The 72,089-nt window shown below is 38.1% G+C and overlaps 1 protein-coding gene across 1 annotated transcript; it reads right to left on the reverse strand.

Annotated features, from left to right (window-relative positions):
* Positions 1 to 713: 713 nt before the first annotated feature.
* RP2 (RP2 activator of ARL3 GTPase) lies at positions 714 to 55,414 on the reverse strand. The gene is made up of 5 exons (XM_049871314.1): positions 55,136 to 55,414; positions 24,242 to 24,907; positions 12,638 to 12,752; positions 5,136 to 5,221; positions 714 to 2,972 (listed from the first exon to the last, which is right to left on the reverse strand). Exons 1-5 carry the CDS (start codon positions 55,235 to 55,237, stop codon positions 2,889 to 2,891), a joined length of 1,053 nt encoding a protein of 350 aa, XP_049727271.1. The 5' UTR covers positions 55,238 to 55,414; the 3' UTR covers positions 714 to 2,888.
* Positions 55,415 to 72,089: the final 16,675 nt, after the last annotated feature.

The following is a 72,089-nucleotide window of genomic DNA, read 5'->3' on the forward strand; positions in this document are numbered from 1 at the left end:
CGATAAATAAGAGGTAATTTTTGTTATTCTGTGCATTTTTTTTTCAAATTCTCTAAAATAATAAATGTTACTTAAAAAAGTAACTGAACTGCAGTTTTAGTACTTCTGAATTATGGGCTAGGAGAGGGAGAAGTTGGGTAAAAAGTGCTGATAAATTTGGTAGTAAATTTAAAATAAGGTCCATTTGTGTAAACCTGAAAGTATATCACAAATCATTATTTTCTTAAATATGAAATTCTTAAATATTTCTTAAATATGCCTAATTTAATAAGTATACAATCATATTAAAATGTATCTTTTGGCCAAGAAAGTGTTATACTAGAAATTCCTTAAGATTAAAATTGGTTTTCTACTTCCTTTGCATATTTCCAACATGCTCTGAGTGCACACATGCACACACGTGTACACACACACACAGAGCATACAGGTCACTTTTCATTAACCTAGGACACAGATTTTATTTTACTTTAAACATTAAAAAATTTGTGTCATATTGGTACATGTATGAGTAAATATATGTTATAGACATGTTCTACAAATATAAGTATTAAGCCATTTTCATTTTAATAACGTTTATTACAAATCACATTTTATAAACACTAGATAAATTACATACAAAAGCTAGACATAAATATACAGAAGCAAAAACAGTAGCACTATTAACATAAAAGAAATAAGCTAATATAAAGGTTATATATATATAACTTAAGAAAATTACTAATTTTTCATGAAATCAAAAGGTAATCAGGAATGAAATATAGTATATTCTGATTACTATCAAATTTTAGAATTACAGAACAACTACCATAGCATTATTTTATTTTTAAAAATCCTCTTAAACATTCAGAAGCCAATTTACTGTTCTTAAAGACAAATTAAACTCATGTAAAAGCTCCTATCTAACTGAAGTATATAAAATTTTAGGCTTTGGTTAATAGATGCTAAATTTAATGGAAAAATCTTAATTAACATCTCCCTTGTGTTATATTCCTGAGTTTTTCCTAAGATGTCATAGACATAATAAAGAACTCAAGTTTCAGATTTGCATAACGTATATTTTTGCAAAACAAAAAAGTACTGTAGTCATTTTTTATGTGAATAATGGTGTTTCATAATGTAATCATAATGAGAAGGAGTATGTTTAATGGGGTCACCATGAGTCAGAATGAACTCGGCAGCAACAAACAACAACAGCTTATCTAAGGGAAAATTAATGTACTCTGACCATCATTTGCAAAGCTCATTTGTAAATTATGATCAAAATTATATTAAACCTTTCACCAATTTTTATTTGCATCTTATGATACAATTTAATCTAAAGGAGAGACTGATTTTGTAGTACAAAATGGTTTATAAAAGAATTGAAATGATGCAATGCTAATGGTTAGCACAAGGCCAGGCACAGGGTGGGTGCTCAATATTAGTAATTTAAAATGAAAAGTCTTTTAATGTATTATTTCTGAACATCAACATACAGTTCAATGTAGGAGTTATAAATTAATCTGAAAATATCCAAAAACATTTTAATTTAAACATGAAAATACATTTTTAGTAACAAACAGAAGAATTTTTACAAGTGGTTATTTTCGGTCTTTGTATTATCAAAATAGAATTAAATTTAAGGTTCCTTTTAAAAACAGGCTTGTGAAAGCTGATTTCCTATTAGCTGCTATATGTAATGTGGATGACAGGTTCAGTTCCTTCTCACAAGATCACCTATCAACATCCTCCGGACCGATTACGTTAGATTACAACATATTCCTTAAAACAGTGTGTCCCCTGGAGACTGACTTCATGCATCTGGAGATTGGGCCCAAGAATGTGTATTTTTAATAAGTAGCTCTCCCCTGCCCCCATTAAATTATTAAGATCAGGTAGAGTTGGGAAATAATGCTTCAAAGCAACCAGAATAATTTTATTGTACTTCAATATTACTTGATGTGTGTGGCATATCTAATGAAAATCAAATTTATTTAGCTTTTTAATAATCTGCATAGCTTATCACCATGCCTAAGCATTTCTTACCTGAATGTCACCAAGTTTTGTTTTAATTTTCCTGAAAGCCCACAAGAGCTGATAAAACAAAAATCATCTTTTTAAGAACTGCCAGTGATAGGGCTTCTATAGTTTTAGTCTTGCATATGTACCTTTTCTTACTAGGAAGCAGAAGAATCATCCAAAAGTTGTTAAAAAACTAAATTCAGTGTGGGATTTATTGAAATACTACTACTGACAAGGTAGTTTTTAAACAGCTATACCAACATTAGTTAGTAGAGTTACTTGCAAAGCTGGTTATCAAATGCCTATCTTTTAAAAAAATCAATTTACAAAGCATTATGTCAACTTTATGTACAAAATCTTATTTGCCATTATCATCCAACTAGGAAGCAATTATTTAACTGAATATGCATACATGAAAACAATGTGTATAGGTTTATTCTAATTGATCAACTAGTAATAAATCCCTCTAAATTAAAAAAGGTAACAAAAAAGTAATGGAATATATTCACAAACGAATAGCATGGAGCACTGATGAAAGTTTAAATTATGAGAGATTTGAAAGAACATTTAATTAGAATGAAAACCACGAATAAAAAAATTAGCCACTTCTATTTCCTAATAGTAGTATCATATGTAGAGAAATAAAACTGCAAGCTTATTGGAGAAGTGTGTTAAATATTTTTAAGCTGATTGAAACTACTTAATTTAAAATGAACTATTTTTGAACCTCAAGTAAATAATGCAGTACTCAGCAATTTATTAAAAAATAATCTTTAAAAATTTTAGCATAGTAAAAACCACTGCCAATACAAAAAAGTATACTACCAAATTCTACATACACAAGTTGGAAAGGGCTTAATACCAAGTCCTTGGTTCCAAATTACACTTCACACTCCCATCTGTATATCAGCAAAGTTGTAGAAGCTGTCTACATCTCCAGCTGCTGTCTCTTTGCTTTCTGATACAAACATCTATTTTAAATATAAAAGAAACAAAAAATAAATACTAGCAATCCTAAAATGCCAAAGCCTATGTTTTCCGTAGGACAAAGTAACATCCTCATTTATAATATTTAATCTGTAGATTTCCTGTAGAATTCACGCAATATAGTTTCAATAGCTCTTTTGAGCTCTTTCAATTAAACTCTTTTAAAAGCACTTATGATATAATTAAGGTGTTTGTGCTCATAATACTTTAGCTGTATTTTATTACACTGGGAATTTTAATATTTTTTTCATATACAACAGTCAATATTATGAAAAAGCAAAAAAAAAAAAAAAAAACCAAACCCGTTGCCGTCGAGTCGATTCTGACTCATAGCAACCCTATAAAGCTATTGAATAATTGTGAGGATGGTGCAGGGCTGGGTGATGTTTTGTTCTGTTGTACACGGGGTTGCTATGAGTAGGATGCGACTTGACAACACCTAATAACAACATTGAATAATAAGGTTATTTAAAGAGCTCATAGTTTCTTCTCTATTCTTTTATTTTACAGCTCAAGTTAGTTTCTCATACAAAAATGTACACACACATTATTACATGACCCTAGTTGCTATTCCTATAATGTGACTGTATATTCCTCCTTTCCATCCCAGATTTCCTCTGTCCTTTCAACAAGCTCCTGTCTCTTTCTGCCTTCTCATCTCGCCTCTGGACAGGAGCTGCCCATTTAGTCTCATCTATCTACTTGAACTAAGAAGCACACTTCACGAGTATCATTTTATATCTTATAGTCTATTCTTTGTCTGAAGAGTGGGCTTTGGGAATGGTTTTATTTTTTTTTTTTTTTTATCTACTTGAACTAAGAAGCACACTTCACGAGTATCATTTTATATCTTATAGTCTATTCTTTGTCTGAAGAGTGGGCTTTGGGAATGGTTTTAGTTCTGGGTTAACAGAGAGTCCGGGGCCCATGTCTTCTGGGGTTCCTCCAGTCTTAGTCTGGTCTTTTTACTAGAATTTGAGTTCTGCACCCCACTTTTCTCCTGCGCCGTCAGGGACTCTCTGTTGTGTTCCCTGTCAGGGTGGGCATTCTTCTCTATTCTAATAATAGTTTCAATGGGTTGAGAAGCAAAACTTGTGACATAATCTTTTTTAAAGCTGCTAATGATATATTACTGATTTTAAATGAACTATTTTCTAAACATCAAGTAAATAAAACAGTGCTCAGAAGAACCTTTCAAAAATAGCTTTTACAAATGTCAGCCAGGAATTAGATGAGACCTGGGTTCTAGGTAAACTAGCTCTATGATGATGTTGACAATTTAATATACCTCTTTGGGCTTACCTTTCACACCTGTAAAATGTGGAAGTTGGATTAGATAATCTCTAATCATTCAGCTCTAAAAACTCCAAATCATGTAACCATTTTATCTCTCAGTTTCCTCTTCTATTCAAGCTGATTATATTTTCCCTCTCCCTCAGTTTTGTTGTGAGGATAATATGAGACAGAAGACAAAGTCCTTCAAATTATATAAATTTGAAGAATCGGTAAACCAAACTACAGGACAAAACCAGAAATTTCCCTGAAGATATTTATCAAAGAATAATCAATTCTATATTTACTCATTTAATCCTCTTTGATATGTTTGGTTTTTAAGTTATATTAAGTTATTTAAGTTGAAATTCTTAGATACAGCAACCTCATCAACATATCTAGAAAATATCCACATGTAATGATTTCTAGACATGCCTCAAGCTCAATTTTTGGTAAAGCATTACTGAAGCAAATAAAAATGAACATTGGGCAACAGGAATGTTGGTCTAAAGCATTTGATCTTAGAAATATAGTATTTTTTTCCAGATATCACTATTCTAAAAGTGCAAGGGCTTGAATAGATATTTGCTCAGACTTTACTTTTAACTTTAGAAACTTATGTAGTATTGAAGGTTTTTAATAAATAGATCCTTATTTTGTAATTATTTTAAACAATTAAAGTTTTGGCTTTACAATGAAAGACCAAAGCTTAGTTCCCAATTATTTACCATAGATTCTAAAAATTGTGATCTGCGTTTTTTTCTTTTTTTAATTCCAAACAACATTAGAGATAAAAGTACTATTTGATTTTAAGAAAAAAGGAAATGAGATGAAAATGGTTGACTAAAATATAATTAGTCAATAAAATCTTGTACCTTTGTCCCATTGAATATCTCGTTTACAATGAGATGACATCCTTCTACGGCACCATCTCCATTAAACTCCAAGGCAATAACTGGACCTATAAACAAACCCAAGAAATATTTTTTTAAAACAGGAATACAAATATATTTTAAAATCAGTATTTTTATTCTTTCCTGTAGAATCTCCAGGATCTTCTTTGGAGATAAAAGAAAGAAGGAGGTTGTAGACAAATGGGACACATCACCTCAGCTGCTTCTTTCTATGCTAATCATAATAAAAGGAAATTAACATAGAGTCCCATCACATGAATAGTAGCTTCAGTAATATTATAGGACTAGTGTCATATTTTTAAAGTGTTATAAATAGTCTGGATTTTCTGGTTTCACTCTCCTGTAAAAAACATTAAAAAAAACTCCACCCATTAGCTGATAAGATGGCAAAATAAGATCAAAAGAAATCCAGGTTCACAAGAGTACATTTTGCCAGGCAGCCAGCCTTGCTTCCAAGTTTCCTACTTACCAGCCAAGTTGTAGGCAACCAATAATGGAGCCAAGTCAAATAGGAATTGAGGTCAGGCACCAAAAGTAATAACTCTGAAAAAAAATTTTTTTTGAGGGTGACTTAAAACTACATTCTAGCTCCAAAGACCAAGTTTTTATTTTTCAGTCCTCTGAATAGAGTATCTATGCCTCCGTTCCCAGATTAATCTGAATACTTTTAAATCACCTGTACTTTAAATTCTGGTGGAAAGACTTAAGATTTAATTGTATGGATTAGATGTAGCACTGGCACTATGGTGTCAAATTCTTGGTAAACATGGCCATAAGTCAGCCAAACAAAAGATGACCTTCAATTAATAATTATTCACCTATCCCTATATTCCTGATAGATTTACTTTTTATGTCTTAGAGTTACGGAGAAGTCCTGACCTCTTAGAAATGACAAATTTCTCAAAAAAAAGAGATATAACCATTTAACAAGGAACAACATATAATAATGAAGTACTAAGTAATGAAATACTAAGTTAAATGACTAAGAAATACTAGGTTGAATGTGGAATGTGCCACAGGATAAGGCACAAGAATGACAGGAAAGATCACACTATACTGGGCATGGAAATAACTGAGGGTTTGTGATTTAACACAGACAAAAGCAGAAAAGGCAGGATATACAACAGTCAACTGTACATTTAGATACACTGAATGAATTAAAGTATGAGTTTTTCAGCATCACAGTGTATAGATCAAGGGAAGTGCTCAACAAAGAAGTTAACTGGGGAAATTTTTCTTGCTCTTATTAAGGCTTTATGGAGGAGGCAGGGGCTAAGAAAACATTAAATGAAACAAGATACGGATGAGTTGCAACAGGACATGAAAAGGTTCTTATATCAGGGTGCCTACCTCAACCCATGGACCCATTTAGAAGGTTTGATTCTGATATAAAAATATATATTGAGGAAGAATTGAAAAGAAAAATGTTTACCTGTAGGAGGAGGGAGAGGACATGGTTGAAGGGAAAGGGATGGAAATGAAACTCCTCTGAATGCACCTTGTTACATAATTTAAAAAGATTTTATTGTGGTGAAAACATATATAATGACACTGAAAAAAAATGGTGTGCTGGAGGCATCTGACCTCCTCATCTAACTTCATGGGGATGGGGGAAAGGGGGATAGAATCGTTATCAGCATAAATAGCCCAAAGCTGATTCCTATGAAGCAGAGGTCAGACATACCTCATCTTCTCCAACCTTTTTACCAATTCCTACAACACCCGTCCTTCCCACAACACTCTCTTCTACTCTGCTGGGTTAGATAATTCATTGCAATGGCCACGCACAATACTCGAAATTATGGGGTTTATTAGGGAAGTAACAGGTTATGATTCAGGATATAGTTCTTCGATCAGGACAGCCTCTTATCAGCGGTGCTCACAGGCCAGCCTCTCTCTGGCCCTTGGCCTGGCCTCTGCCCTCCTCGGGCAGGTGTTACAAAGCTCTTAAGCTCCACCAGTAAGTGCCTGGGGGCAACCTACTCTGCCTTTGAGCCTTGGGAGCTCAGCTCTCACACTCCGGGTCTGAGCCTAGCTCTGCCAAGTACAGGGAGGTACCCCACTCTGCAAGCAGCCTCCTGCCCAAAGGCTCAGCTCTCTTGCTCCATGGGTTGGCAGTAACAACTGTAAACACCTTACTCCATGGGCCAGAAAGCCTACTGTGTTGTCTTGAGCTGGTCTCCTGGTTCTGCTGCTACTGCTTCCCTGCCACTCCTTCTTGACGTCTTGAGCCATCTCAGGTGTTACAGCTCTCTATCTCTGTCTCCTGGGTCTAGGAGGTTCTCAGCACAGGGACTCCATGTCCAAAGAACACGTTGTGCTCCTGTCTCTTCTTCTTGGTGGTAGTAGATTCCCCCCTTTTCGCCTCTGGGATGGTTCGCTTTAAGCCCAACGAGATGGCAAAACTGACCAATCCCCTTGTTAGGGTTCTATACACCTTACTTGCCATGATCTCATCTCCACAAGGGTGCCATGCACCTTATATGCATTATTAGCAAGCTTGGTGGGCCACAAGCACCTTATTCACATAGTCCCACTCAATCATTTGGTGGGAGTTACAAGACCATGGCTAGAAAGGCCATATAAAAGCCATCCATCGCACTGCAAAAACATACACCATCTCAACAATTTCTACATGTATAACTCAGTGACACTGATTATATTCAAGTTGTGCAACTATTCTCGTTATCCTTTTTCCAAATCATTCCATCCCCATTAACATAAACTCATAGCCCCTAAAACAAAAACTCCCCCTTCCTCTCCCTTTCTACTCCTGGTAACCATTAATACTCTTTGGTTTCTATAAACTTGCTTATTTCATATAAGGGAGGTCATACAGTATTTGTCCTCTTTAAGACTGACTTATTTCACTCACATGATATTTTCAGAGTTCATCCATATTGTGGCATGCATCAGGACTTCATTTCTCTTTATGGCTGAATAGTATTCCATTGTGTGTATGTACGATATTTATCCACTCATCTATGGATGTACATTTTGGTTGTTTCCACATTCTGGCTACTGTGAAAAGTGCTGAAATGAGCGTTGGTATGCAGCTTTCTGTTTGCATTCCTGCCTTCACATTATCTGGCTATATGTGGCACAATGGTTAAAAGCTTCACTGCTAACCAAAAGGTCAGCAGTTCAAATACACCAGCCGCTCCTTGGAAACCCTATGAAGCAGTTCTGCTCTGTCCTATAGGGTCGCTATGAGTTGGAACTGACTCAATGGCTCATAACAACCACCACCACCTAGGATTGATATTGCTGAGTCATATGGTAGTTTTATCTTCAACTTTTTGTTTATCAATTTATTTGTTGAAGGGCATTTAGAATGTTTCCATCTTTTGGCTATTGTGAATAGTGCTACAATGAACACTGGTGTACAAGTATTTGTTTGAGTCTCTGCTATGAAGTCTTTTGGGTATACACCTAGGAGTGGAAATCCTGGGTCATATGGTAGTTCTTAGTTTTTTGGAACCACCACACTGTTTTCCATAGCAGCTGTGCTATTTTACATTAGCATCAGCAATGGATAAGGGTTCCAATCTCCCCAAATCCTCACCAACATGTTATTTTTTTTTTTATCTCAGCCATCCTACTGGGAGTGAAATGGTATCTCAGTGTGGTTTTGATTTGCATCTCTTTGATGGCTAACAACGTTGAGCATCTTTTTATGTGTTTGGTGACCATATGAATGCCCTCTTTGGTGAAATGTCTATTCAAGTCCTTTGCCCATTTTATGACTACCTTTTTTGTCTTTTTGTTGTTAAGTTCTCGAAGTTATAGATATATTTTGTTAAATTCTTGTTGGAGATATATTTTCCCAGTCGGTAGCTTGTCTTTTCACTTTTTTGGTAAAGTCTATTGACGAACAAAAGTTTTTAAAATTTTTATGAGGTCCTATTTACTTATTTTTTGCTGTTTGTGTTTTTGTAATTATAATAGATAATCCATTGTTCAAAGGTAGGCCCGAGAGCTTGTCCCTGCCTTTTCTTCTAAGAATTTTATGGTTTTGGTTTTCACGTATAGGTCTTCAATCCATTTTGAATTTGTTTTTGTATATGGTATGAGGCATGGATCCTGTTTCATTTATCTGCATCTGGATATCCAATTTTCCTAACACAATTTATTGAAGAGACACTTCTTACCCCATTGGATGGACGTAACACCCTTGTCAAAAATCAACTGACCATAGATACGTGAGTTTATTTTTGAACTCTCAATTCTATTCCATTGTCTGTTTTTATACTAGTACCAGGCTGTTTTGTTTTTATACTAGTACCAGGCTATAAGTAATCAAGTAGCTATATAATATGTTTTAAAATCAGGAAGTGTGAATCTTCCTACTTTGTTCTTCTTTTTCAATATTGCTTTAGCTATTCGGGGCCTCTTGCCATTTCATATAAAGCTTAGGACTGGTTTTTTCCATTCCTGTAAGGAGGGCTGTTGGAATTCTGATCAGGACTGGGATTCATCTATAGATTGGGTAGTACTGAAGACTTAACAATATTAAGTCCTCCAATCTGTGAACATGAAACATCTTTCCATTTATTTAAGTCTTCTTTAATCACTTTCAGCAGTGTTTTGTCATTTTCCTTGTATAAGTCTTTCACATTCATGGTTAAATTTATTCCTAGGTATTTTATTCTCTTAGATGCTAAGAGATGTCCTAGGCTTTTAGGCTTAGATGTCTTAGGCTGGGTTCTATAGAGGAACAAAACCAGTTAAGCATGTATATATACATGTGGTGTCATTTAATGTGTCCCTGTATTTTCCTTTCTTTCCTACAAACTAGAAATTAAGTCTTGGCTCAATCAGATTCAGACAAGAATTTTGGCAAGAATACTTCATAGGTGACCTTGTATATTTCTTATTGCATCACTTGAGGGGAAACATAATGTCAGGCTGTCCCATCATCAGCAACGCTAAATTTGTTCACTAGGTTTGGGTGGTGATCACCAAATCTATGCTGTAAAGGTATATTTCCCCTTTGAATTAGAACATATAAATACCCTATTCCTCAGCAATCTTTTAGCATGCACTGATAATCTTTGTCTAAATTATTACACTGGGAGTTTTAAAATGGTGATTTCCAAAATCTACCATTCCTTCTACATTTATTAGCTTACAGTCTTCTAAACAGCAGAAGAGCTTTCCTTTATTCCCTCTCTCCCCTTTTTAGTTTATTATCATTATGGATGCATGGGTTTTTGTTGTTGTTAAATCTATTACCTTCATTATACTTTTTGATGCTCAAATTGTCCAAAATTTGACCAGTGGAAACTCTGTCAAGCTGGCTCCTGTGATCTTTCGACATGACCTCATTAGTCTTTGAGTACTTCCTCTGGGCATCTCTGGTTTTAAGATTTGTTTGCATGATATTTATTTGCTTAAGTCCTTGTAACTTCTGCCAGTTGGTTTTAGTTCTACTTTTTGCAGCAACAGAGCATTTTACTTCTCCTTCCATGTGGAATGTTCTGTTACTTAAACACAGATATCATATTTGGGTTGGAACAGTTCTGTGATATCACTTATAAGACCAATTTAACCAGTTGCTGTTGAGTCCATTCCGACTCATGGCAACCCCATGTGTCAGAGTAGAATGTGCTCCATAGGGTTTTCAATGGCTGATTTTTCAGACGTAGGTCACTAGGCCTTTCTTCCAAGGCACCTCTGGGTAGACTTGAACCTCCAACCTTTTGGTTAGCAGCTGACCACATTAGCCATCTGCACCACCCAGGGACTCCTACTAACATCATACAAGTACATAAATAATTTAGATCTCCTCATATGCACACTTCATACTTAATTCTCACTTTAGGATGTCCACCATTACTTGATTCAATTTCTGAAAGCTGCTGAGAGTTTAAAGGTCTGTTTTCAAGGTGTCATCAGAGTGTTCCATTGTCAAAATGGTTGCATCAATCAATCATATTACATAGATAAAATAACGTTTGTATTAGGTGCCATCGAGTTGGTTCTGACTCATAGTGACCCTCCCAGACAAAAACCCAGGGCCCTAGGTACAAGAAAACAAAACACTGCCCAGTCCTGCGCCATCCTTGTGATTGTTGTTATGCTTGAGCCCATTGTTGCAGCCACTGTGTCAATCCATCTCCTTGAGGGTCTTCCTCTTTTTTGCTGACACTCTACTTTACCAAGCATGATGTCCTTCTCCGGGACTAATCCCTCCTGATAACATGTCCAAAGTATGTGAGACGAACTCTTGTCATCCTTGCTTCTAAGGAGCGTTCTGGCTGTATTTCTTCCAAGACAAATTTGTTCATTCTTCTGGCAGTCCACGGTATATTCAACATTCTTCATCAACACCACAACTCAAAGGCGCCAATTCTTCTTCGGGCTTCCTTATTCATTGTTCAGCTTTCACATGCATATAAGGCAACTGAAAACACCATGGCTTGCGTTAGGCACACCTTAGACCTCAAAGTGACATCTTTGCATTTAGCACTTTAAAGAGGTCTTTTGCAGCAGATTTGCCCTATGCAATGTGTCATCTGATTTCTTGATTGCTGCTTCCATGGGTGTTGATTGTGAATCCAAGTAAAATGAAATCCTTGACAACCTCAATCTTTTCTCCATTTATTGGTCCACTTGTGAGGATTTTTGTTTTATGTTGAGGTGCAATCCATACTGAAGGCTGTAGTCTTTGCTCTTCATCAGTAAGTGCTTCAAGTCCTCTTCACTTTCAGCAAGCAAGGTTGTGTCATCTGCATAACTCAGGTTGTTAACGAGTCTTCCCCCAATCCTGATGCTGCGTTGTTCTTCATATAGTCCACCTTCTCGGATTACTTGCTCAGCATACAAATTGAATAAATATGGTGAAAAATACAACCCTGATGCACACCTTTCCTGACTTTAAACCATGAAGTATCCCGTTGTTCTGTTGGAACAACTGCCTCTTGATCTATGTACAGGTTCCTCATGAGCACTATTAAGTGTTCTGGAATTCTTGTTCTTTGCAATGTTATCCACAATTTGTTATGATCCACACAGTTGGATGCCTTTTCATAGTCAATAAAACACAGGTAAACAAAATAACATACCATTTCATTTATAGTTCTTATTTCTTTGCCAGTATGGTTAAAGTCCACTGAAGGCAGAATAAATCTGTGCTTTGTTACTCTGGACAGGGAGTATAAAATATTGTTTACTAATATAATAATACAATAATGAAATGATAATTTTAAAATGCACAATAATAAAATGTGACTTTTAAGTATTAAGACGGTAGAATAGGAAAAAAAAAACTATTGGCTAATTTCTAGTTGGTTATATAAGGCTTCTTGAATGATGTGAAAAGTTGACATTTCTGAACAGAAATAGGAAAAAACATAAAACAAATGAGAAAGAGAAGGCCATTCAGGAGAAATGCTACAAGCAGAAGTAAATCAAATTAGCCTGTCACAGTACACCAATCACTCAAAAGGTATCCTACTTACCTTTATTTAAAAGAGGAAGAAAGTCAGGTGCTTTTTCCTGGAAAACTCTTTGAGCATCCTCAGCTTTCATCGACACTTCCTTTGTCTGAACTAGGAAAAAGCCTTTACCAACCATCTGTAGAAAATAAAATCTCCTTTAGATTTTAAAATAACTTCTGAGATTAAAACAATGTTTTTTTTATTTTAGTGGTTTTTTGTATAAAACTCAATACAGCATGCTGATTTTTGTTTATGACTCTAATTAAGGATATTTACTCTAACAGTTCTCATGTACATGGGGTTCTTTCTTCCAAATGGGTAGTTCTGGTTAAGAATTAATATTGCAATACCTACTGTTAATATTAAACCTGAATTATCTCTCTGTTATAGATTAAACTGTATCCCCCCAAAATATGTGTTGTAAATCCCAACCTGTGGCAAAGAGCCCTGGTGTGCAGTGGTTAAGTGCTTGGCTGCTAACTGGAAGATCCAAGCTTCAAACCCACCAGCTGCTCCACGGAAGAAAGATTTGACAGTCTGCTTTCGTAAAGATTTACAGCTTTGGAAGCCCTATGGGGCAGTTCTACTCTGTCCTTTAGGGTCGCTATGAGTCAGAAATCGATTCAACACCAACAGGTTTGGTTTTTGGTTTTATACCTGTGGGTTTAATCCCATTTGGGAATAGGGCTTTCTTTGTTAATGAGGTCATGTCAGTGTAGGGTATGTCTTAAGTCAATCACTTTTGAGATATGAAAGAGCAGATTAGGCTCAGAACGCAGAGGAACACTTCATTTTATTGTGCTTCACTTTACTGTGTTCCACAGATACTGTATTTTTTACAAATTTAAGGTTTGTAGCAACCCTTCATTGAGCAAGTCTATCAGCGCCATTTTTTTTTAACAGCATGTGCTTATTTTATGTATCATTTTGGTATTCTCACAATATTTCAAACTTTTTCATTATTTTTATATCTGTTATGGTGATCTGTGATCAGTGACCTTTGATGTTACTATTGTAATTGTTTTGGGCTACCATGAACCGTGCCCATATAAGATGGTGAACTTAATTGATAACTGTTGTGTGTGTTCTGACTGCTTCACCGACCAGCTGTTCCCCCGTCTCTCTCCCTCTTCTTGGGCCTCCTTATTCCCTGAGAGACAATATTGAAATTAGGCCAATTAATAACCCTACAATGGCCGGTAAGTGTTCAAGTGAAAGTCACATATCTCTCACTTTAAATCAAAAGCTAGAAATGATTAAGCTTAGTGAGGAAGGCATGTTGAATGCAGACAGGCTGAAAGCTAGGCTGCTTGTGCCAAACAGCTAGCCAAGTTGTGAACATAAAGGAAAAGTTCTTTAAGGAAATTAAAAGTGTTATTTCAGTGAACACACAAATGATGAGAAAACGAAAACAGCCTTATTGTTGATACAGAGAAAGTTTTAGTGGTCTGGCTGGAAGATCGAATCAGCTACAACATTCTCTTAAGCCAAAGCCTAATCCAGAGCAAGGTCCTGACTCTCTTCAATTCTATGAAGGCTGAGAGAGGTGAGGAAGCTGCAGAAGTTTGAAGCTAGCAGAGGTTCGTACATGAAATTTAAGGAAAGAAGCCATAAAAGTGCAAGGTGAAGCAGCAAGTGCTGATGTAGAAGCTACAGCAAGTTATCCAGAAGATCTAGCTAATTGATGAAGGTGGCTACATAAAACAACAGATTTTCAATGTAGACAAAACAGTCTGATATCAGAACATGATGCCATCTAGGATTTTTATAGCTAGAGAGAAGTCAATGACTGACTTCAAAGCTTCAAAGGACAGGCTGACTCTCTTGTTAGGGGCTAATGAAGCTGGTGACTTCAAGTTGAAGCCAATGCTCATTTACCATTCTGAAAATCCTAGGGCCCTTAGGAATTATGCCAAATCTACTCTGCCTGTGCTCTATACATGGAACAACAAAGCCTGGATGACAGCACATCTGTTTACAACGTGATTTACTGAATGTTTTAAGCCCATTGTTGAGACCTACTGCTCAGAAAAAAAGATTCCTTTCAAAATATTACTATTCATTAACAATGCACCTGGTGACCCAAGAACTCTGATGGAGATGTTCCTGTTGTTAGGTGCCAAGTTGGTTCCGACTCATAGTGACACTATGTACCACAGAACAAAACACTGCTCGGTCCTGCAACATGCTCACAATCATTGTTATGCTTGAGTCCACTGTTGCAGCCACTGTGTCGATCCATCTCGTTGAGGGTCTTCCTCTTTTCTACTGATCCTGTATTTTACCAAGCATGATGTCCTTCTCCAGGGACTGATCCCTCCTGACAACATATCCAAAGTATGTAAGATGCAGTCTCGCCATCCTTGCTTCTAAGTAGCATCCTGGCTATACTTCTTTCAGCACAAATTTGTTCATTCTTTTGGCAGTCCATGGTATATTCAATATTCTTCGCCAACAGAATTCAAAGGCATCAATTCTTCTTTAGTCTTCCTTATTCATTGTCCAGCTTTCGCATGCATATGATGTCATTGAAAATACCATGTCTTGGATCAGGCGCACTGTCTTAGTCATCTAGTGCTGCCATAACAGAAATACCACAAGTGGATGGCTTAACAAAGAGAAATGTATTTCCTCACAGTCTAGTAGGTTACAAGTCCAAATTCAGGGTGTCGGCTCTGGAGGAAGGCTTCCTCTGGTAGAGGAACTCAGGCACAGGGACCCCGTGTCCGAAGGATGTGCTCTGCTCCTGGTGCTGCTTTCTTGGTGGTATGAGGTCCCCAACTCTCTCCTTGCTTCCCTTTCATCTCTTGAGATAAAAGGTGGTGCAGGCTACACCCCAGGGAAACTCCCTTTACCTTGGATCAGGGAGGTGACCTGACTAAGGGTGGTGTTACAATACCACCCTAATCCTCTTTAACATAAAATTACAATCACAAAATGGAGGACAACCATAGAATACTGGAAATCATGGCCAGCCAAACTGATACACATTTTGGGGGGGGACATAATTCAATCCATGACATTCCACCCTTTGGCCCCCAAGAAATCACTTCCAGGTATCATGCAAAACATATTCATCCCATCATATCATAGCAAAAGTCTTAACTCCAAATCCAAAATCCAAAAATTCCTCTTCATCTGTGAAATCTAGAACACAAGTTTCCAAGGGTACAATGGCAGAATAGGCACAAGCTAGACACTTCTATCACAAATGGGAGAAACTGGGAGGAGAAGAAGGCATAACAGGCACCAAGCAAGTCAGCAGAACACATTACATTAGCCCTCAAAGCTTTGAAAATAATCCTTTGTTGTCTGAGACAGTTTACACAGATTCAGATTCTGAGTGGAGGTCCCTCAGCCCTGGGCTTCGGCTCTGCCTTCCAGGCCCACTGGGACAGCAACTCTGCCCCCTCGGCTTTAGGCGCACAGTTCTCCTAGTCCACCCTTAGAAACACCAGAGGCCATGACTCCACCACCTTTTGAAACCCCCGAGGTCATGGCCATACCTTTGAGACTGAGGCATGCACCTTAGTCTTCAAGGTGACATCTTTGCTTTTCAACACTTAAAAGAGGTCCTTTGCAGCAGATCTGCCTGATGCAATGCGTCTTTTGATTTCTTGACTGCTGCTTCCATGGATGTCAAATGTGGATCCAAGTAAAATGAAATCCTTGACAACTTCAGTATTTTCTCCGTCTATCACGATGTTGCTCATTGGTCCAGTTGTGAGGATTTTTGTTTTATGTTGACGTATAATCCATACTGAAGGCTGTGGTCTTCGATCTTCATCAGTAAGTGCTTCAAGTCCTCTTCACTTTCAGCAAGCAAGGTTGTGTCATCTGTGTAATGCAGGTTGTTAATGAGTCTTCCTCCAATCCTGATGCCCTGTTCTTCTTCATACAGTCCAGCTTCTCAGATTTGCTCAGCATACAGATTGAATAGGTATGGTGAAAGGATACAACCCTGACAATGGAGATGTACAAGGAGATTAATGTTGTTTTCATGCTTGCTAACACAACATTCATTTTGCAGTCTGTGGATCAAGAAGTAATTTTGACTTTCAAGTCTTATTATTTAAGAAATACATTTCATAAGGCTATGGTTGCCAGAGATAGTGATTCCTCTGATGGATCTGGGCAAAGTAAATTGAAAACTTTCTGGAAAGGATTCACCACTCTAGATGCTGTTAAGAACATTAGTGATTCAAGGAGGAGGTCAAAATATCATCGTTAACAGGAGTTTGGAAGAAGTTGATCCCAACCCTCATGGATGACTTTCAGGGGTTCAGACTTCAGTGGATGAAGTAACTGCAGATGTGGTGGAAATAGCAAGAGAACTAGAAGTGGAGCCTGAAAATGTGGCTGAATTGCTGCAATCTCATGATAAAACTGTAACGGATGAGGAGTTGCCTTCTTATGGATGAGCAAAGAAAGTGGTTTCTTGAGATGGAATCTACTCCTGGTAAAGATGCTGTAAACATTGTTGAAATGACAACAAAGGATTTAGACTATTACATCAGCTTAGTTGATAAAGCAGTAGCAAGGTTTGAGAGCACTGACTGCAATTTTGAAAGAAGTTCTACTGTGGGTAAAATGTTATCAAACAGCATCGCATGCTACAGAGAAGTCTTTCGTGAAAGAAGAGTCAATCAATGCGGCAAACTTCGTTGTCTTATTTTACAGCCACCCTAACCCTCAGCAACCACCACCCTGATCAGTCAGCAGCCATCAAAATCAAGGCAAGACCCTCCACGAGCAAAAAGATTAGGACTCGCTGAAGGCTCAGATGATGGTTAGCATTTTTTTAGCAGTATTTTTAATTAAGGTATTTACATTTTTTTAGACATAATGCTATTGTACACTTAATAGACTACAGTACGGTATAAACATAACCTTTATATACATTGGGAAACCAAAAATTCATGTGACTCACTTTTATTGCGATATTCACTTTATTGCAGTGGTCTGGAATGGAACCAGCAATATGTACAGGTCTGCCTGTACACACAAGGGGAAAACCAACACTATCTGAAGGCAGCCTAGTCTATACAAGCCCAGGAACCTCAAGGATGGTGGGCTAGAGAAGCTGAAACAAGGATTTTCCCTCAAAGCCTACAAAGAGAGCCTTCCCCCAGAACTGGTGCCCTGAATTCGGACTTCTAGCCCCCAAAACTGTGAGAAAATAAATTTCTGTTCATTAAAGCCACCTGCTTGAGGTATTGCTGTTATGGAAGCACTAAGAAACTAAGATACCTTCAAAATTTAAAACATAATTTTAAAAAATTTGACTGAAATGAACCAGATGGAAGGTTTAGTTTGATGATACGTCAATCCAAATGTCCAATGAGAGAAGAATGGTTAAGTAAATTACAGTACATTAACACAATGAAATACCATATTTCAATAAATATTATGTTTACAAAGAAATAAGATGGAGAAAGCTCATATAATAATGTTAATTGTAAAAAGCATGATACACATTTATACAGTATAACATGATAATGCTAGATCACATTTACGGAGCACTTAGTATATGCTAGGTAGTTTTATGTATTTTACATGAATTAACACATTTAACCTTCTCGTGAGGTAGTACTTTTATTACCCTCACTTTACAGATGAGAAAACTAAGGCACAATGTGGTTAAGAAACTTGGCCAAGGTCACACAACTATTATGTAACAGAGGTGTGATTTGAACCCAATTCATCTGATTACAGACTAAATACATTGAAAAATTATTCCTAAAAAGATTATTCATGCTACAGTACAACTATGGATGAGTTTTAAAAGTTATTCCTACCTTTATTTTAAAATTCTCTACAATGAGTATTAATTTTTTAAATAATTATGGCAATAGTTTAAAAAAAATACAAGTCATTCAACCACTTAATTTTTTTCAACACAGCTTATTGAGTTATTATAAAAAGTAACAAATATGCTCAACATAGAATATAGGAAAAATAAACAGAAACAAAGAAATATCAACCAAGGTGCTACCACTCAAAGACACCGCTGACATATAGGGATGCTTCCTTTTACATTCCCAGTTTTCTTTTTCCCCCATTAACCAAAAAAAAGAAAAAGAAAAAATCCATACAACTACACAAAAGAAAAGAAAGCCTCGTTCTTAATCTACTTCCTAAGAATAACTAAAACTGTTAACATTTTGGTGTATATAACTTTCCAGACTTATCTACTTAAAAAAATCAGATACATAAAATTCTAAAAATTTTCACATACTTGATGTAAACATTTTCCACTATTCTACTACAAAAACAGTTTTACTGGGATGACAGTGTTTCATTCTATGGCTACATTATTCCAAACCATTCCATCAAATTGGATTCAAACTCAAATCCTGTTTCAGGATGCACTTCTGTCTCGGAACAAGGAAACACACATAAAAAAGTAGCAGAAAATTACATGGACATCACTGCCAGATCATGACTGTAAAGTTTCTTAAAACATCAGGAACAATCCTACCTGTTTCTTATTTTCTAGGCTGCTCATCATCTCTCCTTCTAGTTACACACATAAACTGACAAAATTAAGGTGATTATTTCAAAAATACAAAAAAAAAAAAACCTTCTAGTTACACACATAATCTGACAAAATTAAGGTGATTATTTCAAAATACAGTTACCTTAAAACAAACAACAAAACCATGAAACTCTATTTTGATGTTTCACTGCAGATAACTGAAAAGAACTACTCTTTTCCATAAAAATACTTTTTAAAATATTTTATTGTGCTTTAAAGTAAAAGCTTGCAAGTCCAGTCAGTCTCTCAATCAAAAATTTATATACACCTTGCTATATACTCCTAGTTGTTCTACCCCTAATGAAAGCACACTCCTCCTCTCCAGTCTCTATTTTTGTGTCCATTCAGCCAGCTTCTGACCCCCTCTGCCTGCTCATCTCCCCTCCAGACAGGAGCTGCTCACAGAGTCTCATGTGTCTACTTGATCCAAGAAGCTCACTCACCAGTATCATTTTCTATCCCATAGTCCAGTCCAATCCCTGTCTGAAGAGTTGGCTTTGGGAATGGTTCCTGTCTTGGGCTAACAGAAGGTCTGGGGACCATGACCTCTGGGGTCCTTCTAGTCTCAGTCAGACCATTAAGTCTGGTCTTTTTACCAGAATTTGAGGTCTGCGTCCCACTGTTCTGCTCCCTCAGGGGTTCTCTGTTGTGTTACCTGTCAGGGCAGTCATTGGTTGTAGTTGGGCACCATCTAGTTCTTCTGGTTTCAGGATGATATAGTCTCTGGTTTATGTGGCCCTTTCTATCTCTTGGGTTCATATTTATGTTGTATATTTGGTGTTCTTCATTCTCCTTTGCTCCAGGTAGGTTGAGACCAACTGATGCATCTCAGCATTTAAGACCCCAGACACCACTCTCCAAAGTGGGATGCAGAATGTTTCTTTAATAGATTTTATTATGCCAATTGACCTAGATATCCCCTGAAACCATGGTCCCCAAACCCCCAACCCTGCTACACTGGTCTTCCAAGGGTTCAGTTTATTTAGTAAACTTCTTTGCTTTTGGTTTAGTCCAGTTGTGCTGACCTCTCCTGTATTTTGTGTTGTCTTTCCCTTCACCTAAAATAGTTCTTGTCTACTAATTTGGAAACCCTGGTGGCATATTGGTTAAGTGCTATGGCTGCTAACCAAAAGGTTGGCAATTCAAATCCGCCAGGTGCTCCTTGGAAACTCTATGGGGCAGTTCTACTCTGTCCTATAGGGTCGCTATGAGTCGGAATTGACTCAACAGCAGTGGGTTTGGTTGTTTTTTGGTTACTGTCTAACTAGTGAATACTCTTTCCCTCCCCACTCTCGTAACCATCAAAGAATATTTTCTTCTCTGTTTAAAGTATTTCTTGACTTCTTATAAAAAAATTCTTCTACTTTTAAAGACTTGAAAATAGTAGTATCTAACTACCCAACTTAAATTATGCATTACTTTATTTCCAAACAACTCAAACTTACTTTTACTCTAATTTATCCTGTGCATGTCTATAATACAGGTCAAAGCAAGCATGAAATATGATTTTTAGATGAGAAAACCGAGGCCTAGCAATTTCTATTAATTCTCTAAGGAATGTGCTTTCTGCTTTACCAGCCTTTCTAGACTTCCTACCCTTTCGAGTTTTATAATACTTCCTATCTCAACTATATCTCAAACTATTTAACTTATAAAAACAATGTGAAATGAAATTATGTGATACCCCTGGAGTTTAACAAAACTAGAGTTCACAGTTCCACTCTAAGCTGTCCTAAGATATTTGTCATGACATGAGAGACTCAAGTTTTATTTTTTAAATCTCAGAATTAACTAGCTTCTACACATATTTCCCTGGGAGCTTGAGCTTCATTTTTTAATATATAAGTCACTGCCTTTCAGCACATTTTTTGACACCTTCTTCACATGTACTTTGCATTTTCTTCTTTTTGTTCTCTTTGATTCCCTAATTCTATGTTTTCAGAGTTAGATAGAGTAACTGTAACCAATGAGTCCCAGGGTCTCCTTTTGGGCTGGAGGCTAGTAACTGCTTTAAGTCCACACTCTTTTAGTCACATTCACAGTCTACTAGGCAATCATCAATTTTGCTTTACCAATGACGCAGCTAACAGCATAATGCTTAAGACTGTGGCTATAGAGCTAGACTGCCTGGCTACGAATCATGGCTCTGCTGTTTACCATCTGAGTGACCTTTTGCAAGTTACTTATCCTTTCTGTCACTCATTTTCCTTATCTGTAATAAGGGGAATAATGGTACCTATTTCACAGCGTTGTTTTTTTTGGGGGGGAGGGGGGTTTCACTCTTTTTTTCTTTTTCTTTATTTATTGTGCTTTAAGTGAAAGTTTACAAATCAAGTTAGTCTCTCATACAAAAATTTATACACACCTTGCTATGTACCCTAGCTGCTCTCCCCCTAATGAGAGAGCACACTCCTCCTCTCCACCCTGTATTCCCCATATCCATTCAACCAGCTCCTGTCTCCCTCTGCCTTCTCATCTCACCTCAAGAGAGGGGTTGCCCTCACAGTCTCGTGTCAACTTGAGCCAAGAAGCCCACTCCTCACCAGTATCATTTTCTGTCTTATAGTCTAGTCCAATCTATGTCTGAAGAGTTGGCTTCAGGAATGGTTCCAGTCTTGGGCTAACAAAGGGTCCAGGGACCATGACCTCCGGGGTCCCTGTAGTCTCAGTCAGACCATTAAGTCTGGTGTTTTTATGAGAATTTGAGATCTGCTTCCCACTGCTCTCCTGCTCCATCAGGGATTCTTTGTTGCGTTCCCTGTCAGGGCAGTCATTGGTTGTAGCCGGGTACCATCTAGTTCTTCCAGTCTCAGGCTGATGTAGTCTCTGGTTTATGCGGCCCTTTCTGTCTCTTGCGCTCATAATTACCTTATGTCTTTGGTGTTCTTCATTCTCCTTTACTCCAGGTGGGATGAGACCAATTGACACATCTTAGATGGCCGTCTGCTAGCGTTTAAGACCCCAGATGCCACTCACCAAAGTGGGATGCAAACGTTTTCTTATGCCAATTGACCATAGGGTTGTTTTGAGTGTTAAGTGAATTAATTCATTTATATCCCTTACAATAGCATCTGATATGTAAACCCAACCAAACCTGTTGCTACTGAGTCTATTCCAACTCATGGAGACTTCATGTGTTACAGAGTAGAACTGCTCCATAGGGTTTTCTTGGCTGTAGTCTTTTTGGAAGTAGATCGCCAGGCCTTTCTCCCATGGCATTGCTGGGTGGATCTGAACCACAAACCTTTTGGTTAGCAGCTAATCACAAACCGCTTGTGCTACCCAGGGGCCTCCTGGCATATAAAACAAAACAAAACAAAAAAACCTGTTGCCACTGAGTCAATTCTGACTCACAGCAACCCTACAGGACAGAGTAGAACTGCCCCACAGGGTTTCCAAGGAGCGGCTGGTGGATTCAAACTGCCGACCTTTTGGTTAGCAGCCGAGCTCTTAACCCCTGCGCCACCAAGGTTCCCAATAATAAGCCCTATATAAGTGTTAGCTATTATTATTACTACTGTGGGGTTTTTGTTTTAACTTATTTTGTATTCCAGAAGGACATTTAAAGAACATCACTCTTCCTGGTCATTTCAAGGGAACACACCATTGCCATTTCACGTATCAGGTACCAAAGATTAAAATGTTAAGAACATGTGGTGACTCATAAATACAGAGTTTATTTTGATGGCTTTTTTCTTTAAACATAAATATTCTTTAGGTCCACTCTGAATTATCTACCGAAAAGGAGTTTAACCTGAATAACTTCTTTTGAAAATTGTATACAGGTTAAAAAAATCACCATACAGTATATAATGAAAATATTTATCTCTTAGATGTTGGAATAACATGACTAGATAGCTCAAAGACCAGAAACACGTTTTTCTATATCTTACCAGATTCACATCATGTTTTTATCAGATTGGCAAAATCCAAAAAGAAAATATAAAAGTCCTAAAATTACACTCTGGCTTCTATTGTTTTGAAAATTATACCTCATATATACTTTGTAGATTTCACGCATGGGTTTTCTACATTGTGGACTGTATAATTATAGAGAAGTAGTCACTTTTAGTTTGTTTCCTAAAAATCATTCCTTTGGACACATTCCAACTTTTTAAAAATTCATTCAAAAAGAGATTTGATGAGTTTTCCATTCACTTCTCCATTTCTGGAAGTTTAATTTTTAAATTCAAATAGACTCCTACTGAAGAAACAACTGATTGATGAATAATCAATACATCCTACTGTTGTATCCCTACTGGAGCACCTGCCAACACAGAAACTGTTTTTAGAGCCCTTAACCTCTATGTCCCCAATTATTTTTCAAGTGGAAGCTGCTACCCAAAAAATCCCTTCTTTATTGAAGAATTCACCAAGAGCCCCTGCTCATAAGCCTACAACCTTTGCCATCACAGCTCCCACCTCACTCTTCCTCACCAACCTCCCCTTCATGGCAATAAGGCAAAGGAAAATAAGGAAAGTAATGTGGAGGTTGTGCTCATAGTCACAACAGGGCTCAAAATTTGTATTCCTAAATGTCTTTCCCACCCCCTAACCAATTAAAAATTGAAAGAAATTTCTCCACTACATAGTTAAAAAGGTCATGTTTTACTACACACTACTACTTTTATGAGCTTCCCTGGAAATTATTTATTCTAAAGAATGGAAATTCTTTGGGGGCATAGAATTTCATCTATGTATCGCCCTCCCCAGCATATGTTTTATCAAATATAAGTTGCCACCAATTGCAAGATGCGTTTCAGAGAGGTTAAAATGTAGAAAACAAACATGCATCCTATAATCAATGAAATATGGTAACAGAGTAATGTACATACCAGATACTTAATAAATGCTTACAGAATTGAAATTATATTTTTAAAAAGTTTCTTTGGGAAAATGTATTTTGAGGTCCAGGCAATCAGCCTGCAGACAAATCTGTGGCGGGGGGGTGGGGACGGGACACAGACAGACTTATTTTGAGGATTGCCTGTATTTCCAAATACCCAATTTGAAAAGAATGGAAGTTCCCTGGAAAGGGGTATATGTCTACCTAGGTATATGTCTGTGTCTCTTCTTTTTCTCCTTACCTCATCAATTAGTTTCCTGGCATTTGCAATAGTATAATCACCAGCAAATAATACCACTAAGCATGATTCATCACTTTTCTTCTGTCTCTGACCCCGGGATACTGGAATGATACTTCTACTGGCTTCTGTGGAAACTCGAACAGCTTTGAGCTCTTCAGTAGTAGGTACAGGAACATAGTCCTGAACAACAGCATCTTCTGGAAGAAGGCTCCAGTTGAATTCTCCTGATACAGGTGTAAAGTCATGAATGTTACTCCATGTATTATTGAAGATACTTAGCCCTGCATCTTTGAACTGGAAAGCTAATTCAGGGTAGTACCACTGAAAGCAGCCAAACTTGATACTTGCAGAAGACTCAATGATAGGTTGAGTGGCACAGCACAAAAAGACTTCCAGTTTTCTACAATCCCGCATGCGAAACTGCTGGCAGGCTAACGTGCATTTGCAATCTCTGCAATTGCGGAAAAACACACTGCCTTTCACGGGTCCCAGAAAAAATATGCAGTTAGTACAGTCATCAATAGTAACTGTAGCAGAGTAATCGAAAATATAGATGTTACAGTTCTCACAGTCTTGAATGACAAACTGTTGTCCTGCCACTTTTCCAGGTAAGCGACCTACAGTTTCATCCTTCAGTCCACTAAACATGTAGTCTTTTGGATCAACCTGCAGGGACAAAACATAGACCTTGAGTATTATTAACTTTCAACAAATATTGTCTATTAGGTGCCAGGCACATTTCTTATTCCTAAAATATAAGCCCCAAACCCCACTGACTTTGCAAAGCAGTAAGATAGGAAACAAGTAAACAAGACCGCGTATAGTAATAAGAGTTATGAAGGAAATAAAATAGGGCTAACGAGATAGAAAATGACTGGTTGAATAAACTATAACACATACACAACTGAATACTATGCAGCTGTAAAAAGGAACAAGGAAGATCTCTTATACTGAAATGAGTGATCTCCAGGATAAATTTAGAGGAAAAAAGCAAGGGGAATGGGGGAAACAAGTGTGTGTGTATGTTTGTTTGCTAATCTTTTCAAAAAGAAACAATGGAAGGATAAAGCAAAAACTAATAAAAATGGTTATCTATGGATCAGCAAAGGAATGAGGTAAAGTAGATAGAAGTAGAGCCAGAATTTTCTGAATGTACTTTGTTTTAAAGATTTAATTTAGAATCATGTAAATATTTTACATAAACAAAATCAAGGCAAAAAACAAACAAAAAACACCAAGAACAACAAAACAAAAAAACCCCAAAAAATGTAATCCCTAAATATTGAAAGCACACTAAAAGATATGAACTTAACTATATATCAAATTCTTGGCATTCTACAAGAAGAAAACAATTGTTTCAATGACCTTAAACACAGAAATTTTACTGTTCATCTGTATAAAAAGAACCATAAAGAAATCTTAAATTACATTTAGTAGCATTACAAATAATGATAAAATCAGCAATGTTATGTGGCAGACATACCCTAATGTTTTCCACAATGAGTCATGCCCTTGTATATTTCCCTCTCCTTGAGTGTGGGTGAAATCTGTGATGTGCTTCTGACCAAAAGAATATGGCAAAAGTGACAGGATATCGCTCCCGTGGATACGATGCATTGTATGGCAAACATTAAGGTATTTTACAGATGTGATTAAGGTCACAAATTAGTTGATTCTGAGCTAATCATGCAGAAGATTATCCTGGGGCAGACTGGCTTAATCACGTCAAAGTCCTTCAAAGAGAGACTGGGCTATCTCGTGAAGAGAGACTCCCTTTGCTGGCTTTGAGGAAGCTATGGAAAGAACCACATGGCAAGGAACTGCAGGTGGCCTCCTGCCCAGCAAGGAAACAGAGACCTCAGTCCTACAACCACAAGGAGCTGAATTCTGCCAACAACCTGAATGACTTTGGAAGTAGATTCTTCTCCAGCTGAGCCTCTAGATGAGAACTGGAGCCCAGACAACACCATGACTGCAGCCTGGGGGACCCTGAGCAGAAGATCTAGCTAAGCTATACCTGGATTTCTGACCCATAGAAATATGTGATAATAAATATGTATGTTGTTTTAAACTACTAAATTTGTGGTAATTTGTTGAGTGAGAATAGAAAACGAATACAGTTACTTTGAAACTATTATATGTACATTATAGGGTAAAGCATATATATATAATTTATATGATAAAGCACCCCCACATGCCTGTCACTTTGTCGTACTATGGGGTTTGTGTGTTGCTGTGATGCTGGAAGCTATGCCACCGGTATTCAGATATCAGCAGGGTCACCCATGGAGGACAGGTTTCAGCTGAGCTTCCAGACTAAGACAGACTAGGAAGAAGGACCAGGCAGTCTACTTCTGAAAAGCGTTAGCCAGTGAAAACCTTAAGAATAGCACCGGAACACTTTCTGATATAGTGCTGGAAGATAAGCCCCCCAGGTTGGAAGGCACTCAAAGGATGACTGGGGAAGAGCTGCCTCCTCAAAGTAGAGTCGACCTTAATGACATGGATGGAGTAAACTTTCAGGACCTTCATTTGCTGATGTGGCACGACTCAAAATGAGAAGAAACAGCTGCAAACATCCATTAGTAATCGGAACCCGGAATGTAAGAAGTATGAATCTAGGAAAATTGGAAATCATCAAAAATGAAATGGAACACATAAACATCGATATCCTAGGCATTAGTGAGCTGAAATGGACTGGTATTGGCCATTTTGAATTGGATGATCATATAGTCTACTATGCTGGGAGTGACAACACGAAGAGGAATGGTATTGCATTCATCATCAAAAAGAACATTTCAAATCTATCCTGATGTACAATGCTGTCTATGATAGGATAATATCCATATGCTTACAAGGAAGACCAGTTGATATGAGTATTATTCAAATTTATGCACTAACCGCTAAGGCCAAAGATGAAGAGATAGAAAATTTTTATCAGCTGCTTCAGTCTGAAATTGATCAAACATGCAATCAAGATGCATTGATAATTACTAGTGATTGGAATGCGAAAGTTGGAAACGAAGAAGGATCGGTAGTTGGAAACAAAGAAGAAGGATCGGTAGTTGGAAAATACGGCCTTGGTGATAGAAACAATGCTGGAGATCAAATGATAGAATTTTACAAGACCAACAACTTCTTCATTGCAAATACCTTCTTTCATCACCATAAACAGTGACTATACACATGGACCTCACTAGATGGAACACACAGGAATCAAACTGACTACATCTGTGGAAAAAGACATTGGAAAAGCTCAATATCATCAGTCAGAACAAGGCTGGGGCTGACTGTGGAACAGACCATCAACTGCTCATATGCAAGTTCATGTTGAAACTGAAGAAAATCAAAGCAAGTCCATGAGAACCAAAATATGACCTTGAATATATCCCACCTGAATTTAGGGACCATCTGAAGAATAGATTTGACACACTGAACACTAGTCCCCAAAGACCAGATGAGTTGCGGAAGGACATCATAAATGAAGAAAGCAAGAGGTCATTGAAAAGACAGGAAAGAAAGAAAAGACCAAGATGGATGTCAGAGGAGACTCTGAAACTTGCTCACGAACGTCGAGCAGCTAAAGCAAAAGAAGAAATAATGAAGTAAAAGAGCTGAACAGAAGATTTCAAAGGGCAGCTTGAGAAGACAAAGTATTATGACATGTACAAAGAGCTGGAGATAGAAAACCAAAAGGGAAGAACACGCTCGGCGTTTCTCAAGCTGAAATAACTGAAGAAAAAATTCAAGCCTCAAGTTGCAATAGTGAAGGATTCTAAAGGGAAAATATTAAACGGCACAGGAAGCATCAAAAGAAGATGGAAGGAATACGCAGAGTCATTATACCAAAAAGAATTAGTCAAGGTTCAACCATTTCAAGAGGTGGCATATGATCAGGAACCGATGGTACTGAAGGAAGAAGTCCAAGCTGTTCTGAAGGCATTGGCAAAAAGCAAGGCTCCAGGAATTGATGGAATATCAATTGATATGTTTCAACAAATGGATACAGTGCTGGAGGCACTCACTTGTCTACGCCGAGAAATATGGACGACAGCTTCCTGGCCACCTGAGTGGAAGAGGTCCATATTTATGCCTATTCCCAAGAAAGGTGATCCAACCGAATGTGGAAATTGTACAACAATATAAAATACCCAGGCAAAATTTTGCTGAAGATCATTCAAAAACAGCTACAGCAGTATATCGATAGGGAACGTCCAGAAATTCAGCCTGGTTTCAGAAGAGGACGTGAAACCAGAGATATCATTGCTGATGTCAGATGGATCCTGGCTGAAAGCAGGGAATACCAGAAGGATGTTCACCTGTGTTTTATTGACTATGCAAAAGCATTCGACTGTGTGGATCACAACAAATTATGGATAACATTGCGAAGAATGGGAATTCCAGAACACTTAATTGTGCTCATGAGGAACCTTTACATAGATCAAGAGGCAGTTGTTCAGACAGAACAAGGGGATATCAATTGGTTTCAAGTCAGGAAAGGTGTACGTCAGGGTTGTATCCTTTCACCATACCTAGTCAATCTGTATGCTGAGCAAATAATTCAAGAAGCTGGACTATATGAAGAACAGGGCATCAGGATTGGAGGAAGACTCATTAACAACCCGCGTTATGTGGATGACACAACCTTGCTTTCTGAAAGTGAAGAGGACTTGAAGCACTTACTGATGAAGATCAAAGACCACAGCCTTCAGTATGGATTACACCTCAACATAAAGAAAACAAAAATCTTCACAACTGGACCAATGAGCAACATCATGATAAACAGAGAAAAGACTGAAGTTGTCAAAGATTTCATTTTACTTGCATCCACAATCAACACCAATGGAAGCAGCAGTTGAGAAATCAAACAATGCATTGCATTGGGTATATCTGCTGCAAAGGACCTCTTTAAAGTGTTGAAAAGCAAAGATGTCACCTTGAAGACTAAGGTGTGTCTGACCCAAGCCATGGTATTTTTAATCGCACCATATGCATGTGAAAGCTGGACAATGAATAAGGATGACAGAAGAAGAACTGATGCCTTTGAATTGCGGTGTTGGCGAAGAATATCGAATATACTGTGGACTGCCAAAAGAATGAACAAATCTGTCTTGGAAGACATACAACCAGAATGTTCCTTAGAAGCAAGAATGGAGAGATTATGTGTCACGTACTTCGGATATGTTATCAGAAGAGATCAGCTCCTGGAGAAGGACATCATGCTTGGTAAAATAGAGGGTCAGCAAAAAAGAGGAAGACCCTCAATGAGATGGACTGACACAGTGGCTACAACAACGGGCTCAAGCATAACAACAATTGTGAGGAAGGCGCAGGACTGGGCAGTGTTTCGTTCTGTTGTATACAGGGTCACTAGGAGTCGGAACAGACTCGATGGCATCTAACAACAACAACATTATCTAGTATAGGAACGACTCTATGGCAACAAGTTTGGTTTGGTTTTTTATAATCTAGCAGCAATGAGCACCTCCTAAGTGCCTTTGGGTACACGGCTCATTTCAGATCAAGGACCACACACAAAAAAATTACAAGTTGTGCTTAACACATCTTAACAAGAGAACAAGAAGGAAGCTGTCAAAAACTACTGAGGCCATGTCACAGGAGTTAACTTGAAGTGGCTTCCACTGGTCCAAGATAGAACAATTAGAATATGAAATCAAATAGAATAGTGATGACAATGGTGTGAAACACATAGATATATAAAAATCCAGGAGTTCAAATGATAATTAAAAAAAAAAAATCTTTGTTTTCCTTTGGATACTGCCAAGGCACCAAAACTCAGTATTCTGAAAACTGATAACGAAAAATTCTCGAGCATTTTTCCTGCCTTGCCTGAACAAAATGTATTTCAGGGTAACCAAACAGTTGATGAGGAAAAATTCTTCTAGAAGAATCACAGTTTATGAATGTGGAAGGAATGACAGAACTAGAAAGTCACCATTTTGCAAACCTTAGTGAAAAAATACAGATCTAGGCAATGCTCTTAAATGGCTGCTAAAACAATTAGAGGTTGATGGGAACTTCAAATGAACAGATCAGGCTGACAATACCTGAACCCAATGATCAATCTTAGCATTACTAGAAGTGGATCAACAGACATTATGTCCATCATATTACTATCCGATGTGATAGGAAGTACACAATACCACCTATGAAATATTTTTGTCAAGAAATAAAAATGAAGCAGAATCTAATTGTAATGGATTGAACTGTGTCCCCCAAAAATGTGTGTATTAACTTGGTTAGGCCATGTGTTGTTGTCCTCCATTTTGTGATTTCCCTATGTGTTATAAATCATAATCTCTGCCTGTGGTTAAAGGGGATTAGGGTGGGATGTAACACTCTTGCTCAGGTCACTTCCCTGATCCAACGTAAAGGGAGTTTCCCTGGGGTGTGGCCTGCACCATCTTACAAGAGATAAAAGGAAAGGGAGGCAAGCAGAGAGTTGGGGGCCTCATACCACCAAGAAAGCAGTGGTGGGAACAGAGCATGTCCTTTGGACCTGAGGTTCCTGCATTGAGATGCTCCCAGATGAAGGGAAAACTGATGACAAGGACCTTCCTCTACAGCCCACAGAGAGAAAGCCTTCCCCTGGAGCTGGCACCCTGAATTTGGACTTCTAGCTTACTGGACTGTGAGAGAAAAAACTTATCTTTGTTAAAGCCATTCACCTGTGGTATTTCTGTTACAGCAGCACTAGATAACTAAGACATTAATCAAGTCTACAGATCTAATTACCTGTTTACAGAAAACATGGGAGATAGAAAAACAAGTTAGCACCGCAAAGAAGTAAAGAGACAAATCTTTTATGAGGGGAATTCTACAGGACAAATTGTTTCTTTTTTTCCATAAATAAAAGGCACAAAGAGGAAATGACTATAGATAAAGAAAGTCTCAAGAGAGATATCAACCAAATGCAGTGTGTAGATGTTTGGAAATGCTGGTGGTGTAGTGGTTAACTGCTACAGATGGTAACCGAAAGGTCGGCAGTTCAAATCCACCAGGCACTCCTTGGAAGCTCTATGGGGCAGTTCTACTCTGTCCCATAGGGTCGCTATGAGTCAGAACTGACTTGACTGCAACAGGTTTAGACATTGTTTGTATCCTGTTTCAAACATACCAGACATGTTGCTGTCAAGTCGACTCATGGCAATCCCATTTGTGTCTGAGCAGAACTGTGCTCCATAGGGTTTCAATGGCTGATGTTTTAGAAGTAGATTATCAGGCCTTTCTTATGAGGCACCTCTGGGTGGACGCCAACCTCCAACCTTTAGGTTACCAGTTGAGTGTGTTAATTGTTAACATCACCCAGGAACTCTGTTTCAAAAACAGCAATTGTAAAAGCATGTTTTTTTGAGACAACTGGGGAAATTCTCACACACAGAGCCTATTAACCAAAAAACCAAACCCCATTGCCATCGACTCGATTCCAACTCATAGCAACCCTATAGGACAGAGAACTGCCCCTTAGGGTTTCCAAGGAGCGCCTGGTGGATTTGAACTGCCAACCTTTTGGTTAGTAGCCATAGCATTTAACTACTACGCCACCAGGGTTTCCAGAGATAGCAGCTGTAGCACTTAACCACTACGCCACCAGGGTCTCCACAGAGCATATCAGATGATATTAAATAATTTTTCACTTTGTTATTATGATAATGGCATTGTGGTTATGTGGGGGGAAGATCTTAACAATTAAAAAATTAAACTGTTTAAAAATTATTATCCTAGTATATGGGGAATAATGAGAATTTTCATGCATTGGAAAGAATGTAACCAATGTCACTGAACAACTTGTATAGAAATTGCTGAATGGAAACTTAGAACTGCTGTGTAAACCTTCACCAAAAATTAAAAAAAAATCATGTACTAGACCATAAAGAAAGCCTTTAACAAACTTTAAATAATAGATAATTTACAGACTATAATTTGGGACTAACATGCAATTAAGTTAAAAATTAATAACAAAAGATTCTTTTCAAAGTCTCTCCCTATTTGAAAACGTAAAAACCACACTGCTAAATAACTCATGGAATAAAGAAGAAATCATAATAAACACTTAAAATACTTAACTAAATGTTAAGACACCACATATGGGATGCAGCAAAAATAGTGCTTCCAGGGAAATCTATAACCTTAAATAGTTACATTAAAAAGTCTCAAAATCAATGAGTTAAATGCCCATCTTAAGAAATTAGGCAGTAATCAATTAGAATAAACCTACAGAATGTAGAAGAAAAAAAAATAAAAACAATAGCAGAGATTAGTGATTTAGAAATCAAATATATAATAGAGAACATCAGCAAAGCAATAAATAGGTTCTTTGGAAGAAGAATAGGTTCTGGTGAGAATGATCATGAAAAGAAGAGAGAAAACATAAACAATACTATGAATAGAAAGGGGGATATAAGTAAAAACCAAAAAACCAAACCCAGTGCCGTTGAGTTGATTCTGACTCACAGCGACCCTACAGGACAGAGTAGAACTGCCCTACTGGGTTTCCAAGGAGCAGCTGCTGATTCGAACTGCCAACCTTTTGGTTAGCAGCCCTAGCTCTTAACCACTGTGCCACCAAGGATCCCTGGTGGTACAAACAGTTAAGCTTTCAGCTGTTAACCTAAAGGTTGGTGGCTCAAATCTACCCAGCAGGTCCTCAGGAGAAAGACCTGGTGATCTGCTTCCATAAAGATTACAGTCAAGAAAACCCTACGGGGCAGTTCTACTCTGTCACATGGGTCACTATGAGTCAGAATCGACTTGACAGCACCTAACACAACAACAGAGGTTAAAAAGAGAACAATATCACAAAATAATATGTGTATTAATTGTTTAATGAGAAACTAAGATGCTCTGTAAACCTTCATCTAAAGCACAATAAAAAAGTGTTAACAAAAAAAAGGAGAGAAAACAATATCAACAATTATATACCAACAATTTTGAAAACAGTTTGTCCATGCAAAAAACAAATCCCTTAAAAAATAACATACCACAACTGGCTAGAGAAGAAATTTAAAGCATAAATAAAAAGCTATTACAAATTAAAGAAATACAAACAGTGGCTAAAAGTCTTCCCACAAAGAAAATACCAGGCCCTGATGGTTTTGCAAACAAGTTCCAATTTTATTAATCCCAGTTTTATGCAAACCCTTAAAGACAACAGAAAAAGAACAATCCTAACTTATGCTACTAGCCCACCCAGCATAATAATATAAGAAAACCAGACCAAGATATAATAAGAAAATTTCAGGCCCATTTCACTCATGCTTATAGATGCAAACAAACAAAACATGTAAGCAAAAATATTAGCAAATTAAACCAAGAATATAAAAAAGAGAATACACCGCAACCAAGTTGGATTTATCCCAAAAGCAAAACCAAACCCGTTGCCATCGAGTTGGTTTCGACTCACAGCGACCACCAGGATATGCAAAAATAGTTAAGTATCAGAAAATTCTTAAATCGAAGTCAACGCTTTGTGACACCAGTTTACATTTCAGACTTATTTCCTATCACTCTCCTATGTGAACTTTATTCGTTAGTATATCTACATACTTGCTGTGACTTGTACATGCCCTGATTCCCCTTTATCCAGAATGCTCTCGCCCAGTTTTGACTTGCCCGTTGGTCAAACCTATTCTGTGAAGCTTTCCAGAAGCATGTTCTCCCTTTTCTGAGTGCCTATATTACACTGAAGAAATGGGAAGAAAAGACCAAAATGGATGTCAGAAGAGACTCTGAAACTTGCTTTTGGACCTAGAGTAGCTAAAACGAACAGAAGAAATGAGGAAGTAAAGGAGCTGAACAGAACATTTCAAAGGGCGGCTCAAGAAGACAAAATAAAGTATTATAATGAAATGTGCAAAGACCTGGAGTTAGAAAACCAAAATGGAAGAACACACTCAGCATTTCTCAAGTTGAAAAAACTGAAGAAAAAATGTAAGCCTCAAGTTGCAATACTGAAGGATTCCACAGGGAAAATACTGAAGAATGCAGGAAGCATCAAAACGAAACAGAAGGAATACACACAATCACTGTGCCAAAAGGAACTGGTTGACATTCAACCCCCCATTTTAGGAGGTAGCATATGATCAAGACCCGACGGTACTGAAGGAAGAAGTCCAAGCTGCACTGAAGGCATTGGCAAAAAATAAGGCTGCAGGAGTCGACAGAATACCAATTGAGATGTTTCAACAGATTCAGCTCTGGAAGCACTCACTTGTCTATCCCAAGAAATATGGAAGACAGCTACCTGGTCAATCGAATGGAAGAGATCCGTGTTTGTGCTCATTCCAAAGAAAGGTGACCCAACCAAATGTGGAAATTATCGAACAATATCATTAATATCACATGCAAGTAAAATTTTGCTGAACATCATTCAAAAGCAGTTGCAGCAGCACATTCACAGGTAACTGCCAGAAATTCAAGCTGGATTCAGGAGAGGACATGGAAGAAGGGATATCATTGCTGGTGTCAGATGGATCCTGGCTGAAAGCAGAGAATACCAAAAGATGTCTACCTGTGTTTTACTGACTACGCAAAGGCATTCGACTGTGTGGATCATACATACTGTATGATTCTATTTATAAGACACCCTCACAAAGATAAAACTATAGAGATAGAAAACTGATCAGGAGATGGGGAATGTGGTTGACTATGAAGGAGTATGAGGGGATTTTTTAGGATGGTGGAATTGTTCTATACATTCATTGTGGTGACAGTTACATGACTGTATTTATCAAAATTCATAGAACTGTTCACCTAAAAAGGGTAAATTTTAGTGTGTGGAAATCACACCTTGATTAAAATAAATACATATATACATGCATCCATATGTACATACAAGCCTATACCTCATTAAATCAGTTTCAGGATTATGTATCTATACAGCTGAACAGTTAGTACATGAATGAAAATGGCAGCACCACATAATTAAAGAACTAATACCAGTACCACGAGCTTACCATATATACATTGATGGTGAGAGAAACTGAAGAACTATATATTAGCTTACCATGTTCTTAAATATATAATCACAAAATAGAATTATGATATCTAAGGGTTAGAAAGGATTTTCCATTTTTTCTAATGTAATCTTCTTTTTTCATATTTTATTTTCTTTATTATGTGATCAATACATTTTTTTAAATTAATTTTTATTAAGCTTCAAGTGAACATTTACCATTCCAATCAGTCTGTCACATGTAGGTTTACATGCATCATACTCCCTTCTCCCACTTGCTCTCCCCCTATTGAGTCAGCCCTTTCAGTCTCTCGTTTCGTGCCAATTTTGCCATCTTCCCTCTCTCTCTATCTTCCCATCCCCCCTCCAGTCAAGAGTTGCCAACACACTCTCCAGTGTCCACCTAATTTAATTGGCTCACTCTTCATCAGCATCTCTCTCCCCCCCCACTGACCAGTCCTTTTCATGCCTGATGAGTTGTCTTCGGGGATGGTTCCTGTCCTGTGCCATCAGAAGTTCTGGGGAGCATTATCTCTGGGATTCCTCTAGTCGCATTCATATCATTAGGTATGGTCTTTTTATGAGAATTTGGGGTCTGTATCCCATTGGCCTCCTGCTCCCTCAGGAGTTGTCTGTTGTGCTCCCTAGCAGGGCAGACATCGATTGTGGCCAGGCACCAACTAGTTCTTCTGGTCTCAGGATAATGTAGCTCTCTGGTTCATGTGGCCCTTTCTGTCTCTTGGGTTCTTAGTTGTCGTGTGGCCTTGGTGTTCTTCCTTTGCCTTTGCTCCAGGTGGGCTGAGACCAATTGATGTATCTTAGATGGCCGATTGTTGGCATTTAGGACCCCAGGTGCCACAATTCAAAGTGGGATGCAGAATGTTTTCATAATAGAATTATTTTGCCCGTTGACTTAGAAGTCTCCTCAAACCATGTTCCCCAGACCCCAGCCCCTGCTCCGCTGACCTTTGAAGCTTTCATTTTATCCCGGAAACCTCTTTGCTTTTAGTCCAGTCCAATTAGGCTCACCTTCCTTGTATTGAGTGTTGTCTTTCCCTTCACCCAAAGCAGTTCTTATCTACTGATTGATCAATAAAAAACCCTCTCCCTCCCTCCCTCCCTCCCCCCCTCGTAACCACAAAAGTATGTGTTCTTCTCCGTTTTTTCTATTTCTCAAGATCTTATAATAGTGGTCTTATACAATATTTGTCCTTTTGCCTCTGACTCATTTCGCTCAGCATAATGTCTTCCAGATTCCTCCATGTTATGAAATGTTTCAGAGATTCGTCACTGTTCTTTATCGATGCATAGTATTCCATTGTGTGAATATACCACAATTTATTTACCCATTCATCCGTTGACGGACATCTTGGTTGCTTCCAGCTTTTTGCTATTGTAAACAGAGCTGCAATAAACATGGGTGTGCATATGTCTGTTTCTGTGAAGGCTCTTGTATCTCTAGGGTATATTCCAAGGAGTGGGATTTCTGGGTTGTATGGTAGTTCTATTTCTAACTGTTTAAGATAACGCCAGATGGATTTCCAAGGTGGTTGTACCATTTTAGAATCCCACCAGCAGTGTATGAGAGTTCCAATCTCTCCGCAGCCTCTCCAACATTTATTATTTTGTGTTTTTTGGATTAATGCCAGTCTAGTTGGTGTGAGATGGAATCTCATTGTAGTTTTAATTTGCATTTCTCTAACGGCTAATGACCGGGAGCATTTTCTCATGTATCTGTTGCCTGCCTGAATATCTTCTTTAGTGAAATGTGTGTTCATATCCTTTGCCCACTTCTTGATTGGGTTGCTTGTCTTTTTGTGGTTGAGTTTTGACAGAGTCATGTAGATTTTAGAGATCAGGCGCTGGTCGGAGATGTCATAGCTGAATATTCTTTCCCAGTCTGTAGGTGGTCTTTTTACTCTTTTGGTGAAGTCTTTAGATGAGCATAGGTGTTTGATTTTTAGGAGCTCCCAGTTATCTGGTTTCTCTTCATCATTTTTGGTAATGTTTTGTATTCTGTTTATGCCCTGTATTAGGGCTCCTAGGGTTGTCCCTATTTTTTCTTCCATGATCTTTATCGTTTTAGTCTTTATGTTTAGGTCTTTGATCCACTTGGAGTTAGTTTTTGTGCATGGTGTGAGGTATGGGTCCTGTTTCATTCTTTTGCAAATGGATATCCAGTTATGCCAGCACCATTTGTTAAAAAGACTATCATTTCCCCAACTGACTGACACTGGTCCTTTGTCAAATATCAGCGGCTCATACATGGATGGATTTATATCTGGGTTCTCAATTCTGCTCCATTGGTCTATGTGCCTGTTGTACCAGTACCAGACTGTTTTGACTACTGTGGCTGTATAATAGGTTCTGAAATCAGGTAGAGTGAGGCCTCCCACTTTCTTCTTCTTTTTCAGTAATGCTTTACTTACCCGAGGAAAACTTTCCCTTCCATATGAAGTCAGTGATTTGTTTCTCCATGACATTAAAAAATGTCATTGGAATTTGGATCGGAAGTGCATTGTATGTATAGATGGCTTTTGGTAGAATAGACATTTTTACTATGTTAAGTCTTCCTATCCATGAGCAGGGTATGTTCTTCCACTTAAGTATGTCCTTTTGAATTTCTTGTAGCAGAGTTTTATAGTTTTCTTTGTATAGGTCTTTTACATCCTTGGTAAGATTTATTCCTAAGTATTTTATCTTCTTGGGGGCTACTGTGAATGGTATTGATTTGGTTATTTCCTCTTCGGTGTTCTTTTTGTTGATGTAGAGGAATCCAAGTGATTTTTGTATGTTTATTTTATAACCCGAGACTCTTCCAAACTCTTCTATTAGTTTCAGTAGTTTTCTGGAGGATTCCTTAGGGTTTTCCATGTATATGATCATGTCGTCTGCAAATAGTGATAGCTTTACTTCCTCCTTGCCAATCTGGATACCCTTTATTTCTTTGTCTAGCCTTATTGCCCTTGCTAGGACTTCAAGTACGATGTTGAATAAGAGTGGTGATAAAGGGCATCCTTGTCTGGTTCCCGTTCTCAGGGGAAATGCTTTCAGGTTCTCTCCATTTATAGTGATATTGGCTGTTGGCTTTGTTAGATGCCCTTTATTATGTTGAGGAATTTTCCTTCAGTTCCTATTTTGGTAAGAGTTTTTATCATAAATGGGTGTTGAACTTTGTCAAATGCCTTTTCTGCATCTATTGATAAGATTATGTGGTTTTTATCTTTTGTTTTATTTATGTGATGGATTACATTAATGGTTTTTCTGATATTAAACCAGCCTTGCATACTTGGTATAAATCCCACTTGATCAGGGTGAATTATTTTTTTGATGTGTTGTTGGATTCTATTGGCTAGAATTTTGTTGAGGATTTTTGCATCTATGTTCATGAGGGATATAGGTCTATAATTTTCTTTTTTTGTAATGTCTTTACCTGATTTGGGTATCAGGGAGATGGTAGCTTCATAGAATGAGTTGGGTAGTATTCCGTCTTATTCTATGCTTTGAAATACCTTCAGTAGTAGTGGTGTTAAGTCTTCTCTGAAGGTTTGGTAGAACTCTGCAGTGAAGCCGTCTGGGCCAGGGCTGTTTTTTTGTTGGAATTTTTTTGATTACCGTTTCAATCTCTTTTTTTGTTATGGGTCTATTTAGTTGTTCTACTTCTGAATGTGTTAGTTTAGGTAGGTAGTGTTTTTCCAATAATGTATCCATTTCTTCTAGGTTTTCAAATTTGTTAGAGTACAATTTTTCGTAGTAATCTGAAATGATTCTTTTAATTTCATTTGGCTCTGTTGTGATGTGGTCCTTCTCGTTTCTTATTCGGGTTATTTGTTTCCTTTCCTGTTTTTCTTTAGTCAGTCTAGCTAATGGTTTATCAATTTTGTTAATTTTTTCAAAGAACCAGCTTTTGACTTTGTTAATTCTTTCAATTGTTTTTCTGTTCTCTAATTTATTTAGTTCAGCTCTAATTTTTATTATTTGTTTTCTTCTGGTGCCTGATGGGTTCTTTTGTTGCTCAGTTTCTATTTGTTCAAGTTGTCGGGACAGTTCTCTGCTTTTGGCTCTTTCTTCTTTTTGTATGTGTGCATTTATCGATATAAATGGGCCTCTGAGCACTGCTTTTGCTGTGTCCCACAGGTTTTGATAGGAAGTATTTTCATTCTCATTGCTTTCTATGAATTTCCTTATTCCCTCCTTGATGTCTTCTATAACCCAGTCTTTTTTCAGGAGGGTATTGTTCATTTTCCAAGTATTTGATTTCTTTTCCCTAGTTTTTCTGTTACTGATTTCTAGCTTCATTGCCTTGTGGTCTGAGAAGATGCTTTGTAATATTTCGATGTTTTGGATTCTACCAAGGTTTGTTTTGTGACCTAATATGTGGTCTATTCTAGAGAATGTTCCATGTGCACTAGAAAAAAAAGTATATTTTGCAGCAGTTGGGTGGAGAGTTCTGTATAAGTCAATGAGGTCAAGTTGGTTGATTGTTGTAAGTAAGTCTTCCGTGTCTCTACTGAGCTTCTTACTGGATGTCCTGTCCTTCTCCGAAAGTGGTGTGTTGAAGTCCCCTACTATAAATGTGGAGGTGTCTATCTCGCTTTTCAATTCTGTTAAAATTTGATTTATGTATCTTGCAGCCCTGTCATTGGGTGCATAAATATTTAATATGGTTATATCTTCCTGATCAATTGTCCCTTTTATCATTATATAGTGTCCTTCTTTATCCTTTGTGGTGGATTTAAGTCTAAAGTCTGTTTTGTCAGAAATTAATATTGCTACTCCTCTTCTTTTTTGCTTATTATTTGCTTGATATATTTTTTTTCCATCCTTTGAGTTTTAGTTTGTTTGTGTCTCTAAGTCTAAGGTGTGTCTCTTGTAGGCAGCATATAGATGGATCGTGTTTCTTTATCCAGTCCGTGACTCTCTGTCTCTTTATTGGTGCATTTAGTCCATTTACATTCAGCGTAATTATAGATAAATAAGTTTTTAGTGCTGTCATTTTGATGCCTTTTCATGTGTGTTGTTGGCCTTTTCATTTTTCCACATACTTTTTTGTGCTGAGACGTTTTTCTTAGTAGGTTGTGAGATCCTCATTTTCATAATGTTTAACTTTATGTTTGTTGAGTCGTTACGTTTTTCTTGAGTTATGGAATTGATATTCCTTTTTGTGGTTACCTTATTATTTACCCCTATTTTTCTAAGTAAAAACCTAACTTGTATCCTTCTATATCGCCTTGTATCACTCTCCATCTGGCAGTTCAATGCCTCCTATATTTAGTCCCTCTTTTTGATTATTGTGATCGTTTATCTATTGATTTCCATGATTTCCTGTTATGTGTATTATTTTGTTTATTTATTGATTTATTAGAATTAATCTTACTTTGTTTGTTTTTGTGCTTTCCCTATTTGAGTTGCGTTGACATCAGGACGTTCTGTTTTGTGACCTTGTATTGTGCTGGTACCTGATATTATTGGTCATCAGGCCAAACAATCTCCTTAAGCATTTCTTGCAGTCTTGGTTTAGTTTTTGCAAATTCTCTAAACTTGTGTTTATCTGTAAATATCTTAATTTCTCCTTCATATTTCAGAGAGAGTTTTGCTGGATATATGATCCTTGGTTGGCAGTTTTTCTCCTTCAGTGCTCTGTATACATCGTCCCATTCCCTTCTTGCTTGCATGGTTTCTGCTGAGTAGTCTGAACTTATTCTTATTGATTCTCCCTTGAAGGAAACCTTTCTTTTCTCCCTGGCTGCTTTTAAAATTTTCTGTTTGTCTTTGGTTTTGGCAAGTTTGATGATAATACGTCTTGGTGTTTTTCTTTTTGGATCAATCTTAAATGGGGTTCGATGAGCATCTTGGATAGATATCCTTTCGTCTTTCATGATGTCAGGGAAGTTTTCTGTCAGGAGTTCTTCAACTATTTTCTCTGTGTTTTCTGTCCCCCCTCCCTGTTCTGGGACTCCAATCACTCGCAAGTTATCCTTCTTGATAGAGTCCCACATGATTCTTAGGGTTTCTTCATTTTTTTAAATTCTTTTATCTGATTTTTTTTCAGCTATGTTGGAGTTGATTCCCTGGTCCTCCAGAAGTCCCAGTCTACATTCTAATTGCTCGAGTCTGCTCCTCTGACTTTCTATTGCGTTGTCTAATTCTGTAATTTTATTGTTAATCTTTTGGATTTCTACATGCTGTCTCTCTATGGATTCTTGCAACTTATTAATTTTTCCACTATGTTCTTGAATAATCTTTTTGAGTTCTTCAACAGTTTTATCAGTGTGTTCCTTGGCTTTTTCTGCAGTTATCCTAATTTCATTTGTGATATCTTTAAGCATTCTGTAAATTAGTTTTTTATATTCTGTATCTGATAATTCCAGGATTGTATCTTCATTTGGGAAAGATTTTGATTCTTTTGTTTGGGGGGTTGGAGAAGCTGTCATGGTCTGTTTCTTTATGTGGTTTGACATGGACTGCTGTCTCCAAGCCATCACTGGGAAACTAGATTTTCCAGGTAATCAGCTGGTACGCTGGCTCTTAGTTCTGAAAATGATCGCTGTCTGCCCGTATTTGTTCGATCTCCGTCTCTAAGTCTGTGTTTGTTGTTCAGAGTTCGTAGATTGTTATATATGTGATCGATTCACTTGTTTTTCCGAGTCTTTGTTGCAAGAGGGATCCGCGGTAGCGTCCACCTAGTCCGCCATCTTGGCCCCGCCTCCTATAATGTAATCTTTTTAATCCCATCACATTCCTTTTGTTTGGGTGTGCCTGAATGCCTCTAACAATGATTACCTGCCCTTATGAACTGCTCATGTAATTAGAGAACTGGAAGGGATCTTAGGAAACTGAGGGCTAGAAAAGATAAATGACTTTACCAGTTAGGCGCAGTTAGGTACAGAATACAAATTAAAACCCCAGTCCACTCTCTATGCTTTTCCCTTTATCAAAATTCTATGTGAATGAAAAAACTGAATACATTACTGATGGGAATGTAAAATGGTATTGCTGATTTGGAAAACCGTTTGGCGGTTCGTTGAAAAAGTTAAACATATGATTCTGCAATTCCAATCCTGGGTATATGCCCGAGAGAAATGAAAACATATTTCCACATAAAAAGTTGTACATGAGTGCTTACAGCATTGGCAACAGCCAAAATGTGGAAACACCCCAAATGTCTTCAACTGATGAATGGATAAACACAACATGATATATCCACACAATGGGATATTACTTAGGCATAAAGAGAAATAAGTACTGATACATGCTACAACATGAATGAACCTTGAAAACATGCTAAGTGAAATAAGTCAGACACAAAAGACCACATATTGTATGATTCAATTTATATGAAATGCCCAGAATAGGCAAATCTATAGAGGCAGAAAGTAAATTTGAGGTTTCCAGAGGGGCTGGAGACAGGGGTAAATGGGGAGTGATTGCTAATGTGTACAGGGTTTCTTTCAGAGGGGATGAAAATGTTCTAAAATTAGATTGTGGTCATGGTAGAACAACCATGTAAACTTACTAAAAATATTCAATTATATACTTTAAATGGATGAACTGTATGGTACATGAATTATATTTCAATCAAGCTGTTTGAAAAAAGAACTATTTCCTCAAAAAAAAAACTTTATATGGAAGTTTTAAAATATATTCACAAATTCTTTGCACTCTTTCCTCCCATCAAAAGATAGAAGCTGTGTCCTGAACCTGTGTCCCCTTCCCCTTGAATTTGGGTGGGCCTTTGTGACTGCCTCAATGAACAGAATGTGGCAGAAGTGAAACTGTGTCACTTAAAAGACTGACTAGAAAAAGCCATGCATCTTCTACCAGTCTCTCTTAGGATGCTTGCCCTTGGAACTCAGCCATCATGCTGTGAGGAAGTCCAGGCTAAACTGAGAGGCCCCTGGTTCTCAGCCCCAGCTGGGCTCCCAGCTTAAAGCCAGCATCAACTTGCCAGCCAGCTATGTGATTAAGCCACCTTGGAAGCAGATCCTCTAGCCTCCAGTCAAGCTGCTACAGCTGATGCCACATGCAGCAGAAAGCCAAGCCTGCTAAGCCTCACACGATTGCAGAGTGGTGAGCAAAAGAAATACTTGCTGTCATTTTAACTACTAAGTTACAGGGTGGTTTAGTATGCAACAATAGATAACCAGAACACCTTACATACTAAAATAGGATCTAGCTAAAAATAGCATCTAGCCTTCCACTCAATGCAGACATCTTTTTTCTAATACTTTTTTCTAACCTCTGCCTGAATGTTTTGACTAGCATGAGATCAGTTCCTCACAAAGCTACCCCTTCCACTGAGAAACAACTCTGAAAATGATGATGTGTCATATATTAAGACCACTTCTGTCCTACCCAACTTCTGTTCCTAGTTCTGTCCCTTGAGGTAACCACTATACTGTCTAATCCCTCTTCCTCAGGATAGGTCTTTACATTATTAAACACTATAGGTAGAGATATCTTCAGCACTTTCCTATTTTATAGCCAAGAAACTTGAAATGTGCAAATTGGCTGCTTTACCCAAAGTTACACAACAGAACACAGACACTGAATAAAACAGAGTTATTTGCATTTCTGGTATAAGGCTTTTTGTTTAGTATTCTATCAAATATGAGACAAACATAACAGATTCAAGATGTGTTGTCTGTAGGTATTCCAATGGCAATTTTCATATTTATGCAATCATTACTTAAAGAACTAATTCTCATTTCTATCATCTAGGACAGAGGAGCATTGGTATGAATAACTGGAAAATGAAAACTGCTTTTCTGTACCTCTCATCCTCATCTTATTTGTACTTAAATGTTTTTTTATGTTTTAATTCCAAAAAGCTAGCAAGCTCTTCGAGGGCAGAGATAATTCTGAGTCTTCCTTGGTGCTGTATACTGTACATATATATTGAATAATTTGTCTAGCTATAGGAGGCAAAGGAGCCCTGATGGCACAGTGGTTAAAGTGCTCGGCTGCTAACCAAAAGGTTGGCAGTTCGAACCCACCAGCCACCCTAGAGAAAGATGAATTGACTCGACAGCAGTGGGTTTAGATTTGGTATAAAAAACAGCATACTGGAGGCGGGGCCCAGATGGTGGAGTAGTCAGATGCTTCTGGTGATTCTTCTTACAACAAATACCCCAAAAAACAAGTAAAATGATTATATATGAGAAAAGCTAGGAGCCCTGAACATCAAAGGCAAAGTTAGGAAATTGGACTGAGCAGCAGGAGGAGGAAGAGATGGTTCAGAAGCGGCAAAGAGTTGCTGGACCTGACTCGGTGGGAAACAGCACCCCTAAGGCACAATCCATGGGGGGACTGCAGTGGGACAGGTGGTAGCATTCGGGACGTGGTTTCCTCAGGAACAGACTGCAAGCCGCACAGCCTACTCACACCTCTGGAACCAGAGAAGAACAGCGCTCTTGGCAAAAGCTAAGTAATTGCACTTGTTTTACCATGCCCTCAGCCCTCAAGCCAGCTTCAGTGGTGGTCGATTTCCCTGGCTTGAGACAGGTCCTGCAGTGTGTCCTGAGCCATACTCTCAGCCTTGGAGAAGGAATAAATTAACAACTGGGGTAAAAGATACTCTGCCAGCTCCACTAAGCTGGGGAGCTCAGGGCAGAAGCGGCTCCTGTCCAGGTACAAACGGGCCACAGACATTGAATACCCTTCACCCCTGCATGGACCTGTGTGGGCCCACTGCAGGAGATTAGGCCCTTGCTGGCAGACCACAACGTGTTTCACTGTAAGGAGGAGAGGTGGGTTTTTGACGTTTGACACTGCTTTGCCTATTAAACAGGGTCCTCCTCACCTACCCACATCAGGGGCCTGAGGACTGGTGGCTCCACCCATGTCACCTACCCACCCGCAACAGGGGTCCAAGGATAAGTGGAGCCTCCCAGTCCTTACAGTTAAAAGCACTGGGTGCCTGTGGTCCAGCTGCAGAACTCACCCACCTGTGCGCTCTGGGGAACAGGGACATGCTTTCCCCACAGATACTTGGGGATGATTTCAGCCCCCTGCCTTGTTCAGAGCGTGACCCCTTACTGCAACCAGATACCTGTGCCTACACCAATCACCTCTGCCCCTCTAAGACTGTAGAACAGAGCCTGTACCACACACTTGATGACCAACTACCTGGATACCTGAACTGAATCCACAAAAGAACGTATATGGACTCCTAGGCTCATATACTGGTAATAACAAATTTAGCCATCTGGTGACATGATGTTAAGAGTTTCAAAGGAACAAATAATCAAGCTAGCTCACTCAAGCAATCTATCTGGGCATATCAAAACAAAACAAAACAAGAAGCTAGGATACAGTGAGCAAACATAAAATAAATTAATATAACAACTTACAGATGGCTTGGAGACAACGGCCAATATCAAATCACATGAAGCAGACCATGATTACTTCAACAAGCTGTCAAAAGAAAGAATCAAGGAATCTTCCAGATGAAGATGTTTTCCTAGAATTACCAGATACATAATGCATAAGATTAATATACAGAACTCTTCAAGAGGTCAGGAAGGAGATCACGCAAAACGCAGAATAAGCCAAGGAAACACACAGATAAAGCAGTTGAAGAAATTAAAAAGGTTATTTAAGAACATAATGAAAATTTTAATAGGCTGCAAGAATTCACAGAAAAACAGCAAACAGAAATTCAGAAGATTAACAATAAAATTACAGAATTAGACAACTCAATAGAAAATCAGAGAAGTAAAACTGAGGAACTGCAAGGCAGAATTAGTGAGATTGACGATAAAACACTTGGCAACAATTTATTCAAAGAAAAATCAGATAAAAGAATTAAAAAAAATGAAAGAAACCTAAAAATCATGTGGGACTCTATCAAGAAAAATAACCTACGAGTGACTGGAGTACCGGAACAGGAAGGGATAACAGAAAATACAGAGAGAACTGTTGAAGATTTGTTGGCAGAAAACTTCCCTTATATTGTGAAAGATGAAAAGATATCTATCCAAGATGTTCATCAAACCCCACATAAGGCAGATCTGAAAAGAAAGTCACCAAGACATATTATAATCAAACTTGCCAAAACCAAAGATAAAGAGAATTTTAAGAGTGGCTAGGGATAAACGAAAAGTCACCTACAAAGGAGGGTCAACAAGAATAAGCTCAGACTACCTGGCGGAAACCACGCAGGAAAGAAGGCAATGGTATGACTTATATAAAGCACTGAAGGAAAAAAAATTGCCAGCCAAGAATCATATATCCAGCAAAACTGTCTCTCAAATATAAAGGTGAAATTAGGACATTTCCAGATAAACAGAAGTTTAGGGAATTTGTAAAAACCAAACCAAAACTACAAGAAATACTAAAGGGATTTCTCTGGTTAGAAAATCAATAATATCAGATATCAACCCAAGACTAGAACACAAGAAGAGCAACCAGATATCAACCCAGACAGGGAAATCACAAAAATAAATCAAGATAAAAAAATGCTCAAAACAGGGAAATAGTGATGTGATGTCATTATGTAAAAGATGACAACATTAGAACAATAAAGAGGGACTAAAAATGTAGTCATAAATCTTTCATATGGACAGGAAGTCAAAGCAATATAAAGAAATATAAATTTGGTTTAAACTTAGAAAAATAAGGATAAATATTAAGGTAATCACAAAGGAGAGTAACAATCCTACACATCAAAATAAAATACAAGAAAAACATAAAGACTTAGCAAAAACAAAACTAACAATGAATAAGAGGAAAGGGCAATAAAGCTAAACTACTCAGCACAAAACATTAAGTGGAAAAAAAACTGTCAACAACACACATAAAAAGACATCAAAATGACAGTACTAAACTCATAAGTACCTATAACTACACTGAATGTAAAAGGACTAAATGCACCAATAAAGAGACAGGGAGTGGCAGAATGGATTAAAAAACACGATCTGTCTATATGCTGCCTACAAGAGACACACCTTAGACTTAAAGACACAAACTAAAACTCAAAGGATGGAAAAAAATACATCAAGCAAACAACAATCAAAAAAGAGCAGGAGTGGCAATATTAATTTCTGACAAAACAGACTTTAAAGTTAAATCCACCACAAAGGAAAAGGAAGGACACTATATAATGACTAAAGTGACAATATACCACGAAGATATTACCATATTAAATACTTATGCACCCAATGACAGGGCTTCAAGATACATAAAACAAACTCTACCAGCACTGAAAAGTGAGATAGCTCCACAATAATAGTAGGAGACATCAACACACCACTTTCAATGAAGGACAGAACATCCAGAAAGAAGCTCAACAAAGACACCGAAGATCTAAATGCCACAATCAACCAACTAGACCTCATAGACATATACAGAACACTCCACCCAAGAGCAGCCAAGTTTACTTTCTTTTCTACTGCACATGGAACAGTCTCTAGAATTCACGAAATATTAGGTCATAAAGTGAGGCTTAAGGGAATCCAAAACATCGATACGTTGCAAAGTATCTTCTCTGACCATAAAGCCATGAAACTAGAAATGAGTAACAGAAAAAGCAGGCAAAAGAAATGAAACACTTGGAAACTGAACCCTGCTCAAAAACAACTGGGTTATAGAAGACATTAAGGATGGAATAAAGAAATTCATAGCATCCAGTAAGAATGAAAATACTTCCTGTCAGAACCTTTGGAACACAGCTAAAGCACTAACAGAGGTCAATTTATAGCAATAAATGCACACATACCAAAAGAAGAGAGGGACAAAATCAAAGAATTACCCCTACAACTTGAACAAATAGAAAGAGCAATAAAAGAAACCCTCAGGCACCAGAAGAAAGCAAATGATAAAAATTAGAGCAGAATTAAATGAAATAAAGAACAGAAAAAAAATTGAAAGAGTTAAGACCGATAGCTGGTTCTCTTAAAAATTAATAAAATTGATAAACCACTGGCCATACTGACGGAAGAAAAACAGAAGAGTAAGCAAATAACACTAATAAGAAATGAGCTGGGCGATATCACAACAGATCCAACTGAAATTAAAATAATAATATCAGATTACTACAAAAAATTGTACTCTAACACATTTGAAAACCCTGAAGAAATGGATGAATTTCTAGAAACACACTACCTTATCTAAACACAAACAGAGGCAGAATAACTAAATAAACCCATAACAAGAGATTGAAAAGGTAATTTAAAAACTCCCAACAACAACAACAAAAAAGCCCTGGCCCTGAAGGCTTCACTGGAGAGTTCTACCAAACTTTCAGAGGAGAGTTAACACTGCTAGGGCTAAAGGTATTTCAGAGCATAGAAAAGGATGCAGTACTCCCAAACTTATTCTATGAAGCCAGCATATTCCTGATACCAAAACCAGGTAAAGACAGCACAAAAAAAAAAGAAAATTACAGACCTGTATCCCTCATGAACTTAGGTGCAAAAATCCTCAACAAAATTCTAGCCAATAGACTTCAACGACATATGAAAAAAATAATTCACCATGACCAAGTGGGATTCATAAGAGGTATACAAGGATGGGAAACTGTGGTGGCATAGTAGATAAGTGCTGTGGCTGCTAACCAAAAGGTTGGCAGTTCGAATCCACCCGGTGCTCCTTGGAAACTCTATGGGGCAGCTCTACTCTGTCCTATAGGGGCGCTATGAGTTGGAATTGACTTGACGGCAATGGGTTCTTTACGCAGGGATGGTTCGACATTAGAAAAACAACCAATGTACTCCATCATATAAATAAAACAAAAGACAAGAACCACACGATCTTATCAATTGATGCAGAAAAGGCTTCTGACAAAGTCCAACACCCATTCCTGATAAAAACACTTAGCAAAATAGGAATAGAAGGAAAATTCCTCAACATAATAAATGGCATTTATACAAAGCCAACAGCCAACATCATCCTAAATGGAGGAGTCTGAAAGCATTCCCCTTGAGAACCGGAACCAGACAAGGATGCCCTTCATCACCACTCTTATTCAACATTGTGCTGGAGGTCCTAGCCAGAGCAATTAGGCTAGATAAAAAAATAAAGGGCACCGAGACTGGTAAAGAAGAAGTAAAAGTATCTCTATTTGCAGATGACATAATCTTATACACAGAAAACCCTAAAGAATTCTCAAGAAAACTTCTGAAACTAACAGAAGAGTTCAGCAGAGTATCAGGATACAAGATAAACATACAAAAATCAGTTGGATTCCTCTATACCAACAAAGAGAATGTCGAAGAAGAAATCACCAAACCGATACCATTTCCAGTAGCCTGCAAGAATATAAAATACTTAGGAATAAATCTTACCAGAGACGTAAAAGACATATACAAAGAAAACTACAAGACCCTACTGCAAAAAACCAAAAGAGGCCTATATAAATGGAAAGACATACCTTGCTCATGGATAGGAAGACTTAACATTGTAAAAATGTCTATTCTCCTCAATATTCTGCTTAATTCCGATCCAAATTCCAATGACATTTTTTAATGAGATGCAGAAACAAATCACCAACTTCATATGGAAGGGAAAGAGAGACCCGGATAACTAAAGCATTACTGAAAAAAAAGAACAAAGTGATAGGCCTTTTGCCATCTGATTTTATAAACTATTATAAGGCCACAGTAGTCAAAACAGCCTGGTACTGGTACAACAACAGATACATAGACCAATGGAACAGAATTGAGAATCCAGGCATAAATCCATCCACATATGAGCAGGTGATATTTGAGAAAGCCCCAAAGTCCATTAAATGGGGAAAAGACAAGTGTCTTTAACAAATGGTGCTGGCATAACTGGGTATCCATCTGTTAAAAAATGAAACAAGACCCATACCTCACACCATGGACAAAAACTAACTCAAAATCAATCAAAGACCTAAATATAGAATCTCAAACGATAATGATTACAGAAGAAAAATAGGGACAATGCTAGGAGCCCTAATACATTGCATAAACAGTATACAAAACATTAATAACAAACACTATAAGAGAAACTAGATAACGGGAAACTCCTAAAAATCAAACACCTAAGCTCATAGAAAGACTTCAAAAAAGAGTAAAAAGATTACCTACAGATAGGGAAAAAATTTTTAGCAATGACATTTCCGATCAGTGTCTGATCTCTAAAATCTACATGATACCGCAAAAACTCAACAACAAAAAGATAAATACCTCAATTAAAAAATGGGCAAAGGACATGAACAGGCACTTTACCAAAGAAGACATTCAGGCAGCTAACAGATACATGAGGACATGCTCAGGATCATTAGCCATTATAGAAATGCAAATCAAAACTACAATGAGATACCATCTCACTCCAACAAGGCTGGCATTAATAAAAAAAAAAAAACACAAAATAATAAATGTTGGAGAGGTTGTGGAGGGACTGGAACACTTATACACTGCTGGTGGGAATGTAAAATGGCACATCCACTTTGGAAACAATTTGGCACTTCCTTAAAAAGCTAGAAATAGAACTACCATAGGATCCAGCAATCCCATTCCTAGGAATATATCCTAGAGAAGAGCCTTTATGCAAAGAGATATATGCACACCCATGTTCACTGCAGCACTGTTTACAATAGCAAAAAGATGGAAGCAACCAAGGTGCCCATCAATGGATGAATGGATAAATAAATTATGGTATATTCACACGATGGAATACTATGCATCAATAAAGAACAATGATGAATCCGTGAAACATTTCATAACATGGAGAAATCTGGAAGGCATTATGCTGAGTAAAATTAGTTGCAAAAGGACAAATATTTTATGATACCACTATTATAAGAACTCAAGAAATAGTTTAAATAGAGAAGAAAATATTCTTTGATGGTTACAAGGGTGGGGAGGAAGAGAAGGAGAGTGGTATACACTAATTAGATAGTAGACAAGAACTATTTTAGGTGAAGGGAAAGACAGCACACAATACAGGAGAGGTCAGCACAACTGGACTAAACTAAAAAAACAAAGAAGTTTCCTGAATTAACTGAGTGCTTCAAAAAAAATTTTTTTTTCGAAGGTTACAGTAGCAGGCAGGGGTTTGGGGACCATGGTTTCAGGGGACATCTAGGTCAACTGGCATAGTAAAATCTATTAAGAAAACATTCTGCATCCCACTTTGGAGAGTGGCGTCTGAGGTCTTAAACACTAGCAAGTGGCCATCTAAGATGCATCAATTGGTCTCAACTCACCTGGAGCAAAGGAGAATGAAGAACACCAAAGACACAATGTAATTATGAGCCCAAAAGACAGAAAGGGCCACATAAATTGGAGACTACATCAGTCTGACACCAGAAGAACTAGATGGTGCCCAGCTATAACTTATGACTGCCGTGACAGGGAACAGAACAGAATCTCTGATGGAACAGGAGAGCAGTGGGGTACAGACCTCAAATTCTCATAAAAAGACCAGACTTAATGGTCTGACTGAGACTAGAAGGACCCTGGAGGTCAAGGTCCCCGGACCTTCTGTTAATCCAAGATTAGAACCATTCCCAAAGCCAACTCTTCAGACAGGGATTAGACTTGACTATAAGATAAAAAATGATACTGCTGAGGAGTAAGCTTCTTGGCTCAAGCAGACACATGAGTCTATGTGGGCAGCTCCAGTGTGGAGGGGAGATGAGAAGGCAGAGGGGAACAGAAGCTGGCTGAATGGACACATGGAATACAGGGTGGAGAGAAGGAATTTGCTGTCTCATTACAGAGACAGTAACCGGGCATACATAGCAAGGTGAATATAAATTTTTGTATGAGAGACTGACTTGATTTGTAAACTTTCACTTAAAGCACAAAAAAAGCAGAATACTTATTAACAAAGATAAAAGCATACACATTATCTTACCAAATGATTTAAACATGAATCTTACAATCCAATAATATTTCTCATTGTATTAATGTAGTAACTGTACCAAAAAAACCAAACCCAGTGCCATCGAGCCGATTCCGACTCATGGCGACCCTATAAGACAGAGTAGAACTGCCCCATAGAGTTTCCAAGAAGCGCCTGGTGGATTCGAACTGCCGACCCTTTGGTTAGGAGCTGTAGCACTTATCTACTACACTACCAGGGTTTCCAGTAACTGTACAGTGTTTATTTTCTTTTTCAAAGTCAGCTGCCATAGAAACTGAGCTTCATACCCTGTTGATTACAGTATGTCAATTGACATAATGACACTTAGTATCCAAACATTCTAATTGAGACAATTTCTCCTAGATTCAGTCCCTTAAGACTGACCTAATCACACAACTCAAAACCGAAAACCCAGGGGGTGCCCCTCAATAAAGATACACTGATTATACAACCTAAGGAAAACTTTAAACACTACTTTTCCAAGTTGCAAGGAATGTTTTCAGGCAATGCATTTTGTTTTTACACCTAAAGTCTTACAAGTTGAATGGTTAATTATCTTATATAACTTTAAAACTGTATATATTCCATGACCACATTACAGAAACTTAAAGCTTTAATACAAACTATTTCTGTTAATATACATGTAACATATTCATTTATGTTCTGTAGGCTGTATTTGCATTCTACTCCTTTTAAGGTAAAATTAAAAATCTTTTAGGAGAAAACAAGGCAATGCTAAATCAGAAAAAGTATCACTAACCTAATACAGGTATTTGTAGACTAGTCCAATTTGGCAATCATCGGAGATAAGGAACTAGAAAATAAATTTTGATCAATAAAAATTTGTCAGGCTATCCCAAATGAGGCACCCTAGAGTGAATCCCTAGGAGTCCTTGGGTGGTGCAAACAGTTAAGCGCTTAACTGCAAACTGGAAGGTTGGCAGTTTGAACACACCCAGAGGCGCCTCAGAAGACAGGTCTGGTGATCTGTTTCTGAAAGGTCATAGCCTTGAAAACCCTATGGATCAGGTCTACTCTGCACCAATGGGGTTGCCATGAGTCAGAAATGACTCAACAGCAATTAACAACAACAGACTGAATCCTTAGTAATTGCAAAAAGAAAAAGCAATGTTGGGAAATGTAGTATCTTCATTGCTTCAATATGTAAGCTGGTAATTCCCTTTCTCTAACAATCCAAAATATTTTAAAATTGGATTGGTTTCATGGGAGTTTTTGCTTAAGGGACAGTGAGTTTATGTTAATGGTGACAGAGTAATTTGGAAAGGGATAGCAAGAATGGATACACAACTTGAAGAATGTAATCAATGTCACTGAATTTATACACATAGAAATTGTTGGAAAAAACTGGATTTTTTTCAGAGTATAACGCTCATTTAGTTAGAAAAATTTTAGTTGAGTTGATCAAGATTTTAACTTTTATTGTACACATATCCAGAAGCATGAGCTTATTTTACATATCGAGTAACATCCTTTTACACCTCTGCAACTACAGTACTTAGTGGTGTTCCTAAAAAAATTCCCTGTAAGTGCCAAAACAATGCCTATCCTATAATTGAAACGTTTACTAAACATTCATTTTAGGGAAAAAAGCTTGGATGTTGCTGTCCACTCTTCTATTTTTCAGTGTGTTTACTTAGCCAGAAAGGAAAAGAAAAAAATCATAGAACCCACTCATTTATCTAAAAAAAAGGATTAACATGAGAGATTTTAATTGAAATTTTAACATTTTTAACACAAAACACTGTTAATATAGGTTAACTATGAGACAATGTATTACGAAGTAATGAGTCAGAGAACAACTAAGACCAAAAAAAAAAGCATTTTAGTCTAGTTTTAGCCTATAGTTTCAAAACAAATATCTTATGTGACAGCACATTCCTTTCCTACAATGTAAAATGCTGCTATCAAGTATGAATAAGAGAGAATGAATATACCATTCGACTCAAGAAGGGTAATAAATTCTAAAAAAAAAGCTTACAATTTCTGAAATCTGACACTTGGAGAGCCGAGTTTACATGAATAAACTTTGCTGGGGATTGAAAATCACACAAAAATGTCTATGGTACTAAAAACGTTAATAAGAAATTCATTATATTTTTGAGTAAAGATGTATTCTATCAAATGCTCCATAAGATATTAATCACCTGTTCATAACACTCATTATTTTAAAAATCTCTGTTTGTTTGGAAGAGAAAAATAATTGATAAGTCTATCAAAGTATGTTACTAAGTTCAAATGAAGAACTACGTAGAAAAAAGAAAAAGGAAGTATGAAATTTATGACTAAGTGTGTTTTGTGCAACAACTACTGGACGTTTTCAAACTTTAGGTTTCTGGCTATATATATACATATATATATATTTATATATATATCAAACTAAAGGGCGTTTTCATTCATTTAAAGCAACAGTAAAATATTGCCTGATTTACGCTCTTTATTTTCACCTTACAGTCTTAACACACATCCCAAGGCTGATTCGATTTTCATTCTTTTCGGATAACTGGAAGAGGAGGGAAAACGAAGCCATACATTACACAGTCCAGTTAGTAACTGAGAAAAATCAGTAGTGGAATATATCATGAAGTACCAGAAAAATTAACGGGGCGGGGGGGGTGGGCAGACAAAAGAAAAAACAGCCATAGAACGTAAGCCGAGGAAGAGATGAGAATCAGTCCCGTGTGTAACTCGAGGACTGGACAAAACCCCGCTCGGCACAGCCGGTGAAATGAGCTGATTTGAGATTCGGGGCATTCTCTGCTCTCCTTTCTTCCCTGAGCCCAGCCTCGCAAGGGCGGTCAGCGCAAGCGAAGGTGCTGAGCCGAGGGAAAGCCTCCGGGGGTCCACCTACCTGGAAAACGCTGTAAGGCCTCTTTCAGCACTTCACAACCATCCGGGGCGCCCCCCTCCCCCTAAAAATTCAGGCACCCTGACTTTAGCTACATGCGTTCCAGAGAGAGAGAGATGCAGCAGACGTTCATCGGGCCCTTCGGCCCTCCCAGGCAGTATGGGACCCTGGCGGAAAGGTTCCGGAGGGCCGAGGCCGGGGGCTACGAGGCATTCATTACCTTCTCGCGCTGATCCCAGCTGTACTGTTTCGGCCCCTCCTCCTCGCCCTCGGGCCGAGACTCCTTCTCAGCCTTCCGTCTCTTGGAGAAGAAACAGCCCATGGTCCCGGCTCGCGGGTCTTGCTGGCCGCGACTCCTCGCCTGCTGACTAGCTCAGACACCTCCTGGAGTGTGACGAAACCCGGGCGCCCCAGACCCGCTGCTCTTCCGACACCGCCCCACAGAACCGCCCAGCTGTCCGCAGAGTCCGTTCGCCCTCTGGGCCCAGCACCCTTTCTCTTTTTCCCTTCAATCTCCCTGACGACCCACCGCAGCCAATGGCCGCTTAGCGCTGGTGAGCCAACCAATGCCCCTCGAGCAGCCTTGCGCCCGCCTAAGAAGAGAGGCCGACGTTTGCACACGCCAATCCACGCGCAGCTCCGCCGCGGGCCCCCAGCGGCTGGCCGGCTGCTCTTGCCCAAGCAAGGCCGCTCCCGCCTCTTCCTTTCCCTCCTACTCTCCTTTTCTCTCTTCCCGTTTCCCTCGGACTCCAGTCCAGACTGTCTGCTTGGCGTTTCGAGGGGACCTCTAAGCCAGGGAGAAGGCGGGCTCGGCGGTCCCTTCTTTCTGGCCCTGGTTCTCAGTTTCCAAGTTCCAGGCGTGGGTGGGATCCCTAGTCGACCCTTAGACTTCAGTTTTATGAAGCAAGAGGTGAGAGAACAGGAATTCCTGCTGACACGGGAAGGGCCATGAAATTCTTATTGCTCACTCCTTTTCTCCCCTTCTCTGTTCTCTCCAGGCAAAAACACGGCTTTGTGTTCCACTATTGGCTAGTAGTACCCCACGCTTAAGAAAGAGTTCCCCTCACAGTCCAAGTCATTTCTTACCTCTGGACCTTCTCGAGGACTGCGGCTTCAGGGTCGTCCCATCAGGAAACTTCCCTAACAACGTTTCCATTCTCTTAGCCCCCTCTTCTGTGCTTTCTTAATACTTCCAGGTGCCCATCTAAAGTTGAATAAGTACTTAGTAAAATAATTATATGTACATTGTCTCCCTATTGAACTATGAATTTCTTGAAATCAAAGGATATGTCTTATTCACCTTTGAGTTCCCTAGGTCTGGCCCAAGTCCATACTAGATGCTCAGTTAAATGTCAAATGAATGCATGAATGAAATACATGCATGCTAGTGAAGGAGGCATTTATAACCTTTCCTCTTTCTCTTCCCAAAGAAAATGACCGAAATTGTGTGTGTGTGTGTGTGTGTGTGTTGGGGGCAGGGGATGGTTATGATGGAGTTATGGTACAGGCATTCTCACGGAGCTTATAGCCTAGTTGAGGACATAAGCATTGCCATATAAACAATCAGATCTGTTCAAATGGTATAGGGTTTACCTGAAGATACTTTAAAAAATACACCAAATATTAGCATTTGTTCTATTTGGGTCAAATTTTACTACAATACTTATGCTTATGTAATAGAAAAGGCAAGTTGTTAGTTTAATTCTCTGAGACAGTGTTCTGACATCTTGGTGGCACATCACATGCAGATCAGCTCAGATTCAAATTTGGTTATCTTTTTACTTTCCTACATTTATTCACATCTAGTGTGTTTTTTTTTTTTTTAATGTGTATCCTAAATGAGTCTCTGACTTTTTATTCACATCTAGTGTGTATCCTAAATGAGTCTCTGACTTTACTCAAGCATTAAGAATGTTCTCCTTTTCACTTCCCGTCCTTTATTGCACAATCAGGAAGAAAACTTCATGTGCTTAGGTTTTAGAAATTGCTACAAATTTAAGTTCCAGATCTTAGGCAATAGGGTCTTTGCCCAGTGCACACTTTTCTTCTGCAGAATGAGATGTTTTTGATGAGGATATTTTTTCACAAGACCTTCATTGTTGTTGTTGTTAGGTGCCCTTGAGTCAGTTCTGACTCATAGTTACCCTATGTACAACAGAATGAAACATGGCCCAGTCCTGCACCACCCTCATAATCATTATGCTTGAGCCCATTGTTGTAGCCACTGTGTCAGTCCATCTCCTTGAGGGTCTTCCTCTTTTTTGCTGACCCTCTACCAAGCATAATGTCCTTCTCCAGGTACTGATCCCTCCTGACAACACGTCCAAAGTATGTGAGACACAGTCTCGCCATCCATGCTTCTAAGGAGCATTCTGGCTGTACTTCTTCCAAGACAGATTTGTTCATTCTTTTGGTATATTCAAATACCAAAAATATTACATAGTATATTCAATATTTTATTCAATATTCTTTACCAGTATCATAATTCAAAAGTGTTAGTTCTTCTCCAGCCTTCCTTATTCATTGTCCAGTTTTCACGTGCATATGAGGTGATTGAAAACACCATGGGTTGAGTCAGGTGCACCTTAGTCTTCAAGGTGCCATCTTTGCTTTTTAACCCTTTAAAGAGGTCCTTTGCAGCAGATTTGCCCAATGCAACATGTTGTTTGATTTCTTGACTGCAGCTTCCATGGATGTTGATTGTGGATCCAAGTAAAATGAAACCCTTGACATCTTCAATCTTTTCTCCATTTACCGTGATGTTGCTTATTGGTCCAGTTGACCCTCATTAGGTATTTTATATTCATGGAATGTTAAAGCTGTGACCATTGAGTAGTGCAGTGAAGGGAACAGAGGTCCAGAGAGGGGAAGGAAGTAATCTATGACAGTGGTTGAACCCAGAATAGAAAAACCCAGAGCCTGTGATTTTCCAGTGCTCCCTCCTGCCCTAAATTTGTTTCTCTCTGATTCATCTGAAATAAAGAAGTGTCTGCTTAAACCTTCTGATGCCTATGGGAGCTCTTTCTCACAGTGATGCTGTTCCTCTTAATGAACAAACAACACAATCAAACTAATTTTAGAGAAACAATCCCTAAAACTCTCATTGTTTTGAAGCATTCATTAATGAGAAACTCAAACCTAAAACAAAACCTACCAACAGTGATCTTTTAAGGGACCCTTAAAGAAAAGTTAATAAAATTTCTCCTTTCTGTTAATTTCCATCCTACCACCACCCCTGACCTAAATGAAATGAAATTTACAAACATGGGGACTGGAAAGTCAATGAACAGAGCTACTGTTAGCTTTCTCTCACTTTCTTTCTCTCTCTCTTCCTTTTCTCCCTCTCTTTTACTCCCCCCCCCATGAATTCTTACTACTACTTCTTTCAGCAAACCAGCTCTCTACTTACTCATCAACGTATACATGGTTGAGAACAGCCATCGCACTCTGATTCCTTCATGGGCTTTGTTGCCAAGTGCATGCTACAGTCTCTTTATGTCTTAGTTCAGATTCTCAAGGTAGATAACTGGATAAATTGTTGGCCAGTCGATAATAGATTGGCTACCCATCGATCAGGTGTACAACCTGGACTAATTATTGCAGCCTTGGGAATACAAACGCGGGTGGAGAGCAGGACCTGAAAATGACACAAGTTGGCAGCTCTAACTCTGCAGAGTCTGGGCAGAACCAGGCAGAAAGTGGTTGCTCCTTCTGCCTGTGCCCCAACAGCTGTTTATATTATTTTTTACTCCTTTTCTACTCTATAGAAGGCTGCTTGCCCTTCATGTTCAATTTAATATTTATTTGTCTACATTAAAACGTTTGGTTGTGAGTTTGCACCTGGCCCTAGGCTCCAGACATCATTCTAGGTCCCCTGTATCTTGACCATAAAAGTGACAGAGTTACCTCTCAGAAGACAGTCCTGAAGTGGTATATCTCCATGGCATAAATAAGTGAATTGCCTTAGCAATAACAGCTGGAAAAGTCCCTATGCTTGCATTGACCTGACACATTCATTGTTCACTCTTCACTCACCCAAGGACACACTTCATATCAAGTAAAGGAAATGGAAGAGGATGAGTGTTTCAGAAATCTCTTGCTGCATAGCTAACTCCAAAGCATAATGGCTTAAAACAACAACAATTATTTATTTTGCTCATGGATCTGCAATTTAGTCAGGGCTTGGTGGGGACTACTCAACTTTATTCCATCATACGTGTAAAGCCTGAGCTGGGATGACTCCAGCTGCTAACGCCTGGCCAAGAATCTCTCTAAATAAAATCTAAAGGTGTCTCCATGTGGTCTCTCCAGAACATGGTGGCTTTAGGGTAGTCAGACTTCATATAGGGTGGCTCAGGGCTCCAAGAGTGCGTGTTCCAAGAGACTGGGGTGGAAGCTGCAAAACCTCTTAAGGCATAGCCTCAGAAGTAATGCAACATCACTTCCATTGTATTCTACTGTTCACATAGAGCTGGACTGGTTCACTATGGAAGGGGACTAAACAAGGGAATGAATACTAGAAGACTTACTCTTTGAGTGCCATCTCAGAGGCTAACTACCACAGTGGAAGTAAATTTTGTCAATATTACTACCTATGTACTGAAGAAGAGGATTGACAGGTTAAAACAATTGTATAGGCAGATAACTTTTTTTTTCTTTTAATAGATTTTTGACCCAATATGTCTTCTTGAGCTTTCAACTCATGGTGATCCCATGTGTTTCAGAGTAAAACTGTGCTCCATAGTGTTTTCAATGGCTGTGATATTGCAGAAGTAAATTGCCAGGCCTTTTTTTTTTATTCCAAGGCACCTCTGGGTGGATACAAACTGCCAACCTTTCAGTCAGTAGCTGAGCACTTAACCATTTGTACCACCAAAGACTGTATATTTTTCTGACTGCACTTAGCATAGGCTATCTTATTCACTGTTGTTGTTAAAAGTCTTAAGTTATGCCAAGTAAAAAATATTTGCCCACCCATGACTTCCTAGTCGGCTTTTGGAGTATGTGAGTTTTACCTTTATTGGATCTTGTGTGTATTTCCCTTCTTCCTTCTATTAGTAATTGGTGAATCTATCCTCTCATGATCCAACTGAATATGGAAATTGTCAAAAAATATCACACAAGAGTAAAATTTTGCTGAAGATCATTCAAAAGCGGCTGCAGCAGCATATCAACACAGAACTGCCAGAAATTCAAGCCAGATTCAGAAGAGGACATGGAACAAGGAACATCATTGCTGATGTCAGATGGATCCTGGCTAAAAGCAGAGAATACCAGAAAGATGTTTAACTGTGTTTTATTGACTATGCAAAGGCATTCGACTGTGTGGATCATAACAAATTATGGATAACATTGGGAAGAATGGGAATTCCAGAACACTTAATTGTGCTCATGAGGAACCTGAACATAGATTAAGAGGCAGTCATTCAAACAAAACAAGGGGATACTGCATGGTTTAAAGTCAGGAAAGGTGTGCATCAGGGTTATATCCTTTCACCATGTTTATTCTACCTGTATGCTGAACAAAAAAATCTGAGAAGCTGGACTATATGAAGAAGAATGGGGCATCAGGATTGGAGGAAGACTCATTAACAACCTGCATTTTGCAGATGATACAACCCTGCTTGCTGAAAGTGAAGAGGATTTGAAGCACTTACTGATGAAGATCAAAGACCACAGCCTCCGGTATGAATTACATCTCAACACAAAGAAAACAAAAATCCTCACAACAATAAGCAACATCATGATAAATGGAGAAAATATTGAAATTATCAAGGATTTTATTTTACTTGGATCCACAAACAACGCCCATGAAAGCAGCAGTCAAGAAATAAAAAGACGCATTGCATTGGGCAAATCTGCTGCAAGAGACCTCCTTAGAGTGTTAAAAAGCAAAGATGTCACATTGAAGACTAAGGTGCGCCTGACCTAAGCCATGGAGTTTTCAATTGCCTCATATGCATGGGAAAGCTGAACAATGAATAAGGGAGACCAAAGAAGAATTAACATCTTTCAGATGTGTTGGCGGAGAATACTGAATATACCACGGACTGCCAAAGAACGAACAAATCTGTTTTGGAAGAAGTACAGCCAGAATGTTCCTTAGAAGCAAGGATGGCGAGACTGTGTCTTACATGCTTTGGATGTGTTATCAGGAGAGATCAGTCCCTGGAGAAGGACATCATGGTTGGTAAAGGACAGGGTCAGCAAAAAAGAGAAAGTCCTTCAATGAGATGGCTTGACACAGTGGTTCCAACAATGGGCTCAAGCATAACAATGATTGTGAGGATAGTGCAGGACCGGGCAGTGTTTCGTTGTGTTGTACATAGGGTCACTATGAGTCGGAACCAACTCGTTGCGTGACGGCATCTAATAACAACAACGACATCCTTTCATGTACAAGTCGACTTTCCACATAGCTGTGATATACTAGGCTGTCTCACAACACTATCACTCATTCTTATAAAAAAAACTCATAATTACACATCTGTGCCAGGCACTTACTAGGTGCTGAGATGAAAATGGGTTAAATTCCCAGTTTATTGGAAAAAACAGACCAGAAAATCAGTGATTACAACACAGTGTTATGGTAAAGATAAACCAGCGTCGGAAGTTAGTATAGAGGATGAATAACAGGGGAAACAGACTTCTACCTCAGATGCGGGTGGGGAAGGTGGAAGAATCAAGACAGGCTTCTCAGAAGTGAACGGTTTATTAAGATAAAATAAAAATAATCCTAGTATCTTTTTACATCAAAACAATTCCAATGGAAATTATCCAAAAAAAGATAATTTCTGGACTAAAGTCTTTTTCTAGTAGAATTTCAATTTCCCAAACATTCATTTCAATACTTTTTAGGAAAGGGACAAACTGATAAAACTAAAACCACAGAGCTAATCAGAGTGTGTTAGTTAATACAATATTTCCCCCCTAGGATTTTATTAATAAAAGCACTACTTCCCATTTCACTCAATCTGAATCGAGAGATCATTTATTTTCTAGTTTTCTCATCCGATGTATATAAAAAATAATTCTCAATCTGATATGTCAAAAAAAAAAACCCATTGCCATCGAGTCGATTACAACTCATAGAAGATCCCAATTCATATAATCGCCACTTGTCAACATCTATGTACAGGTAGTCCTCGCCTTAAAACGGTTCTGTTCCCACGACTCCATATTAAGTCAGTTCTGGCGTAGGTTGAATAACTCTTTTTTTTTTTTAGTTTTCTTTATTATCAGTATCTTTATAAATTTGATCTTTATTCTTCTTTTGGGGTTGGAAACATTACATATAAACTTACAGGTGTATTTTAATGCATAGATACATCAAAAATACACAAGTCATAAAAATTTTCTCTGACGATGAAGAAGAGTTGGAAGATGTTGGCATTTTGTCAGTTGTAATAACTCCACTTGTGAAAGGTTCTGGATCATCTGGATTATCCTTGGGAATGGGGATGGCGTTACTAGTCAGAAAATTAGTGAGAGTTGTCTGAATGGTCCTTTTCTTTTTTTCTTCACATATTTTGTGGTAATATCTCGCTGCTTCCTGAATCTGCCTATCGACTTTAGCAAAGCGATCAGTGTTTGGGTCCATGTTTCCAAGCAATGGAAGCCTCTAATTTAGTTTTTAAAAAATTCCAGCTAATCCTTTCACTGTAAATTTTTTGACAACTTCTCTCCTTCCTCTTTCTCCTTATTTCTTTCTTCTTTAGCATTTCTTTCCTCTTCAAAATCCATTAAGTCCTGATCTGTCAATTCCCCTTCTTTGTGATCTATGAGCTGTTCTGCATTGGCGGTATCAAGTTCTAAACTGAGCATTCTTGCCATAGGGATGATTTTTCCATCGATATCTCCCATAATAATAGTATCCTGATCAAATGCTTTGAGCATGTTCACATAACTCAGCAATTTTTTCCATATCCTCTGCATGCATTTTTCCATAACTTCCTCTCAGGAAGGTGTAATGTTTCAGATACACTGAAGAATATTATAATTTTTCTAGAAATTGTGTAATGTTGCCATACCTCCATCTGATGCAGCTATTGCCTGAGCAAATGTAGTCCGTAGGTAATATGCCTTGAAGGTGGTAATCGCACCTTGATCTATAGGCTGAATCACAGCTGTCATATCGGGAGGTAGATACAAAAGTTTTACATCTTTATTTAGATCATCTACGTGAGGAGGATGTCTGGGGCCTTATTGAATAGCAGCAGAATCATGAAAGGAATGCTCTTTTCAAGGCAGTAGGCACACACTTCTGGGATGAAATAATTTAAAAACCAGTCTTCGAATAACACAATCGTCATCCAGGCCTTGCAGTTACTCCTGTAGTAGACTGGCAGCTTATTTTTGTCAATGTTTTTTAATGCTCAGGAGTTTTCAGAATAAAAAAAAAAAAGAAAAACTTTTAAATCCAGCAGCATTTCCTCCAAGTTATAGTGTGAGTCAGTCTTTAAATGTCTTGAAACCAGGCATTGACTTCTGTGAATATAGGTCCATTCTGGCATCCTTTTCCAAAACAAGCATATTTTGTCCACGTTGAAAATTTGCTCTGGTAGATATTCTTCATCTTGTATCATCTTGTCCAGCCCATCTTTGAATTTTTCAGCAGCTCCAACATCGGCACTTCCTGTTTCTCCAGTCATACACACGTTATGTAAGCCAAATCTGTGTTTGAAGCAATAAAATCAGTCCTTGCTGGCATTAAAGTAATTGAGGTAGTCTTCTCCCTGCTATTCCTTCAAGTTTTCAAAAAGGCCGTGTGTTTTTACTTGAATCATCAGTAAACTCAGAGGAATCCTCTTTTATATTTGGTCTTGTATCCAAATCATCAAAAGCTTCTCCATTTCATGGATTGGCCCTTACCTCTTCTTTGTTAAAATTGTTGATTTTATGCCAATTGCCTCCAAAGTCTTATTCTTATTCTTATCCCTAATGATTGTCAAAATGGTCAAATGAGAAGTCCTTCCTCAGATGCTATTTTGTTGACTTTCTTTCCATTATCAGAAGCCTTAATGATCTTCATCTTTATATCCACGTCTAGAACCTTCCTCACCTTCTTTTTGTGTGTGTGTGTGTGTGTAACATTATAAACATTTCTTAACAGGATTTTTTAAATCACGTTTTAGGTGAAATTTTACAGCTCAAGTGAATTTCTCATACAAAAATTTATACACATATTGTTTTGTGACATTTGTTGCAATCCTTGCAATGTGACAGCACACTCTCCCTTTCTACCTCTGGTTCCCTGTGTCCATTCAACCAGTTCCTGTCCCTTTCTGTCTTCTCATCCTGCCTCTTGACAGGAGCCGCCCATTTGATCTCATGTGTATTTGATTGAACTAAGACGCACACTCCTCAAGTATACTATGTTTTATTTTATAGCCTTGACTAATCTTTGTCTGAAGAGTGGGCTTCCAGAATGTTTTCAGCTCTGGGTTAACAGAGCATCCGGGGGCCATAGTTTCGGGGGTTCCTCCAGTCTCTGTCAGGCCATTAAATCTGGTCTTTTTACATGAATTTGAGTTCTGCTCCACAGTTTTCTCCCGCTCTATCCGGGACTCTCTGTTGTGTTCCCTGTCAGGGGGGTCATTGGTGATAGCCAGGCACCTCACCTTCTTTTTGGATTACAACTTTCAGTGGCATGACTTCTTTTGCTAGACGTATTTTTGGAGGTATAAACAATGCAGGTGTTACAGTTAGAGAAACTTGAGCAACTCGGCTTCAAGTTAACAGCTGATGCTTTTCATGGCAGGAAATGCTGAATGAGATCACATCATAGGCCTGGTTTACAATGAAGTTGGCATCAGTGTCATAACAATGAAGTACGCGTCATAACGGCTATCAGGCAGGTGAGCAGTCCAATTGTGTGTCATTAGAGGTGCACATTGCCCAACTTTCTATCCCTTATGACATCCGACACCGACTTCATTGTAGACCGGGCCATAGCCTGCTATATGGCAGTGTTTTGAACAGTAAATCAAAAATTGAACATCTTCGAGTCAACATCTGAGGATGGTAATATTAGCAAATTATGAACTGCAACATTGTATGTAATACATATTACTAATGATGTCAAAAACAAAACAATAAACTCATGGTTTTAAATGTGGTTTGTCATAACTCGAATATGTTGCAAGTTGGGCAATACCTGTAGTTTAAAAGTTACTCCAAAATAGTGAAAAAAAAAAAAAGATTCAGGCAAGATAACTGATGCCACAAGGCAAAGTTTTAGTAAGAGGATATTTAATAAAATTTCATAAATCAAAAGAAAAATGTCAATATCTGACAGTCCTTGGGACTTATAAAAGTAGGGTCTCTTTCCTATTCTCCATATCCTTCCACCCCTGCTCCAGTTTCTGATAAAAGTGAACAAAAGTCAGGGCTTACCCTGGACAAAATCTTCCTTTAGAGCTGCTCTGCTAGGTTTTGTATAATTCCCACCTCCTCACCTCCCACCCCAAAGACCCAGCTCCACATCACACTCAGAAAGTGAATCAGGGAGGAAATATCTCCTTACCACTTCTTTCACGCATTCATTAATTCTCATGGCTCTAAGAATGGCATCTAATAAAAAATAATTCACTCTAACGCAAGGAGAAATCCCCAGTTGGAGTTTATACCATATGAACACAAAATTGTGAGGGCCTCCCCTGGAGTTTGTACAGGACCCTGCAAGTGAATGGCCCTAAAGTTTACACTTCATTAGCTATACTATAAAACTACCTGTGAGAAGGCATATGGGGATATTATTTCTTGAATTTCAGAATCTAAATTCACACATATTACATGTTTTCTCATATATTAATTGGCTTCAGACTGTATACATGACAGCACATATGAACAAAGGACTAAAAAGACCATATTCTCCTGGCAGTACAGCAGATCTGCCACAACTTACAAAAACCTCAAATGGGACCAGAGAAATAGTAGGCAGGCTAATAAAAGTCAATCAAAAATTAGATACTGGAGTCAGATGTATAAAGAGCAAAATTTCTAATGTTAATTGTACTGACCTGCTAATCGGCAGAGACAACTACACAACCAGGCATTCAGACAACTGGAGGCAAAAACTTGGTCTTACTAATCAAAACTCTTAAAATCTGTAGTGAGAAAGATAAGTTAGGATCTTGAAATTTACATGTAGGCCTCGTATTTCAATTCTAAATTAGTATGACGGCAAATCTTTCTTTTCTGAAATTGTTTCTAAAACTGATGCTTACACTTCCTGTTGAGACGGTGTAAGTTCTTATCAAAACTATCACACTGTTCTTCCTTGCTACCAGAAATAAACTCAGTGCCTATATTTCTTGTCTAGCTTTTTGTTTTAACAATAACATTTTATTTCATAGTTACTGACCCTAGTGACTCCTAGTTGATAAGAAACCTTTGCTTGGAAAGGGGTACTACCAAAGTATAATTTTCAAAATATTACATACATAAATTTCATACAAATTGACAGTGAGTCAGAGTCAAATTTTGATTTAATTCATTAATCAGGTATACAAAGGTCAACAAAGCTGGTTCAAGAGGATACGAGAACTGGGGCTTTATATAGTCAGTGAAGAAAAAGGAATGGTGAAATAAGATTGCTACCAGGGATACAAAACTGGTAATGTCCTGTTGTGTGCCATTGAGTTGATTCTGACTCATAGTGACCCTATGACAGAATAGTACTACCCCATAGGGTTTTCTGGGCTGTAATCTTTATGGGAGCAGATCACAGGTCTTTTCCCCTCGTGGAGTCTCAGGGTGGATTCGAAGAACCAACCTTTGGGTTAGCAGCCGAGCACTTAACAATTGCACCTCAAGAGCTCCTTGGTAATGTCCTAAAAGGCACCTTTGTGGTCACATTTTCTACTGGGAGGAAAAGAAAATCATTACACTTTATCAGTTTTCTATAAGTTAACTTTATAAAATATCTTGGTTCTGGTCAATAGTAAATTGTGTGTCAAACAAGTTACATTCCCTTATAGAGTCAGATGAACTTTAGTCAGGTTTGTTTGACAGTGCTTTAGAATCGAGTTAAAAGGTCATGTAATCATCTTGCTTATTTCCAAGTTTTGGATAACTTTTCTTAACATTACCCTAGAGCAATGTGATTGCTGCTCTTTTCCACTAATCTACAACTAAATCACAAGATTTGAAGTTTGGCATTACAGTGTTACTCAAGAATTTTGATCTGGAATTTGAAGCCATGTTAGTTCTCTTCTTTGGGTTTCAGAGTCCTAAAAATGTCTTGCTTCGAAAAACATAACGACTCAGCAAACTTTAATTCAAACTATGAAAATGAGGAACACACAATTTACAATGAAAAACATCTCAGCACAAAAAAGCAAGTGGAAAATGAAATTGTCAACAACACACACAAAAAGGCATCAAAATGACAGCACTAAACACATACTTATCTATAATTACGCTGAATGTAAATGGACTAAATGCACCAATAAAGAGACAGAGAGTCTCAGACTGGATAAAGAAACACGATCCGTCTATATGCTGCCTACAAGAGACACACCTTAGACTTAGAGACACAAACAAACTAAAACTGAAAAGATGGAAAAAAAATATACCAAGCAAACAACAAGCAAAAAAGAGCAGGGGTAGCAATATTAATTTCTGACAAAATAGACTTTAAAGTTAAATCCACCACAAAGGATAAAGAAGGACACTACATAATGATTAAAGGGAATAGACCAGGAAGATATAACCATATTAAATATTTATGCACCCAATGACAGGGCTGCAAGATACATAAAACAAACTTTAACAAAACTGAAAAGTGAGATAGACACCTCCACAATTATAGTAGGAGACTTCAACACACCACTTTCAGAGAAGGACAGGACTTCCAGTAAGAAGCTAAATAGAGACACGGAAGACCTAATTGCTACAATCAACAAACTTGACCTCAAAGACTTATACAGAACATTCCACCCAACAGCTGCAAAGTATACTTTCTTTTCTAGTGCACATGGAACATTCTCTAGAATAGACCACATATTAGGTCATAAAACAAACCTTTGCAGAATCCAAAACATCAAAATATTACAAAGCATCTTCTCAGACCATAAGGCCATAAAAGTAGAAATCAATAGCAGAAAAATTAGGGAAAAGAAATCAAATACTTGGAAACTGAACAATACCCTGCTCAAAAAAGACTGGGTTATAGAAGACATTAAGGAGGGAATAAAGAAATTCATAGAATGCAAGGAGAATGAAAACACTTCCTATCAAAACCTCTGGGACACAGCAAAAGCAGTGCTCAGAGGTCAATTTATATCGATAAATGCATACATACATAAAGAAGAAAGAGCCAAAATCAGAGAACTGTCCCTACAACTTGAACAAATAGAAAGTGAGCAACAAAAGAATCCATCAGGCACCAAGAGAAAACAAATAATAAAAATTAGAGCTGAACTAAATGAATTAGAGAACAGAAAAACAATTGAAAGAATTAACAAAGCCAAAAGCTGGTTCTTTGAAAAAACTAACAAAATTGATAAACCACTGGCCAGACTGACTAAAGAAATACAGGAAAGGAAACAAATAACCCGAATAAGAAACGAGATGGGCCACATCACAACAGACCCAACTGAAATTAAAAGAATCATATCAGATTATTATGAAGAATTGTACTTTAACAAATTTGCAAACCTAGAAGAAATGGATGAATTCCTGGAAAAACACTACCTACCTAAACTAACACAATCAGAAGTAGAACAACTAAATAGACCCATAACAAAAGAAGAGATTGAAAAGGTAATCAAAAAACTCCCCACAAAAAAAAGCCCTGGCCCGGATGGCTTCACTGCAGAGTTTTACCAAACTTTCAGAGAAGAGTTAATACCACTACTACTAAAGGTATTTCAGAGCATAGAAAAGGATGGAATACTACGTAACTCATTCTATGAAGCCACCATATCCCTGATACCAAAACCAGGTAAAGAAATTACAAAAAAAGAAAATTATAGACCTATATCCCTCATGAACATAGATGCAAAAATCCTCAACAAAATTCTAGCCAATAGAATTCAACAACATATCAAAAAAATAATCTACCATGACCAAGTGGGATTTATACCAGGTATGCAAGGCTGGTTTAATATTAGAAAAACCATTAATGTAATCCACCACATAAATAAAACAAAAGACAAAAACCACATGATCTTATCAATTGATGCAGAAAAGGCATTTGACAAAGTCCAATACCCATTCATGATAAAAACTCTCAGCAAAATAGGAATTGAAGAAAAATTCCTCAACATAATAAAGGGCATCTTTATACAAAGCCAACAGCCAACATCACCCTAAATGGAGAGATCCTGAAAGCATTTCCCTTGAGAACGGGAACCAGACAAGGATGCCCTTTATCACCGCTCTTATTCAGCATTGTGCTAGAGGTCCTAGCCAGAGCTATTAGGCTAGACAAAGAAATAAAGGGCATCCGGATTGGCAAGGAGGAAGTAAAATTATCTGTATTTGCAGATGACATGATCTTATACACAGAAAACCCTAAGGAATCCTCCAGAAAACTACTGAAACTAATAGAAGAGTTTGGCAGAGTCTCAGGTTACAAGATAAACATACAAAAATCACTTGGATTCCTCTACATTAACAAAAAGAACATCGAAGAGGAAATCACCAAATCAATACCATTCACAGTAGCCCCCAAGAAGATAAAATACTTAGGAATAAATCTTACCAAAGATATAAAAGACCTATACAAAGAAAACTACAAAGTACTACTGCAAGAAACTAAAAAGGACCTACTTAAGTGGATAGGAAGACTTAACATAGTAAAAATGTCTATTCTACCAAAAGCCATCTATACATACAGTACACTTCCGACCCAAATTCCAATAACATTTTTTAATGTGATGGAGAAACAAATCACCAACTTCATATGGGAGGGAAAGAAGTAAAGCATTACTGAAAAAGAAGAAGAAAGTGGGATGCCTCACTCTACCTGATTTTAGAATATATTATACAGCCACAGTAATCAAAACAACCTGGTACTGGTACAACAACAGACACATAGACCAATGGAGAGAAAAAAAAATTTTTTTTTAATATAAATCCATCCACATATGAGCAGCTGATATTTGACAAAGGCCCAGTGTCAGTTAATTGGGGAAAAGATAGTCTTTTTAACAAATGGTGCTGGCATAACAGGATATCCATCTGCAAAAAAAATGAAACAGGACCCATACCTCACGCCATGCACAAAAAGTAACTCCAAGTGGATCAAAGACCTAAACATAAAGACTAAAACGATAAAGATAATGGAAGAAAAAATAGGGACAACGTTAGGAGCCCTAATACAAGGCATAAACAGAATACAAAACATTACCAAAAATGACGAAGAGAAACCAGATAACTGGGAGCTCCTAAAAATCAAACACCTATGCTCATCTAAAGACTTCACCAAAAGAGCAAAAAGACCACCTACAGATTGGGAAAGAATTTTCAGCTATGACATCTCCGACCAGCGCCTGATCTCTAAAATCTACATGATTCTGTTAAAACTCAACCACACAAAGACAAACAACCCAATCAAAAAGTGGGCAAAGGATATGAACACACATTTCACTAAAGAAGATATTCAAGCAGCTAACAGATACATGAGAAAATGCTCTCGATCATTAGCCATTAGAGAAATGCAAATTAAAACTACGATGAGATTCCATCTCACTCCAACAAGGCTGGCATTAATCCAAAAAACACAAAATAATAAATGTTGGAGAGGCTGCGGAGAGATTGGAACTCTTATACACTGCTGGTGGGAATGTAAAATGGTACAACCACTTTGGAAATCTATCTGGCGTTTTCTTAAAAAGTTAGAAATAGAACTACCATACAACCCAGAAATCCCACTCATCGAAATATACCCTAAAGATACAAGAGCCTTCACACAAACAGATATATGCACACCCATGTTTATTGCAGCTCTGTTTACAATAGCAAAAAGCTGGAAGCAACCAAGGTGTCCATAAAGGATGAATGGTTAAATAAATTATGGTATATTCACACAATGGAATACTACGCATCGATAAGGAACAGTGAGGAATCTGTGAAACATTTCATAACATGGAGGAACCTGGAAGGCATTATGCTGAGTGAAATTAGTCAGAGGCAAAAGGACAAATATTGTATAAGACCACTATTATAAGATCTTGAGAAATAGTGTAAACTGAGAAGAACACATACTTTTGTGGTTACGAGCGGGGGAGGGAGGGAGGGTGGGAGAGGGTTATTTACTGATTAGTTAGTAGATAAGAACTACTTTAGGTGAAGGGAAGGACAATACTCAATACACGGAAGGTCAGCTCAACTGGACTGGATCAAAAGCAAAGTTTCCGGGATAAACGGAATGCGTCAAAGGTCAGCGGAGCAAGGTCGGGGGTTTGGGGACCGTGGCTTAAGGGGACTTCTAAGTCAATTGGGAAAATAAATTCTATTATGAAAACATTCTGCATCCCACTTTGAAATGTGGCGTCTGGGGTCTTAAGTGCTGACAAGCGGCCATCTAAGATGCATCAATTAGTCTCAACCCACCTGGATCAAAGGAGAATGAAGAACACCAAGGTCACACGATCACTATGAGCCCAAGAGACAGAAAGGGCCAGATGAACCAGAGACTTACATCATCCTGAGACCAGAAGAACTAGATGGTGCCTGGCCACAACCGTTGACTACTCTGACAGGGAGCACAACAGAGAACCCCTGAGGGAGCAGGAGATCAGTGGGATGCAGACCCCAAATTCTCATAAAAGGACCAGACTTAATGGTCTGACTGAGACTAGAGGAATCCTGGCGGTCATGGTCCCCAAACCTTCTGTTGGCCTAGGACAGGAACCATTCCCGAAGACAACTCATCAGACATGGAAGGGACTGGACAATGGGTTGGAGAGAGATGCTCACGAAGAGTGAGCTACTTGTATCAGGTGGACACTTGAGACTGTATTGGCATCTCCTGTCTGGAGGGGAGATAGGAGGGTAGAGAGGGTTAGAAACTGGCAAAATCGTCACGAAAGGAGAGACTGGAAGGAGGGAGCGGGCTGTCTCATTAGGGGGAGAGTAAGTGGGAGTATGGAGTAAGGTGTATATAAGCTTATATGTGACAGACTGACTTGATTTGTAAACTTTCACTTAAAGCACAATAAAAA

Source organism: Elephas maximus, chromosome X, assembly GCF_024166365.1.
Source record: "Elephas maximus indicus isolate mEleMax1 chromosome X, mEleMax1 primary haplotype, whole genome shotgun sequence".
NCBI classification, from domain to species: Eukaryota; Metazoa; Chordata; class Mammalia; order Proboscidea; family Elephantidae; genus Elephas; species Elephas maximus.

Coding starts and splice junctions, on each gene's coding strand:
- RP2 (XM_049871314.1), bottom strand. CDS start 55,237: ATGGGCTGTTTCTTCTCCAAGAGACGGAAGGCTGAGAAGGAGTCTCGG. Junction 24,908..55,135: donor GCTGGGATCAGCGCGAGAAG/GTAATGAATGCC, acceptor TTGTCCCTGCAG/GTTGATCCAAAAGACTACAT. Junction 12,753..24,241: donor CCAGGAAACTAATTGATGAG/GTAAGGAGAAAA, acceptor TATTTTCTACAG/ATGGTTGGTAAAGGCTTTTT.